Source organism: Girardinichthys multiradiatus, chromosome 6, assembly GCF_021462225.1.
Source record: "Girardinichthys multiradiatus isolate DD_20200921_A chromosome 6, DD_fGirMul_XY1, whole genome shotgun sequence".
NCBI lineage: Eukaryota > Metazoa > Chordata > Actinopteri > Cyprinodontiformes > Goodeidae > Girardinichthys > Girardinichthys multiradiatus.
This window is the reverse complement of record NC_061799.1, coordinates 45,326,422-45,398,078: the sequence shown is the minus strand read 5'-3', so window position 1 is coordinate 45,398,078 and position 71,657 is coordinate 45,326,422. Positions and strand designations below refer to the sequence as shown.

The 71,657-nt window shown below is 42.2% G+C and overlaps 3 protein-coding genes and 2 long non-coding RNA genes across 5 annotated transcripts; 1 reads left to right on the top strand and 4 right to left on the bottom strand.

Moving 5' to 3' along the window:
• Positions 1 to 14,194: 14,194 nt before the first annotated feature.
• Positions 14,195 to 16,587, bottom strand: LOC124870347 (E3 ubiquitin-protein ligase TRIM21-like). The gene is made up of 2 exons (XM_047368979.1): positions 16,487 to 16,587; positions 14,195 to 16,297 (listed from the first exon to the last, which is right to left on the bottom strand). Exon 2 carries the CDS (start codon positions 16,286 to 16,288, stop codon positions 14,618 to 14,620), a length of 1,671 nt encoding a protein of 556 aa, XP_047224935.1. The 5' UTR covers positions 16,289 to 16,297; positions 16,487 to 16,587; the 3' UTR covers positions 14,195 to 14,617.
• Positions 16,588 to 29,632: 13,045 nt separating this feature from the next.
• On the bottom strand, positions 29,633 to 32,011 carry LOC124870339 (E3 ubiquitin-protein ligase TRIM21-like). Its single transcript, XM_047368963.1, has 2 exons — positions 31,922 to 32,011; positions 29,633 to 31,732 (listed from the first exon to the last, which is right to left on the bottom strand). Exon 2 carries the CDS (start codon positions 31,721 to 31,723, stop codon positions 30,056 to 30,058), a length of 1,668 nt encoding a protein of 555 aa, XP_047224919.1. The 5' UTR covers positions 31,724 to 31,732; positions 31,922 to 32,011; the 3' UTR covers positions 29,633 to 30,055.
• A 9,590-nt stretch (positions 32,012 to 41,601) lies between these two features.
• On the bottom strand, positions 41,602 to 43,133 carry LOC124869398. The gene is made up of 2 exons (XR_007038578.1): positions 43,036 to 43,133; positions 41,602 to 41,766 (listed from the first exon to the last, which is right to left on the bottom strand). It is a non-coding gene; the product is annotated as an uncharacterized LOC124869398 (long non-coding RNA).
• Positions 43,134 to 56,151: 13,018 nt separating this feature from the next.
• On the bottom strand, positions 56,152 to 59,484 carry ptmab (prothymosin alpha b). Its single transcript, XM_047368886.1, has 5 exons — positions 59,297 to 59,484; positions 57,303 to 57,368; positions 57,148 to 57,229; positions 56,983 to 57,068; positions 56,152 to 56,902 (listed from the first exon to the last, which is right to left on the bottom strand). The coding sequence occupies exons 1-5, from the start codon at positions 59,339 to 59,341 to the stop codon at positions 56,858 to 56,860; spliced, it is 324 nt and encodes a 107-aa protein (XP_047224842.1). The 5' UTR covers positions 59,342 to 59,484; the 3' UTR covers positions 56,152 to 56,857.
• A 324-nt stretch (positions 59,485 to 59,808) lies between these two features.
• LOC124870290 lies at positions 59,809 to 61,055 on the top strand. The gene is made up of 2 exons (XR_007038732.1): positions 59,809 to 60,183; positions 60,409 to 61,055. It is a non-coding gene; the product is annotated as an uncharacterized LOC124870290 (long non-coding RNA).
• The last annotated feature ends 10,602 nt before the right edge of the window (positions 61,056 to 71,657 follow it).

Here is a 71,657-nt window from a genome sequence, read left to right as displayed (position 1 = left end):
TGAGGCGTGATGTGTTCAGGGTACAGTGATGTAGTGAGGCGCGATGTGTTCAGGGTACAGTGATGTAGTGAGGCGTGATGTGTTCAGGCTACAGTGATATAGAGAGTTGTGATGTGTTCAGGGTACAGTAATATAGTGAGGCGCGATGTGTTCAGGGTGCAGTGATGGAGTGAGGCGCGATGTGTTCAGGGTACAGTGATGCAGAGAGTTGTGATGTGTTCAGAGTGCAGTGATATAGTGAATTGCGATGTGTTCAGGGTACAGTAATATAGTGAGGCACAACGTGTTCAGGGTACAGTGATGTAGTGAGGCGCAACGTGTTCAGGGTACAGTGATGTAGTGAGGCGCAACGTGTTCAGGGTACGGTAATATAGTGAGGCGCAACGTGTTCAGGGTACAGTAATATAGTGAGGCGCAACGTGTTCAGGGTACAGGGATGTAGTGAGGCGCGATGTGTTCAGGGTACAGTGATGTAGTGAGGCGCGATGTGTTCAGGGTACAGTGATGTAGTGAGGCGCGATGTGTTCAGGGTACAGTGATATAGAGAGTTGTGATGTGTTCAGGGTACAGTAATATAGTGAGGCGCGATGTGTTCAGGGTACAGTGATATAGAGAGTTGTGATGTGTTCAGGGTACAGTAATATAGTGAGGCGCGATGTGTTCAGGGTACAGTGATATAGAGAGTTGTGATGTGTTCAGGGTACAGTGATGTAGTGAGGCGCGATGTGTTCAGGGTGCAGTGATATAGAGAGTTGCAATGTGTTCAGAGTGCAGTGATATAGTGAATTGTGATGTGTTCAGGGTACAGTGATATAGAGAGTTGTGATGTGTTCAGGGTACAGTAATATAGTGAGGCGCGACGTGTTCAGGGTACAGTGATATAGAGAGTTGTGATGTGTTCAGGGTACAGTGATATAGTGAGTTGTGATGTGTTCAGGGTACAGTGATATAGAGAGTTGTGATGTGTTCAGGGTACAGTAATATAGTGAGGCGCGACGTGTTCAGGGTACAGTGATATAGAGAGTTGTGATGTGTTCAGGGTACAGTAATATAGTGAGGAGCGACGTGTTCAGGGTACAGTGATATAGAGAGTTGTGATGTGTTCAGGGTACAGTAATATAGTGAGGAGCGACGTGTTCAGGGTACAGTGATATAGAGAGTTGTGATGTGTTCAGGGTACAGTAATATAGTGAGGCGCGACGTGTTCAGGGTACAGTGATATAGAGAGTTGTGATGTGTTCAGGGTACAGTAATATAGTGAGGCGCGACGTGTTCAGGGTACAGTGATATAGAGAGTTGTGATGTGTTCAGGGTACAGTAATATAGTGAGGAGCGACGTGTTCAGGGTACAGTGATATAGAGAGTTGTGATGTGTTCAGGGTACAGTGATGTAGTGAGGCGCGATGTGTTCAGGGTACAGTGATATAGAGAGTTGTGATGTGTTCAGGGTACAGTGATATAGAGAGTTGTGATGTGTTCAGGGTACAGTAATATAGTGAGGCGCGATGTGTTCAGGGTACAGTGATATAGAGAGTTGTGATGTGTTCAGGGTACAGTAATATAGTGAGGCGCGACGTGTTCAGGGTACAGTGATATAGAGAGTTGTGATGTGTTCAGGGTACAGTGATATAGAGAGTTGTGATGTGTTCAGGGTACAGTAACATAGTGAGGAGCGACGTGTTCAGGGTACAGTGATATAGAGAGTTGTGATGTGTTCAGGGTACAGTAATATAGTGAGGCGCGACGTGTTCAGGGTACAGTGATATAGTGAGGCGCGACGTGTTCAGGGTACAGTGATATAGAGAGTTGTGACGTGTTCAGGGTACAGTGATATAGAGAGTTGTGATGTGTTCAGGGTACAGTGATGTAGTGAGGCGCGATGTGTTCAGGGTACAGTGATATAGAGAGTTGTGATGTGTTCAGGGTACAGTAATATAGTGAGGCGCGATGTGTTCAGGGTACAGTGATGTAGTGAGGCGCGATGTGTTCAGGGTACAGTAATATAGTGAGGAGCGACGTGTTCAGGGTACAGTGATATAGAGAGTTGTGATGTGTTCAGGGTACAGTAATATAGTGAGGCGCGATGTGTTCAGGCTACAGTGATATAGTGAGGCGCGATGTGTTCAGGGTACAGTGATGTAGTGAGGCGCGATGTGTTCAGGGTACAGTAATATAGTGAGGAGCGACGTGTTCAGGGTACAGTGATATAGAGAGTTGTGATGTGTTCAGGGTACAGTAATATAGTGAGGCGCGACGTGTTCAGGGTACAGTGATATAGAGAGTTGTGATGTGTTCAGGGTACAGTGATGTAGTGAGGCGCGATGTGTTCAGGGTACAGTGATGTAGTGAGGCGCGATGTGTTCAGGGTACAGTGATGTAGTGAGGCGCGATGTGTTCAGGGTACAGTGATGTAGTGAGGCGCGATGTGTTCAGGGTACAGTAATATAGTGAGGAGCGACGTGTTCAGGGTACAGTGATATAGAGAGTTGTGATGTGTTCAGGGTACAGTAATATAGTGAGGCGCGACGTGTTCAGGGTACAGTGATATAGAGAGTTGTGATGTGTTCAGGGTACAGTGATGTAGTGAGGCGCGATGTGTTCAGGGTACAGTGATGTAGTGAGGCGCGATGTGTTCAGGGTACAGTGATATAGAGAGTTGTGATGTGTTCAGGGTACAGTGATGTAGTGAGGCGCGATGTGTTCAGGGTACAGTGATGTAGTGAGGCGCGATGTGTTCAGGGTACAGTGATGTAGTGAGGCGCGATGTGTTCAGGCTACAGTGATATAGAGAGTTGTGATGTGTTCAGGGTACAGTGATATAGTGAATTGCGATGTGTTCAGGGTACAGTGATATAGTGAATTGCGATGTGTTCAGGGTACAGTGAACTCCACTCACTCAGGGCTCAGATTTATCTCTCTCTCAGCTTCTGTCAGTCAGCACCTCTCAGGAACAAGAACTTTATCCCTGATGTTTCATGGCTTCAGTTCTGAGAAGGAGCTCTGAGAACAGAGTCCAACCTCCATCAGCATCACTCTATGGTTTTTTAGATGATTGAGAGATGTTCCACAGATTTCCTTTGATGAAGTTGGTTCTGTTCTCCTTTCTACATAGTCTGTCTCTACTCTTCCTCTTCCTCTACCTCTTCCTTGTTATTCTCCTCTATGGACTCCCCATCAACCTCCCATTCCTCGGGGCCTCGGCTATCTGCTGGTTTTTCAACAGCGCGGAGCCGGGACTCCAATTCCAACACCCTCGCCTTCAAAGCTCTAAAAATGCTACATTCATTACACGTCCCATTATCACTAAAGGAGGCAGAGGAGTAACTGAACATCTGACACAGAGAGCAGGAGAGAGGAGAAGACTCAGAGAGAGAAACAGCAGAACGGGTAGCCATGGTGGAGCTAAAGCTAAGCTAGCGACCCCTTAGCACTACTAAAACAAACTTGTAAGACACGGAGAGTCCCCAAACGTTAAAAGTAGCAACAGACAGAAAGTAAGTGTTTTAACGTGTTTATGTATTAGAACAAATAAGAGATATCACAGTAGAGAGAAATCAGATCAAACGAGAGAGCTTCACACACCAAACAATCCACCAGCAGCGAAAACTGGAAGTGACGTTACCCAGAGCATCCACGTCCACAATGTTCTCATGAGAACAGTCTGGCAAAGAAAGACCAGAGAAATATTAGCTTCATCTAAACCTTCAACTTGTATGTTAGACCCAATCCCAACCAAATTATTTAAGGAAGCGTTCCCTCTGATTACCAGCCCCATTTTAGACATGATTAATCTCAGTCAGTCATTTTCTACCGCTTATTCCATAGTGGGTCGCGGGGGAGCTGGTGCCTATCTTCAGCAGTCTATGGGCGAGAGGTGGGGTACACCCTGGACAGGTCGCCAGTCCATCGCAGGGCAACACACAAACAACCAAGCACACACTCATTCATACACCTAAGGGAAATTTAGAGTTACCAATTAACCTAATGATTAACCTATGATTAATCTATCCTTAGTAAATGGATCAGAACCACAAGCTTTTAAGTTAGCTGTAATTAAACCTTTACTTAAGAAACCTTCACTTAATCGAGATGACTTAATAAATTACAGACCTATATCCAATCTTCCATTCTTATCTAAAATTCTTGAGAAAATAGTTGCTAATCAAATGTGTGAACATTTATACAGCAATGACCTGTTTGAAGAGTTTCAGTCAGGTTTCAGAGCTCATCATAGCACTGAAACAGCTCTGCTGAAAGTCATTGATGATATTCTTATGGCCTCAGATAATGGACTTGTGTCTGTTCTGGTTCTGCTAGATCTCAGTGCTGCATTTGATCCAGTCGATCATAATATTCTCTTAAAAAGGCTGGAATATGCTGTAGGGATCAGGGGAACAGCGCTAGGCTGGTTTAAATCTTATCTGTCTGACAGATTCCAGTTTGTTCATGTAAATAATAAATCATCTTTAAACTCCAGGGTTAATTGTGGAGTACCACAGGGTTCAGTACTTGGGCCAATTCTCTTTACTATATACAGGTCCTTCTCAAAATATTAGCATATTGTGATAAAGTTCATTATTTTCCATAATGTCATGATGAAAATTTAACATTCATATATTTTAGATTCATTGCACACTAACTGAAATATTTCAGGTCTTTTATTGTCTTAATACGGATGATTTTGGCATACAGCTCATGAAAACCCAAAATTCCTATCTCACAAAATTAGCATATTTCATCCGACCAATAAAAGAAAAGTGTTTTTAATACAAAAAACGTCAACCTTCAAATAATCATGTACAGTTATGCACTCAATACTTGGTCGGGAATCCTTTTGCAGAAATGACTACTTCAATGCGGCGTGGCATGGAGGCAATCAGCCTGTGGCACTGCTGAGGTCTTATGGAGGCCCAGGATGCTTCGATAGCGGCCTTTAGCTCATCCAGAGTGTTGGGTCTTGAGTCTCTCAACGTTCTCTTCACAATATCCCACAGATTCTCTATGGGGTTCAGGTCAGGGGAGTTGGCAGGCCAATTGAGCACAGTGATACCATGGTCAGTAAACCATTTACCAGTGGTTTTGGCACTGTGAGCAGGTGCCAGGTCGTGCTGAAAAATGAAATCTTCATCTCCATAAAGCTTTTCAGCAGATGGAAGCATGAAGTGCTCCAAAATCTCCTGATAGCTAGCTGCATTGACCCTGCCCTTGATAAAACACAGTGGACCAACACCAGCAGCTGACACGGCACCCCAGACCATCACTGACTGTGGGTACTTGACACTGGACTTCTGGCATTTTGGCATTTCCTTCTCCCCAGTCTTCCTCCAGACTCTGGCACCTTGATTTCTGAATGACATGCAGAATTTGCTTTCATCCGAAAAATTACTTTGGACCACTGAGCAACAGTCCAGTGCTGCTTCTCTGTAGCCCAGGTCAGGCACTTCTGCCGCTGTTTCTGGTTCAAAAGTGGCTTGACCTGGGGAATGCGGCACCTGTAGCCCATTTCCTGCACACGCCTGTGCACGGTGGCTCTGGATGTTTCTACTCCAGACTCAGTCCACTGCTTCCGCAGGTCCCCCAAGGTCTGGAATCGGCCCTTCTCCACAATCTTCCTCAGGGTCCGGTCACCTCTTCTCGTTGTGCAGCGTTTTCTGCCACACTTTTTCCTTCCCACAGACTTCCCACTGAGGTGTCTTGATACAGCACTCTGGGAACAGCCTATTCGTTCAGAAATTTCTTTCTGTGTCTTACCCTCTTGTTTGAGGGTGTCAATAGTGGCCTTCTGGACAGCAGTCAGGTCGGCAGTCTTACCCATTATTGGGGTTTTGAGTGATGAACCAGGCTGGGAGTTTTAAAGGCCTCAGGAATCTTTTGCAGGTGTTTAGAGTTAACTCGTTGATTCAGATGATTAGGTTCATAGCTCGTTTAGAGACCCTTTTAATGATATGCTAATTTTGTGAGATAGGAATTTTGGGTTTTCATGAGCTGTATGCCAAAATGATCCATATTAAGACAATAAAAGACCTGAAATATTTCAGTTAGTGTGCAATGAATCTAAAATATATGAATGTTAAATTTTCATCATTACATTATGGAAAATAATGAACTTTATCACAATATGCTAATATTTTGAGAAGGACCTGTATATGCTTCCAATAGGTCAAATTATCAGGCAGCATAGGATAAATTTTCACTGTTACGCTGATGATACTCAGCTTTACTTATCCATAAATCCTGATGAACCCAACCAGTGAGATAGACTACAAGCATGTCTTGAAGACATAAAAACTTGGATGATTTTAAATTTTCTGCTTCTAAATTCAGACAAGACAGAAGTTGTTGTCTTTGGACCGGAGTCTTTAAACAAGAAACTGCTTAGTCAATCACTTAACCTGGATGGCATTAAATTGACCTCCAGTAATAAAGTTAAAAACCTTGGTAATTCTTTACTATTAGGATGTCCACAAAATGCAGTTAAAAGCCTTCAGCTGATTCAAAATGCTGCAGCAAGAGTTCTGATGAAAATTAAAAAGAGAGATCATATTTCTCCTATTTTAGCTTCCCTTCATTGGCTCCCTGTTAAATCCAGAATAGAATTTAAAATTCTCCTCCTCACATATAAAGCCCTTAATGATCTAGCTCCATCATACATCAGAGATCTGATTGGTCCATATGCTCCTAACAGAGCACTTTGTTCTCAGACTGCAGGTTTACTGGTGGTTCCTAGAGTCTCTAGAAGTAGAATGGGAGGCAGATCCTTTAGTTATCAGGCTCCTCTCCTATGGAACCAGCTCCCAGTTTTAGTCCGTGAGGCAGACACCCTGTCAACTTTTAAGGCTTAAAACTTTCCTTTTTGATAAAGCTTATAGTTAGAGTGGCTTAGTTTATCCTGAGTTATCTCTGTAGTTATGCTGCTGTAGGCTTAGGCTGCTGGAGGTTATTATGACCACTTTCACCCTCTTCGCTACATTCTCATACTACTCTCCAATTTTGCATTATTTGCTGTTATTTCAGCTTTTAACTTTGTTCTCTCTTTTCTCTTCCTAGAAGCTACTCCTGGCCTGACTTTGTGTCTACCTGTGACACCTTTCTGGAGAGGGGAATCGTCCAAGCTTCTGCTGGCAACAACTTAATGCTCACCTTCTACTGATGATCCACATGACCCTGTCTTTCAGTATTTAACCCTTTCTCTCCTAGACATGGCTACTGACTGAGCTTCTACTGTAACTAACTCTATGTGCTCTCTTTCAGACTCTAACCTTGAAAACTGGATCAGAGTTTATCTGTTCTTTCTTTCTAGATGAAACAACTAAAGGAGCTACATCCATTAACATTTACTTTTCCTTCCCATAGAAAGTACTCCTGGATCAGTGCTTCTTTGTTCTCTTTGTGTCTCTGCTCTGTTCTCTCAAACCTCCAGTCGGTCGTGGCAGATGGCCGCTCACACTGAGCCTGGTTCTGCTGGAGGTTTCTTCCTGTTAAAAGGGAGTTTTTCCTCTCCACTGTCGCTACATGCATGCTCAGTATGAGGGATTGCTGCAAAGTCAACACCAGTGACTGTCCACTGTCTCTACATGCTCATCCAGGAGGAGTGAATGCTGCAAGTCACTGACTGGATGCAATCTGCTGGGTTTCCTTAGATAGAAAAACTTTTTATCCAATTTGAATAAATAACTGAATCTGACTGAACTGTTCAATGGTTACGATTAACTGGAATGTATGAACCTGACTGTTGTGAAGAACCTTGAGACGACATGTGTTGTGAATTGGTGCTATATAAATAAAACTGAAATGAATTGAATTGAACTTCTCTGTCATTGTATCAACCTTCCTTGCCTAAAACGTCAGGTTAGATGTTGGAACAACACAGGCTCACCGTCTCTTCTCTTCTGTTGCAACGATGTCACATGTAACACAATTTCATTTGGTCCATAATGCTCTAAATGTTGAGGATATTCCCTGTTTCCGGTGCTGCTGGTGCTAATCAGGGAGTCGACTACCTCAGTAAAGACATTAACGTGATTCGCAGAAGAAAATTGGAGGAAAGAAAGATAAGTTACGTTTTAATCTAATTCTTTTTTAAAAGGAGAAAAGCACTGCATAAATATTAAAATGCTTATTTTTAGTCTTACACTTCAATCTCTCATCAGGGCAGTTAGTTAATTGTTTCATCTAAGAACCTGGAACCCATCTTTGATTCGTTCAGATCTCAGTTTTTCTTAAAGCTAGATTTGTATCCAAAGAAATATCTCCAGAATCGAACCATTTCTGCACTGATCCGACACAGAATCACAGGTCCAGCTGTTATTACCAGCAGATTACTGGAAGCTTCTTTCTGCTGTTGCTAAGCCAACAGTGGTCAATTTACAATGACACCAAAATTCATCTGCATGATTGTAAATCAAATCCAGAAAGAGAGCAAACATCAAAGTCTCTTCACTAACTACCTGTTGCCTTCAAGATTGATTCTAAGATCCTTTACCATAATAAATCCTGCTAACGGGCCACCTTGTTTATCAGTGGTCCTAATTTTATGAGTCCTCCATAACCCTGGACCTCCTGGGCACAGGTTTCAGTGTATTGTTAAAACCAAACAGTACATTTTCTCATTGACCTAAGGATTGAACTACATGCCGAACTAAGAGTATCAAAAAGTTTTAAACATGATTCGTTCGTGTTTGTGTAACAATTTGATCTGTTCCCCTTCTAATTGTGTCATTATTTTATTTCACTTCACTTTAACACTTTTTTGGATGGATGGATGGATGGATGGATGGATGGATGGATGGATGGATGGATGGATGGACGGATGGACGGATGGATGGATGGACGGATGGATGGACGGATGGATGGACGGATGGATGGAAGCATCATTTGAAAACGACCTAAATGTTCAGCAGGAGTTTCCATTAATTCAGTCCAATAAGGTTCTTGGCGGGCCCGTTTAATGTGCTGCAGTGAGGTAACTGTGTGGATCTGCTGCTGTAGTGCTGGACCTGGTAAAGAAATCTGGAGAGTTCAGGAAATTATTTCTGACTTTCAGTTAAATCATGAAAAACAAAAAAGTTGTAACAAAACCTGAACTGAATGAATGGTCATTCACTTCAGCAGCAGCAGGTTTTCTCCACTGAGCTCATTTCTTTACTGTCATGTAAACAAGCTTCCTTTCCTCCTGAAAGCTAATCCTCATCAGCTTAACACAACAATGGACCGTCACTGAGTCAGTCACACCCCTCTCCCCACGGAAATTCCCCAAACTCTGCATCTGAGAGGATCCATCCCCCCCCATCCGTATAGAAATACTGAATCAAAACAACTTAATCATGAAGATAATTTTAACTATACAGAGTCCAGTTCAGTCCAAGTTATGAAGCAATGCAGTCAAACTCAGTTTATTTTGCCATCCCTGGTACTGACCAAGCATATGGAGACAGTGGAAAAGAAATGGAAGAAACCTCCAAAAGAACCAGAACCAGGGTCAGCAATCAATTGCTCCAGCCAGCTACAGGTAATATGACAGAGCAAACACAAATCAGAGAAAACTTGGAGTTAATGGCTGCAGCAGCTTTGTTAGAGGTTTCATCAAGCAAAGAAACACAGACGTTCTGAGTCACTAGTGACATCTGTCAGATAGTTTCAGCAACATGTAATTTGGTGGCTTGGTTGTGTCATGATCCTGGTGTGTGGTTATGTTTTGAGTAGGAGTTGTGTGAGATTATTTCCGGAGAGAGGATCTTCCCTGGAGGGCGTGGGTCCTGCTGCAGGTCCTACACCATGGGGTAATACCATCACCAGCTGCTGGGGCTTTTTAAAGGAACATATCCCGCAAAATCAAATTTGTTAGGCCTTACATTCATTTTGTTGTGTACATGAAGTCTGTAGGAGAGCAGAAAAGTTGAATTTAGTCACTCCAGGTGCTGCATAGATATCTTTATATTCTGTTTGGCTCATATTTTTCAGTCCGTTCAGTTTTCTCCAACCTCTGTTATGTTTTTTGAACTGTTACTTCACAGTATTTGCTGCAGATCAGCTAAATACGGTCATGGACGTCCGGCTGATCATTTTCACATATCCACCATTTTTATTTAACGCTGTGATTTTGTAGTCACACAAGTAATTACAGCGTCCCCCAGCATCAGAACCTCTTCGAAGTGCCTGGTTAAATTTAATTTGTCATGAAAATGTTCCCACATCAGTGGGACATTCGTCTACATGAAGCTCTTCATCATCCTCCTCCATTATCAAGAAGGATTTGCTGAAAGATTTCATCTGATAAAGGTGTAAGTTACTTCTGTCTATGTTATCAAACTACAAAAATTCCAAACGGGGTGGAGTGCAGCGCTCCTTGACCTGGAGGGTGGCGGGGTGTGAAGGGCCTCAGCAGCATTTAAAGAGACGGCACCAAAACGAGTTGCTCTCAGACGCTCCTCAGAACAGGTGAAAGAGGAACTACAAGAACAAGGCGTTCAGACCAAAGCGTTGAGGTTCACTTTATGTTGACCACAGCTGGATGATTTAAGGGTGAAAAGGAAGGATTTAAAAGCATCATATGTCTCCTTTAAGAGTTACTGACAGTTTTGGCTAAAACTGCTTTCATGTCTCCAAGAACCATCAGCTCTTCTAATGCCCCAATCCACTTTGGAGTTCCTTCATGGATCTCAGGGAACTTTGCAATGAGTCCAAAAAGACCAAAAGCTTGCCCTGTGTCAGTGACTGCACAAGGCAGACATTGCAAGTTTTCAAACAGGAATCCTTAATTTGGTTTCATAAACAGCTAGAAAATGTTTCAGAAATTATAAGTTGGGTTAAAACTGATGCCAACTTAACAGACTTCAGATCAGGTAGCAAAACAGGGAACTCAAGCCCAAACTGACCTCCTCAACAAGACATGAAGAAAACTTCCATAAAGGTGGATCAGACCACTGCTGACACAAAGGGGAGAAAACCAGCTAACAATCTAACAAACAAAACTTAACTGATAAATCAACATGGGTCAGAACAGAACTTATTAGTGACCTATAAAAACAAACAGTATTGGGTTCAGACTGTCTGTCCAAAGTAGAAGAAAACCTGAACAAATAATAAACACCAAGTTTCTCCTCCCCTTACAGTCAGACAGTGGTATGACCCACTTGAGTGGTTCTGCTATTTAAGGAGATCTGATGCAGCTGTATGGGGCCTCCAACAGCATCTCCAAGGTAACTGGTACCTGAAAACAAAAGGACCCATTAATCTGTTGTATATGAACCAATAAAGTTCAGCAGACAGACAGATAGTTCAATAACTTAAGAGTCAACTACAGAGTCTAGTTAAAAAATAATAAAGGTTTTATTGTAAAAGCAGATCTTGAGCCAACAGTCTGATGTGTGGCAGCAGGAACAGATGAAACACCTGGTATGTCATTTCATTGGTCCTTTAAATAAGATCTATGTGTTGATTGGCTGGTTTGGTGCTGGACTTTAGTCTAAAATCATCAGTTTTATGATCAGATTTGACTTCAATTTATTCCCCTCCAGTTTTAATCCCTCTTTCTCTTTCAGCCGCACAGTGCTGGTGGAGGAACATCTGGGTTATATTGAAGGTCCAAATCTGCTCCTCTCAGAGTCAGATGTTATTGTTCAGTCAAACTCCTGTTTCAGGTCTAGATGCTGAAGGTCCAACACCATCCAAAAAGACTCACCGTTTTACAGAACAAGGCCTCAAACTAGATTCGAAAGCAAATTTCCATTTCTGGTAAATTGTGACATGTTGCTCATGTTGGCCTGGAGGCATGAAGAAGAGGGAGTGAGGCTTGAACTCTTCATCATTCCATCTATCTTATACCGTCACCTCACCAGGAAGCAGCTACGGACCTGAGGTCTGTTTGTCCTACAGCTCTGCTAGATGTTTGCTTTCTCAATCTTCATTGTGATGAACATCTCCCTCAAATTCTGACTGAAATTCACTCGTTCTCTTTGGAAAAGGTTTCCAACATCCAACCCAGTTCTTGAGGCCCGATGTGTGTTTGGCCCATTTTGCAAAACTATGTTCTACGTGCTTTTAGTGTTTTGGTGATTTAAAAGACACAACAGCAGAGGAACTACATCAACTTCTTACAAGATGTCGATGAGTGTGTGTGTGTGTCCTTGTATTTCCTACCAAGAGAGGACCGGCAGACGTTTTCAACCAGCGAAGTGAGGACATTTCTGGAAAGTGAGGACATTTTCCTTTTCCTCACTTTTTTAAATGCTATTCTTGAGTTGGAGGTTAGGTTTAGGACCAAGGTGTAAATTGAGCTTAGGTTAGTTTGAGGGAATGGGTTAAGCTGTTGAAATGAATGAAAATGAATGGAAGTCAATGAAAAGTCCTCATAAAGATAGTAAAAAGCTTAGAAGAAATCAATGCATGGATGGGCCTAAATTTTCTTCAGCTGAATCAAAACAAAACTGAAGTAATAATCTTTGGACCAAAGGAAGAGCGTTTAAAAGTTAGCACACAGCTTCAGTTAATACAGCTAGAAACCACCAGTCAGGCTTGAAACCTGGGTGTAGTGATGAACTCAGACCTGAACCTTCAGAGGAACATAAAGACAGAAACAAGGTCGATCTTCTATCACCTAAAGAACATCTCCAGGATTAAAGGACTAATGTCTCAGCAGGACCTTGAAAAACTAATTCATGCGTTCATCTTTAGTAGAATTGATTACTGCAACGGTGTCTTCACAGGTCTGCCTAAAAAGTGGATCAGACAGCTGCAGTTGATGCTGCCCACGTCCTCACTAGAACTAAGAAAGCGGAGCACATCGGCCCGGTTCTATAGTCCCTACACTGGCTCCCTGTAGCTTAGTCTATAAATCACTGAATGGCTTAGCACCAAAATACATTACAGACTTGTTGTCATTGTATCAACCACCCAGACCTCTCAGGTCTTCTGGCTCAAATCTACTCTGCAGAACCAGAACCAGAACCAAACATGGAGAAGCAGCTATTAGTTCTGATGCTCCGCTAATCTGGAATAAACTGCCAGAAAACTGTAAAAGCGCTGAAACCTTAAATTGCTTTAAATCAAGATTAAAAACTTATTTGTTTAGAGTGGCCTTTGACTGGGCCATCTAGGCATGATTAGTTGCGTTTTCAGTCCAATTTTCCTTTCATTTTCTTGTCCATCATTCTATTCTCTTTATTTTATTTTAATTTACTTTTTTAAATTACATCTGTTGTTTGATTTTATCATTTGATTTGTTTTTCTGTGTCTGTATCTGTGTTTATTTGCTTTGTGATTGTATTGTAATTGTATGTACAGCGCTTTGAGTGTCTCGTTTCTGAAAGGCGCTATATAAATAAACTTACCTTACCTAAAACATGGACGTGTGTGTTCCTGTTCTCCTCGCTGAGTGGGGACCATTTTTTGTGTTTCACCATCATAGTGAGGACATTTTCATGGTCCTCACTTTGTATTTTGCTAGTAGTTAGTTTTAGGATTAAGGAGTAAATTGAGTTAAACTTAGGCTTAGGGTCAGGAATGTACTGGTAATGGTTAGGTTTAGGGGTAGAGTCAGGGTGAGGCCATAGAAAGGGTTGAAAATGAATGAAAATCAGTGGAAGTCAATGAGAGTTAATGCAAGGTCCTCACAAAATATAGTAAGACAAAACTGTGTGTGTGTGTGTGTGTGTGTGTGTGTACTTGTACTTGTTGCTGAGTGAGAACCAATTTTCGTATTTTTATCGCAAAGTGAGGACATTTTGACAAAGTGAGGACATTTTCCTGGTCCTCACTTTTCCAAATTCCGTTCTTGGGACAGGGGTTAGGTTTAGGACTAGGGTATGAATGAATTGGGTTAGTGTTAGGGTTAGGGTTAGGCACTAAAAATCAAGGAAAATGAATGGAAGTCAATGGAAGTAACTGAAAAGTCCTCATAAAGATAGTAAAACACGGATGTGTGCGTGTGTGTTTGTGTTGAAACAACCTATTTAAGAGCTTTCTTGGTGTTTTTATTTAACAGACATATTTTACACAGATTTATGAATTCCATGTTTGCTTATTAAAATAGAAACAAACGTTTATAAAATCAGAATCATGATCTTAACTAGAAACTGAAGAATCTTTAGTTTTCATCTTCTCTACTGTTTGAATTATCAAAGGTGTCTTCTTTCCTTCATAAAACAACATTTAAAGATTTTAAAATCTATAACATGACAAATAAATACAAATATAGTTCCACAAGTTTACATTTTATTCATCAATCATCACGTTATATTTACATGACAAACCCAACATGAACCAGAACTAAAGGAAAAACAGGCTTTAAATGTTCTGTTGCTGTTATAGGAAACATAATCAGTTTCATTTGATGAAGGTTGAACTGTTTGCTTGCAGCCAGAAATAGTTTTATTGTTAGACGATGAAACAAGTAAAAGGAAACAATCTGGAACCAGCAGAACAACAATGAAAGAAACATTTTTATTCATCAGAATCGATCAGAAGCTGAAAATGTGGAGAAACAGAGAAGCAGAAATAATCCAGCTGGGAGCTGAACTGTTGACTTCCTGTTGAGGTCGTCTCCAAGCTCACCTCTTCACCAGCAGGACTTCACCTACAGTCCCTCAGGGTGGAGGTGTTTCACCAACAAGTTCTTTGTTCATGGAGCTTCATCAGAGCAACGATCAGCCTGGTTAACAGGACAGATGATCAGAGGAGCAGAGTTGGTACCTTCATTATTATTACAAGGACTGAAGAATGGGTAGATCTTCTCAGTGAAGCAGCAGCCAGTAAAGGAGTAGATCAGAGCTGCAGCTTCTACATCATAGAAGGAGACCAGACCCTCCTCATAATCCACAAACACCCCCACCTTCTCAGGACCAGGATGGAGATGGAGACGGACTGAAGGTCGAGCAAGAGCTTTGTACTCATTTCCATTTCTCAACACAACAGTGCAGAAACCATTTTGAGGCCTCAGTGGGATTGTTCCCTTCCTGGTGATGGACTCTCTGGCCACTCCTAAAGTCCAGTCAGTCTTTCCTTCAACCTGAACCTCAAAGTAAAATCTGCCTGAAGAGAAACTCTGACGTCCTAAAACATCCACACACTGAGAGAATCTCTCTGGGTTGTCTGGAAGATCCTTTCTTCTATTCCCACAGTGAACCTGTTTTCCATCATCAGACAGGATGAGTTTAGGATGAGCTGTATCAGGATCCAGAGTCACATCTACTGCAAACTGCTGGACCCTCTTCATCTCAGCCTTCAACAGCTTCTTCATCTTCTTCTCTCTGATCTTCTCCTCCAGCTGAGCAACAGCTCTCACCACAGTCCCCTCATATGATGGTGGACGAACTCTGACCTCTGTCCAGTTCTTGGTGGGTGGAGCAACTTTCAGGGAGGAGAGGCTTTGGAGGAGGTGGAGATGGTCTTCAGACTGTAAGAGTTGCTTCACCTCAGACCTCCTCTTCATCAGCTTAGAGATCTCCTGCTCCAGATCTTTAATGAAGCCTTCAGCCTGTTTCTCTGCAGTTTTCTGTTTGTCTTCAATCTCCTTTATGAGCTCCTTCAGGCATCTCTCAGCAGACTCCTTCAGAGCAGTGAAGATCTGAACACCTTCGGCTTTCTCTCTGTCTGCAGCATCTTTACTGATCTTCACCAACTCTTTGACCTCCTGAATCTTCTCTCGTCTGTTCTGGATCATCTGCTGAACTTCAGCCTCTGTCTTCCTCAGCTCTGCCTTCTTTCCTTCAGATTGTTCTCTCAGAGGAACCAACTCATGGTTCTTGTGGTCTAAAACAGAGCAGAACATGCAGACACTAGTCTGGTCGGTCCTACAGAACAGCTCCAGAGGTTTATCGTGCTGCAGACACATCCTGTCCTCCAGGTTCTCCACAGGCTCCATCAGCTGATGTTTCTTCAGAGGTGGAGCTGTCAGATGAGGCTCCAGATGAGTCTGACAAAAGGAGCTTAGACACACCAGGCAGGACTTCAGGGCCTTCAGCTTGGTTCCAGTGCAGACGTCACAGGGAACCTCTCCTGGTTTGGCAGCTTGTTGCTCTGAGATGCTGCTGCTGATGGCTTCTTGCTGAGCTTCATGTCTGAACTGAGCAACCATCTCTTTGATGAAGGTGTTGACTCTCAGCTGAGGTCTAGTAGTGAAATGTTCTTTGCACAGGGGACACTTGTAGTGAACATTAACATCCCAGTTCTGAGTGATGCAGGTCTGGCAGAAGTTGTGTCCACATGGTGTGGTGACTGGATCAGTGAAGACATCCAGACAGATGGAGCACAGAAACTGATCTTCAGACCTCAGACTGCTGCCAGAAGACATGTCTGAACTCTGAGGACAGATCATGGAAAACTAAAGTTAGAACAATTAGTTTAAAGCTGTTAAATGTTGCAGTTCTTCATAATCGTTTGTTTGTTTTAACTTCAGATGATCTGAGGTCAGAAGAAACATCTCAGACTTCCTGTTTGTTGTTGAAGCTGTTGGTAGAAACACAGTAGATCTGTTTTCTGCTGAACTCACCAGTGTTAGAGGCTGCTGTTGAGAAGAACAAGATGAATCTAGTTGGTCTTCAGAAGGTTTTTCTCTAAGGCAGCTCTGGCTTCACTTTGACAGAGTTTAACTTTCATTTCTGGAAAGTGGCGTTTTCAACTCATGACTCAGTGTCGCTCCTCCCATTACCTCAGAAACATGGAGACAGATGCAGTCATGTGACATAAAACAGGTTTAACATGAAGCTTTTCTGCTGATTTTATCCTCATTTCTTTTCTTTAGCGGCTCAGAAGAACTGGGATCAAAGCAGAACCAGGAGTGTCTCCAGTTCCTGTCATGTAAACATTGATCAGACTCAGATTCTGCTCCTCTCAGCAGGTCTTTTCATTTCAAACTTTATTTGTAAAATGTATCAGACAAAAACAAGATGAACAAAGTGTAAACATGACAAGATAAGGCTAGCTGGAATTACAGCCTAAATGACAGGAAGGAAACAAAAAATAAAAATCACAATAATTTAGAGGATGGAAAACCAAACTGCACATAAAGCAACATTTGTGTCAAATTATCATACCTAAAAATAATAATTTCAAATGAAATAATGACAACAATCTGAAGCTGCGAGCAAGACAATATAGTTGTTTTAGATGAAATTTTAATTGAGTTTATTTATTTTTTATTCTCATTAAAAAACGACAAATAAAGGTTTCATGAAAGGAACCACAAAATCTAGCTATAGAATAAGAGAAATCAGGAATACAGTGATCCATTTCCCTGTACAGCACCATAGCGTCAGCATATGTGGAGGAAACTCTAACTAAACAGTTCTGGTACCAAGAGCCCAGTGTAGGACTTGTTGCTCCACCTCCATCTTTCCGGATCTCATGGGGCCCCATCAGGTCTACTCATTGATGCCATCTGCTGAACATAAAGAGAACCTCATACAGAGGTTGTAAATCTTTCTCATCATAACTTTGATTAAAAGGCCTGAATTTCACATCATTGTACAAATCCAGTTGCAAACAAAAAATAACTTTACCTAAAATTAAACTATTGGCCTCAAATTATTAGTTTGTTAAAACAAAACAACGAATATCAGGAAGAGAGAATGAATCTGAATATGTTTGGAGAAGTTGTGATGATCCAACCACTGATAACCAGTGAAACACCTCTCCACTCCTCTCTGTGGGAAAAGATCACTTTCAGATCCATGAGTGCTGCACTTCGTTACAGAAAATATTTCTGTTTTTAACAGACAGACTCTGGTTGGAAGCTACTTTTACCTTTATCTGATGAATGAGATTAAAAGTACGCACCTACATTACCGTGTGACAACATAGAGTCTGATGGCCACTTCTAAAATGAATCCGGTGCCGCTGGATCCAATTGTTAACCAGACTTAGCAGACAGAGGAGTCAAGATAAGGTTATTCCAGGTTTTTCTTCCAATTGCAAAACTTTAATATGTAATCTTTAGTTTTTGTTCTCATTGCTTTAAACATTAAAAATGACATGATTACATGTGGCTTAAAGGAACTAACTGGCTGGGGTTCGAAATGAAAATGAAATAAAATAGGATTAAAATTCATCAAAGCTTGACACCAAAACTGTCTTCTGGATTAAAACATAATTTTTTTCTGGATTACAGGCTGAAAACTTGGAAGCAGGTTAGATGTTCATTTATTCGGCATAATCATATCGTGCAGCTTCACAGCAAATGTCTCAAGGCATTTTACAGAACTAGCAGAACACAAAATGTTTTTTGACAGAAAAACACTCTGATTGCATCGAGTCGCTTACTTTCAGCAATTATGACAACATAAACCTCAGTTATTCTCAGCTTGTTAAATCACATTCTGCTCCTCTCATTTTCTCCATCCTGTATCTTTATTATCTCATAGAAACTCAGGAGGTTCACATAGTTTTAATTTCTAGATGGTTAATCTGCTCCCTCTGCTGGATAAAAGCAGAACAGCATCTGTTTAGAATAAGGCTAATAACAGGTTGCTCTAAGACATACTGACCACTTTTAATCAGTCTTCTGTATTTGTTCTCTGTAATCTCCATTTCTACATTATCTGAAGTTGTTGAAGTCCTCTCTTTATTTTTGAAACAGATGTTTTAGGCCAGGACCATTTTTTCTTTTTCCAGGTAGTAGTTCTGGCCTGAAACATATTTTTGTCCACTTGTCCTTTGTGTCCTCCCAGCCCTGCTGGTCAAAGCAGAAGGTTCCTTTACTGAGCTTGGTTCTCCTCGGTTTCCTCCTGGTAGAACAGAGATGTTCCTCTCCTTTATCAGGATGAGAGATTCCTGTAGTTGAGAATTAAAGCGGTCTGCTGGTTCCTGCTGGGTATTGATGGATGTGATGGATGGATGATCATTGAAGTCCTGCAGCTATCTAAGGTTACACTTCTGTGGAAACATGTTTACTATATATTGATTAAAATATTGCATTAAATGAAATAATTAGTCAATGAGAAACTCTTTGAAGTATTTTATTGTTACTGGTTGTTCTTTGGTTGACAGATTCTTCTCAGCTGGCGCTGATGAAGGCCGGTTCTGGGAACCAAACAAACTGACTGGATTGTGGTGCTAAGCTAAATTAATTATCTCTGAAATGAGATGTAAAAGTTTGATGTCTTCAAGTGTTGTTGTGCAGATAACTTACCTCTCTTCTTCAGGCTGACAGGTTCCTTGGGGGCCCCAGCAGCATTTAAAGGTACTGGAAGAGTCCATTTGTTGGTGTAGAGAGGGGGAATTAAACTTTGTACTTTAACTTTGTTTTTAAATTCCGAAACTGGAATGCTGTTTTAAATATGTTCTGATAGAGAGTATTTCTTAAATAAAGTGCTAGCATGTTGTAGTCTGTTGGTATGATCGGCTTCTTGTTGCCCTGTTTTATGGGCGTTCTGTCAAACTGAGGCAGCAGTACGTTATAAAGGCTGCCTGTTGAGTTCATGGGGACCTGCTGATCAGGAGAGGGAGGGTTTTATACAGCATCTCTGAATAAACACCTGGTTGGTCTACACCTGTTTCCAGCCTCAAGCCTTCGGCTTAATCACCTCCTGAACACCCTTCTGACACCTGTCTTCAACCAGTTGTCTTCTCCACCGCTGCTCTGTAATTTAATCCTTTCCTGTCACAAAACAAAGGAAACTTTAGCATCTGAATTTAAGGGCTTTTCAATCCAGTTGTCAATGTTAGTGTCAATGAAAATGTTGTCTGTAAGTAGAAAATGTTTTCTGTGAATCAGTTCATGGGATCTGCAGCATCTCCTTGGCTTCCAGAGAAATGCTCAGTAATATTTCAGGGTATTGCATTGTTTGGTTAGACTAGTCAATTTTGCAGTCACACTGCAAGGTGTTTGCTGATGTTATACATCTAACCACCTTGCTTTGTTGTTCTAGGCAACTTGTTCGAAGCTTTGTCTCCATTCTAAACTCAGATATGGAGAATCCAGCTTCAGAGCTGTTTATTTCTTCAGTTTAATGGAACCTGAAGCCTGGTTGAAGTCATCAGTGGTCTGAACCTCAGTGGATGGGCAGCAGAAACAACCCCTCTACTCAGCAGAGTTATACTGCACAGACCACCGTTAGATTTGCCTGGTCTTGTAGCCACAATGTTTCCTCAGGTGTTAGAGCCAAGCAGTGTTTGACAGGTCTGCACACAGAACAGTCTGGTCTATTGTCACACAACGAGGAGATGTACAAGCTTAGAACCGAGTCTTCCCCTCAGGTCATTCTGGTTTCTCTGGGTCACTCTCTTTTCCTCTTCTTTAGTCCAAAGCTGTGAAAAGTTTCCTGCTGATCTTCAGCAGAATCAGAATCTCAACCTCCACTAAGAAACAGAGGTGATGCCTTTCTGATCTTTCTGATTCCAGATCTATGTGGACCAGATGGGGAGAAGGTTTGCTGGTTCTCCTGTAAAGACACTACCCAGTACGTCCATCGTTCCCTCAGAACAGAGGAACTCTCTGGTGCTCTTCAGCCTCTATTTAACTCTGATGGGAGGCTGGAAGCTGCTCACCTCCTGTCTTCTGTCACCAAGAACTTTCAGCAGGAGAAGCATACGATCTCAGTCCCACCAGCTGTGTCTCATCTTCACCAGAATTAGCTTTATCATGATCCTGGAAGACCTCGAGAACATAGCTAAAGATCTTGAGCGTTGGGTCCAGATGACAGCGATCCTGATATAATTATTTATGGAAGGTAGAATAAAATCTGTCTGACTTGGGGCGCCACCTGGCCCAGTGGTAGAACAGGTTTTAACATATGCCGATGCTACAGTCCTCAACGCCGTTGTTGCCGGTTGGATTCCCAGCCCCGGGCCATTTGCTGCATGCCTTCCCCTTCTCTCCCTGACCTTCTTCCTGTTCAGCTACTGATGAATAAATCCACTAGTGCCACAAAAACTGTTAAAGAAAGAACATATTTAAAATCTGTCTGACCTGATTCCTGCTAACTTGTTGAAGACCAGCTCTGAAGCTGGTCCACCAGGGTTTCCAGTCACTACTCTCCCAGTGTCAGAAATAACTTCAACATCAGTGGTCCTTTTCTGCTGGTTGGACTTCATTAACCTCCTCAGCGAAGACATTTAAAACAAAACAGACAATAACAATAAAAACACTAGTATGGAAATATTAGCAGCATGGGCTGTTCAAGGAGGACAGACTGATCATTTATCTACAGTACAGTCTATAATGACAGAGTTGAATAAATGAGTGAATGGAATATCCACATATTATAGTTTGTTGAGGAGCCTAATGGCTGCTAACAGGAATGACTTCCTGTAGCGTTCTGTTCTCCACCTTGGAAGGAGCAGCCTGGAAGATGTTACTTATGACTGAGTTCAGTTTATGGAGCATCATCAGCTCTGCCTCCTGCTGAACTGTCCAGTAGTGGCTGCACATGGAGCCTGCCTAGAAACAGGGTGTCGGCCATAATGGTTTAGGAGCACAGTAGTGGTCCACAGATGTTAAAAGGAATAGATTGGCTTTGACCCCTGTGGTAAAGACACTCCATGTGAGTGATCCAGTCCAGGAAAGTTACATTTCCATCATGAACAACTCAAGCTTTAATATAAACCTGTGAGGAACACATACTTCCAAGGTAAGAAGGTGAAAGTTGTCTTTAAACGCATGAAACCAGGAAGCCAACAGGTCGCCGTTGCAACAGATTCTGGTCCACGGCTTCCCAGGCTCTTCTCTGTTCAGTGGATCAGAACAAGAAGTATGCCGACCGTAAACAGAGGCCGGCCCCAGGGTATCAGCCTGGCCAACAGGTCTGGTTGTCTTCTAAGGACATACCTTTAAAATTGGTTTCTAAAAAACTGTCTCCCCGCTTTATTGGTCCTTATACCATTGAGTCCATCATCAGTCCTTCTGCCCTTCACCTTCGTCTACCTCCTCGCCTGCGTGTGCACCCCGTATTTCATGTCTCCAAGGTTAAACCTGTCTTTTCCAGTGTGGCTATTCCGACGGTGCCTGGAACAACTATGGACCACCACAAGCGAACCCTGTCCACCTCCCACACAATAACATCATCAGAAGAACCTCAGAGTACCCTCAAGTGAGTCCAAGTACCTACCAGCTCCGTTCATCTCAGTGTGCAGTTCCATTGTTGTTTCACCCCCTCCTGGTGGATCAAACTCCGCTTCCTAGTAAGACAGATTTGTTATTTTGTTACATTCACCATCTTGGACTTTATACATTCTTACCGTGTCTACTTACCTTGCAGTTGTCTTCCAGTTCCAGCTCTGCTCCCCTATCCCTGCTCACTGTAAAATAAAACCTCTTGTTAAACTTCATCGGTCTCCTGATTGCTTTCTGCATGTGGGTCAAAACAATCCATAAAACTATGACAGTCCTGATGGTTCAGTAACCAGAGCTCTGGGTGGATTATGCACCCTGGCTCCATGACTCTGGTGCTGATTCTTTGTCTGACTGGTTTACTCCTAGCTTTGGTAAATGGAAGGTTTTATTATTGCAGATATGACTTCTTTTGTCACCTTCGCAGGTATCCTCATTTGCTGTGCCCTGCCTGCGTACTCTAATTAATAGATTGATGACCTCTAGGTCATATCAGATGCCCCTCCTCACAGGTGAAGGGGAACCCTTAGATTGCTCTGATGAGTCTGAAAGTGACTCTCATGATGATGATGCTTTCTAATAAATTTACCGATATTCAATTTACATCTATTCAAATAATCCTCCTAATTCTAATGATGAAGATGTGTACGGAACACACAGGGTGGATGATAACTCCTGATTTAATTTTGCTAGTATACTGGTGTACTAATATATTCTACTATATTTTCTTCATTTTATTTTTTTTTGAGTGTTTGAATTCTTTATAATATTTGTGTATTCATTTTATCTGATCATTCCTTAAAAAGTTGTTGACTGCAGAGATGTTTTGTTTCCATCAGAATGACAAATTGTTTCCAACAAAGACGATTACAGTAATAATAGATTTGTTGTAGTGTTTAGCTTTGTAATAATGTTTCATTATTCATTTTACATTATTTAGTCAATTTTTATTACTACTTGTTTCATATAATCAATTTTTGATTCGTTTTTATTATTCATTTTATTACTAATCAATTCATATTTTGAAATTCATTTTCTTGTACTTTCCTTCATTGTCATTCAGTAAACATTTTCTTAGGTGTTCGATAACATATGAAACTTGTTTCATTATGATCGAAGAGGGTGGATTGTTATAGAAAATTTTAGTGTCTTGCTTGATTTGCTCCTTGATTCTCTACAGGAACTGACAAAAGTATTAGAACCCCTCAGTGTTGTTTTATTCTTCTCATATATAGTCTTAGAGTAATGGTTTCTCAGCCTTCTGCTTGCAGCTGTGTGAGATGATATGTACGCCACACTGTTAAGATTATGTCTAGGACAACAGGTTTCTCTATCTGTTTCTCTCTCTCTGGGTCTCATGAGAGTTACCTTGAAAACTGTTGTAGTTTATAAGGAGAACCTTTGCTTTGTCTAGTGAGAACGATTTGGCAGCACTACAGAGCACATCTCCAATGCTGTAAAAGATCCTTCTCTCTTGCAAGATTATGATAAAGATGATTCTGAGTGACAATCATCGGTCTCTGTCTTGGTAAAAACTAATTTTTCTACGACAGGATTCAGCTGCTTGTTCTAGTTTTATGCATCAGTTCTCCACCGATTCACTTTCCTTTACTAACAGATTGTACAGGGTTGACCTTCAACAGAGCAGGACTGATTAGCGCCTGGATGGAGCGCCTTCAGTTTCCACAGTTATTAGGCCCGAGCAGGAAGCCTTTAAGGGCCTATTGTGATCATAGTGTTTCTTATTATTATTCTGTTGCGTCTTTGCAGGGCAATTTGGGGACTTTGCCAAGCCCCTAGATGCACACAATTTTACCCAAAATTGTCCCCCACATGAAGTTTTTGTTCTTTAATGTCATCGTCAGTGGGCGTGGCCAAAACACTTAGCCACGCCCCTAAACGTTAGATAGGCTACGTTGTAGAGATCTGAAACCAAGAAAAAAAGTCTCTTGGGGCATGCCCTAAAACGCACAGGAAGTCGGCCATATTGGATCAAATGCTGATTTTTTCACTTTTACTCACCTCGAACTTTAACGAACTCCTCCTAGGGATTTTGAGCTATCAGCTTCATATTTTGTCTATATGCAGTTAAGGCATGGGGGATTAAAAATAATCAAAATCATGAGTTTTTGGCCATGTTTAGGGGGCATGGCTGGGGCACAAACTTGGCGTTCGTGCCCAAAGTGAAAAAATGCAATAACTTTCCCAAAGAAATGCTAAATCACTCCAAAGTTGGCATGAAGGAGGACCTTCGGGTTTCCGACGATCCTATGGGGTCCAATGATGACATCACCAAAGCCACGCCCCCTGAAAACAGGAAGTCACATTTTTTACTGGGAAAGGTCGCTATCTGGCTGTCTACACTCAATCCGCTTCAAACTGTGTCACATGACTGATAACTAGTGGGTCTAACTTCGTTTGAAGCACAGTGACTTTTCTTAAAAGGGTGTGGCCATGGTGGCGCGGCGAAATTTGACGTCATGCCATGGCTATACGTTTGGCTCTAATTTCCACATACATCATCTGATCTGCACCAAATTCAATATGATTGATCCTTGTCCAGTCCCCAACAGAGATCTGATGACATATTTGGTGGGCATGGCCTAAATCTTCCACAGCCCCCCGTAGAAAATTCAAAAAATCAGCCCCAAGCCATGCTTTGACCGAGGATTGTGAAATTTGGTACACATATGTAACTTCTCAGGACCTACAAAAAAGTCTCTTGGACAATTGGAACTGACAAAAGTATTAGAACCCCTCAGTGTTGTTCCATTCTTCTCATATATAGTCTTAGAGTAATGGTTTCTCAGCCTTCTGCTTGCAGCTGTGTGAGATATGTATGCCACACTGTTAAGATTATGTCTAGGACAACAGGTTTCTCTCTCTCTTGGTCTCATGAGAGTTACCTTGAAAACTGTTGTAGTTTATAAACCCCACAGGAAGTTGGCCATTTTGGATTGAATTTGCCATTTTGACCCCGATTTTGCCCTTTCTGAGCGAACTCCTCCTACAGCGTTTGATTTAGAGACTTAAAAATCATTCAGTATACTCTTAAGGCACTGGGGATCAAAAGTTATCAAAAGCTTTTTGATACATGAAAGCATGTGGGCGTGGCCAAGCCTCAAAATATGACTTCTCGCCATAAAAGACGAAATTGATATAGCTCCTACAAGGAAAGTCACAGAGACATGAAACCTTCTGAGACTGATCTGCCTCTGGCCCTGAACAATATTCACTGATCAGATGCTGACATCATCAAAGCCCCACCCCCTGAGACCAGGAAGTGTCATGTTTTCCTTTAGAGAGTCAATTCAATTCAATTCAGTTTATTTATATTGCGCCAATTCACAACAAATTTCGTCTCAAGGCGCTTCACAACAGTCAGGTTCATACATTCCAATTAATCCTAAGCATTGAACAGTGCAGTCAGATTCAGTAATTTATTCAAATTGGATAAAAAGTTTTTCTGTCTAAGGAAACCGAGAATATTGCATTGAGTCAGAGATTTATAGCATTCTCCTGGATGAGCATGTAGAGACAGTGGACAATCACTGGTGTTGACTTTGCAGCAATCCCTCATACTGAGCATGCATGTAGCGACAGTGGAGAGGAAAAACTCCCTTTTAACAGGAAGAAACCTCCAGCAGAACCAGTACCAGGCTCAGTGTGAGCGGCCATCTGCCACGACCGACTGGAGGTTAGAGAGAACAGAGCAGAGACACAAAGAGAACAAAGAAGCACTGATCCAGGAGTACTTTCTATGGGAAGGAAAAGTAAATGTTAATGGATGAAGCTCCTTTAGTCGTTTCATCTAGAAAGAAAGAAAGAACAGATAAACTCTGAGCCAGTTTTCAAGGTTAGAGTCTGACATGTTGCTCACAGTGTCATGTAGTGGTGATGTGTGGAATTGAACGGCAGCCTCGTCGGCGGCGTGTAGGCAGCTATTGAGTGTAAAGAAAATTTATTTGTTCAAGTGTAGTTAATTTAAATATGAAATAGAATTGAACCGTTCGAGTTAAACACACTTAAATTATTGAAGTAATGTACAATAGTGACACATTGTTGATTGTACTTAAAAGTAAAACATTCAAAATAGTAGACTGTTGTTTTGTTAATAACCACACAATGCAGAACAAAATAACTTAACTATGATAACGTCTAACGTTATATTTTTGTTTTTATTAAATGGCGGTGGGTATTACCACCACCAACTGGAATGGAGTAATAATCACATTCTATTAAATAATTTCATTATTTTTAACCATATCATAATATATATGTGTTTACTCTTTTGCAATGTGTCCATTTTACTAAACTTTTCTTTAATCCTTTTAAATTCTCTCCTCATAAATCTTCTTTCTTGCTCATATTTCTGACATTTAAATATAACATGTTCTGTTATTTGAAACAATCCTCGCCAATTTGTCAATATGTTGCATATTTTTTGTATATCTACTGCAGGTAAATGTCCTACATATAATACAAAGGCAAAACCAACAGAACTTGGGTAACTAGCAGGGAATTAGAACCAGATCTGTGCCTATGAAAGCATGCTGGGGTCCTGAACAATGGGGGACAGATTATGAGAAACCTAAGGAGTCAGTTTGTGGTCCTGGAAGGTTTGCAACCGAGCAAAGAGGACATTTCATACAGCCAGTGAACCCATGGGTGCCACAACAAGCCCGACATCTGTCAGTAACTCTTTATATGCATGCAGACCCAACAGTTCGACTTTAACCTGACGGTAATTCGGTCCTGATGCTAAGTTAATACTCGAGCCATACATAGCGCTGGAAGCCACAAATATGCAGCTAACTCTCCATGTCAGACATATTTGCTATGAGAGTAAAACTCTTTGTTAAGTGACAAATACATCCCATAATGCCCCCAGCTAAACTGTACATGAAAAGCTAAGTTAAAATGCTACTTTTAGTTTCTAGTTGAACTCTGATAAAACTACGAGGATGAGATGCGTCGTTTCACCTGAAAGCTAAAATGTGGTTTTCACCACACATAAAGGTTAGTTCCAGTTTAGATCTTTAAATTATCATTTTAAACCAGTGATGCAGTCTCTGACTAGGACTGGTCTCCTGGTCACTCATTCTGCAGAAAATGCTGCTGGAGAACATGAAGGAGGATGTGTGGACAGAAGTCAATGCCATGCTCCCGTGGTCGCTGCACAGGCCGAGCTGGGTTGAGCTGTGAGGACCTACAATGCTGCTTGCAGCTTTAATTTATAGGTTGTTGCTGTAGTTAAACGTGTCTGGTTTAACATGTCATCTATATGTTCCTCATTCACCAGACATAAAGAATTTAACACTTGACACGAATGGTTTAAGTAAAATCAAGAAAATCTGGGTTTACAGCCTGTCAAGCACTCCAGCAAGCATTAATAGCCACAGATCTGGTTCTAATGGACCAATCCACTTTGGACTTCCTTCATGGATCTCAGGGAACTTTGCAATGAGTCCAAAAAGGCCAAAAGCTTGCCCTGTGTCAGGGACCGCACAAGGCAGCCAGAGAGACACTGCAAGTTTTCAAACAGGAATTCTTAATTTATTTACAAAAATATCAAGAAAATGCTTCAGAAATTATAAGCTGGGTCAAAACCGAGGTCAACTTAACAGACTTCAGATCAGGTAGCAAAACAGGGAACTCAAGCCCAAACTGACCTCCTCAACAAGACATGAAGGAAACTTCCATAAAGGTGGATCAGACCACTGCTGACACAAAGGGGAGAAAACCAGCTAACAATCTAACAAACAAAACTTAACTGATAAACCAACATGGGTCAGAACAGAACTTATTAGTGACCTATAAAAACAAACAGTATTGGGTTCAGACTGTCTGTCCAAAGTAGAAGAAAACCTGAACAAATAATAAACACCAAGTTTCTCTTCCCCTTACAGTCAGACAGTGGTATGACCCACTTGAGTGGTTCTGCTATTTAAGGAGAACTGATGCAGCTGGATGGGGCCTCCAACAGCATCTCCAAGGTAACTGGTACCTGAAAACAAAAGGACCCATTAATCTGTTGCATATGAACCAATAAAGTTCTGCAGACAGACAGATAGTTCAATAACTTAAGAGTCAACTAAAGAGTCTAGTTAAAAATAATAAAGGTTTTATTGTAAAAGCAGATCTAAAATGTCCAGTCATTAATAACAGTGTTTTATCTGATTTTAGGAATGAAAACTGAGTTAATTAAACATTAGCATTAGCATTGAGCCAACAGTCTAATGTGTGGCAGCAGGAACAGATGAAACACCTGGTATGTCATTTCATTGGTCCTTTAAATAAGATCTATGTGTTGATTGGCTGGTTTGGTGCTGGACTTTAGTCTAAAATCATCAGTTTTATGATCAGATTTGACTTCAATTTATTCCCCTCCAGTTTTAATCCCTCTTTCTCTTTCAGCCGCACAGTGCTGGTGGAGGAACATCTGGGTTATATTGAAGGTCCAAATCTGCTCCTCTCAGAGTCAGATGTTATTGTTCAGTCAAACTCCTGTTTCAGGTCTAGATGCTGAAGGTCCAACACCATCCAAAAAGACTCACCGTTTTACAGAACAAGGCCTCAAACTAGATTCGGAAGCAAATTTCCATTTCTGGTAAATTGTGACATGTTGCTCATGTTGGCCTGGAGGCATGAAGAAGAGGGAGTGAGGCTTGAACTCTTCATCATTCCATCTATCTTATACCGTCACCTCACCAGGAAGCAGCTACGGACCTGAGGTCTGTTTGTCCTACAGCTCTGCTAGATGTTTGCTTTCTCAATCTTCATTGTGATGAACATCTCCCTCAAATTCTGACTGAAATTCACTCGTTCTCTTTGGAAAAGGTTTCCAACATCCAACCCAGTTCTTGAGGCCCGATGTGTGTTTGGCCCATTTTGCAGAACTATGTTCTACGTGCTTCTAGTGTTTTGGTGATTTAAAAGACACAACAGCAGAGGAACTACATCAACTTCTTACAAGATGTGGATGAGTGTGTGTGTGTGTCCTTGTATTTCCTACCAAGAGAGGACCGGCAGACGTTTTCAACCAGCGAAGTGAGGACATTTCTGGAAAGTGAGGACATTTTCCTTTTCCTCACTTTTTTAAATGCTATTCTTGAGTTGGGAGTTAGGTTTAGGACTAAGGTGTGGATTGAGTTAAGGTTAGGCTTAGGGTCAGGTATGTACTGGTAATGGTTAGGTTTAGGGGTAAAGTCAGGGTTAGGGCATAGAAAGGGTTGAAAATGAATGAGATTCAATGGAAGTCAATGAGTCAATGCAAGGTCCTCACAAAATATAGTAAGAGAAGACTGTGTGTGTGTGTTTGTGTATAAACAACCTATTTAGGAGCTTTCCTGGTGTTTAACAGACATATTTTACACAGATACATAAATTCCAGGTTTGCTTATTAAAAGAGAAACAGAAGTTTATAAAAGCAGAATTGTGATCTTAACTAGAAACTGAAGAATCTTTAGTTTTTATCTTCTGTTATTTAAATTATTAAAGGTTTCATCAAAGATTCATCTTTTCTTTCCTTCATAAAACAACATTTAAAGATTTTAAAATCTATAACATGACAAATAAATACAAATATAGTTCCACAAGTTTACATTTTATTCATCAATCATCACGTTATATTTACATGACAAACCCAACATGAACCAGAACTAAAGGAAAAACAGGCTTTAAATGTTCTGTTGCTGTTATAGGAAACATAATCAGTTTCATTTGATGAAGGTTGAACTGTTTGCTTGCAGCCAGAAATAGTTTTATTGTTAGACGATGAAACAAGTAAAAGGAAACAATCTGGAACCAGCAGAACAACAATGAAAGAAACATTTTTATTCATCAGAATCGATCAGAAGCTGAAAATGTGGAGAACCAGAGAAGCAGAAATAATCCAGCTGGGAGCTGAACTGTTGACTTCCTGTTGAGGTCGTCTCCAAGCTCACCTCTCCACCAGCAGGACTTCACCTACAGTCCCTCAGGGTGGAGGTGTTTCACCAACAAGTTCTTTGTTCATGGAGCTTCATCAGAGCAACGATCAGCCTGGTTAACAGGACAGATGATCAGAGGAGCAGAGTTGGTACCTCCATTATTATTACAGGGACTGAAGAATGGGTAGATCTTCTCAGTGAAGCAGTAGCCAGTAAAGGAGTAGATCAGAGCTGCAGCTTCTACATCATAGAAGGAGACCAGACCCTCCTCATAATCCACAAACACCCCCACCTTCTCAGGACCAGTGTGGAGATGGAGATGGACTGAAGGTCCAGCACAAGCTTTGTACTCATTTCCATTTCTCAACACAACAGTCCAGAAACCATCCTGAGGACTCAGTGGGATTGTTCCCTTCCTGGTGATGGACTCTCTGGCCACTCCTAAATCCCAGCCAGTCTTTCCTTCAACCTGAACCTCAAAGTAAAATCTGCCTGAAGAGAAACTCTGACGTCCTAAAACATCCACACAGTAAGAGAATCTCTCTGGGTTGTCTGGAAGATCCTTTCTTCTATTCCCACAGTGAACCTGTTTTCCATCATCAGACAGGATGAGGTCAGGATGAGCTGTATCAGGATCCAGAGTCACATCTACTGCAAACTGCTGGACCCTCTTCATCTCAGCCTTCAACAGCTTCTTCATCTTCTTCTTGATCTTCTTCTCCAGCTGAGCAGCAGCTCTCACCACAGTCCCCTCATATGATGGTGGACGGACTCTGACCTCTGTCCAGTTCTTGGTTGGTGGAGCAGCTTTCAGTGAGGTGAAGCTTTGGAGAAGGTGGAAATGGTCTTCAGACCGTGAGAGCTGCTTCACCACAGAGCTCCTCTTCATCAGCTTAGAGATCTCCTGCTCCAGATCTTTGATGAAGTCTTCAGCCTGTTTCTCTGCAGTTTTCTGTTTGTCTTCAATCTCCTTTATGAGCTCCTTCAGGCATCTCTCAGCAGACTCCTTCAGAGCAGTGAAGATCTGAACACCTTCGGCTTTCTCTCTGTCTGCAGCATCTTTACTGATCTTCACCAACTGTTTGATCTCCTGAATCTTCTCTTGTCTGTTCTGGATCATCTGCTGAACTTCAGCCTCTGTCTTCCTCAGCTCTGCCTTCTTTCCTTTAGATTCTTCTCTCAGAGGAACCAACTCATGGTTCTTGTGGTCTAAAACAGAACAGAGTGAGCAGACACATTTCTGGTCGGTCCTACAGAATACCTCCAGAGGTTTATCGTGCTGCAGACACATCCTGTCCTCCAGGTTCTCCACAGGCTCCATCAGCTGATGTTTCTTCAGACGTGAAGCTGTTAGATGAGGCTCCAGGTGAGTCTGACAGTAGGAGATCAGACACACCAGGCAGGACTTCAGGGCCTTCAGCTTGGTTCCAGTGCAGACGTCACAGAGAACTTCTCCTGGTTTGGCAGCTTGTTGCTCTGAGATGCTGCTGCTGATGGCTTCCTGCTGAGCTTCATGTCTGAACTTAGGAACCATCTCTTTGATGAAGGTGTTGACTCTCAGCTGAGGTCTAGTAGTGAAATGTTCTTTGCACAGGGGACACTTGTAGTGAACATTAACATCCCAGTTCTGAGTGATGCAGGTCTGGCAGAAGTTGTGTCCACATGGTGTGGTGACTGGATCAGTGAAGACATCCAGACAGATGGAGCACAGAAACTGATCTTCAGACCTCAGGCTGCTGCCAGAAGACATGTCTGAACTCTGAGGACAGATCATGGAAAACAAAAGTTAAAACAATTAGTTTAAAGCTGTTAAATGTTGCACTTCTTCATAATCGTTCGTTTGTTTTAACTTCAGATGATCTGAGGTCAGAAGAAACATCTCATACTTTGTGTTTGTTTTTGAAGATGTTGGTAGAAACACAGTAGATCTGTTTTCTGCTGAACTCACCAGTGTTAGAGGCTGCTGTTGAGAAGAACAAGATGAATCTAGTTGGTCTTCAGGAGGTTTTCCTCCACGGCAGCTCTGGCTTCACTTCTACCAAACCTTTAATTTCATTTCCGGAAAACGATGTTTATAAGTAATGACTCAGTGTTGCTCTTTAGACTTTAGACTTTATTTTATTAGTTCCTTGAAGGGTAGGTTGTAGCGAGTCGTCCTAGCAACCATCACACAATTACACAGACAATCAAGATATGAGGCAACAATAGGTTAAACAGAGAGCAATCTAAAACATCCATCATAATATTAATATATATTTATATGCATATATATGTAAACACATATGCATAGAAACATACATTTACACATGTACACATACACGTACAGTACAGACCAAAGGTTTGGACACACCTTCTCGTTCAAAGAGTTTTCTTTACTTTCATGACTATGAATATTATAGCTTCACACTGAAGGCTTCAAAACTATGAATTAACACATGTGGAATTATATACTGAAGTGTGAAACAACTGAAAATATGTTTTATATTCTAGGTTCTTCAAAGTAGCCACCTTTTTCTTTGATTACTGCTCCGCACACTCTTGGTATTCTGTTGATGAGCTTCAAGAAGTAGTCACCTGAAATGGTTTTCACTTCACAGGTGTGCCCTGTCAGGTTTAATAAGTGGGATTTCAAGCCTTATAAATGGGGTTGGGACCATCAGTTGTGTTGTGCAGGAGGTGGATACAGTACACAGCTGATAGTCCTACCGAAAAGACTGTTAGAATGTGTATTATGGCAAGAAAAAAGCAGCTAAGTAAAGAGAAACGAGTGGGCATCATTACCTTAAGAAATGAAGGTCAGTCAGTCCAAACAATTGGGAAAACGTTGAAAGTGTCCCCAAGTGCAGTCGCAAAAACCATCAAGCGCTACAAAGAAACTGGCACACATGAGGACCGCCCCAGGAAAGGAAGACCAAGAGTCACCTTTGCTGCGGACGATAAGTTCATCCGAGTCACCAGCCTCAGAAATCGCAGGTTAACAGCAGCTCAGATTAGAGAACAGGTCAATGCCACACAGAGCTCTAGCAGCAGATACATCTCTAGAACAACTGTTAAGAGGAGACTGTGTGAATCAGGCCTTCATGGTAAAATAGCTGCTAGGAAACCACTGCTGAGGACAGGCAACAAGCAGAAGAGACTTGTTTGGGCTAAAGAACACAAGGAATGGACATTAGACCAGTGGAAATCTGTGCTTTGGTCTGATGAGTCCAAGTTTGAGATCTTTGGTTCCAACCACCGTGTCTTTGTGCGGAGCAGAAGAGGTGAACGGATGGACTCTACATGCCTGGTTCCCACCGTGAAGCATGGAGGAGGAGGTGTGATGGTGTGGGGGTGCTTTGCTGGTGACACTGTTGGGGATTTATTCAAAATTGAAGGCATACTGAACCAGCATGGCTACCACAGCATCATGCAGCGGCATGCTATTCCATCTGGTTTGCGTTTAGTTGAACCATCATTTATTTTTCAACAGGACAATGACCCCAAACACACCTCCAGGCTGTGTAAGGACTATTTGACCAAGAAGGAGAGTGATGGGTTGCTGCGCCAGATGACCTGGCCTCCACAGTCACCGGATCTGAACCCAATCGAGATGGTTTGGGGTGAGCTGGACCGCAGAGTGAAGGCAAAAGGGCCAATAAGTGCTAAGCATCTCTGGGAACTCCTTCAAGACTGTTGGAAAACCATTTCAGGTGACGACCTCTTGAAGCTCATCAACAGAATGCCAAGAGTGTGTGGAGCAGTAATCAAAGCAAAAGGTGGCTACTTTGAAGAACCTAGAATATAAGACATATTTTCAGTTGTTTTACACTTTTTTGTTCAGTATATAATTCCACATGTGTTAATTCATAGTTTTAATGCCTTCAGTGTGAAGCTACAATATTCATAGTCATGAAAATAAAGAAAACTCTTTGAATGAGAAGGTGTGTCCAAACTTTTGGTCTGTACTGTATACTGTATACATATACACATTTATATTGTAGTGGAAAAAGTACCCTGATTTCCTTGTTTTGTGACCTGACACTGCCTGACCTGATGGAAATATGCACTCCTGCTCTGTATTCCTGCTGCAGCAGTCTCAGAGATCTTCCGAGGCTGAAGAGTATGAGAAGAGGATCCCATTCTGGGCCTTGAGTTTGTTTATCGTGCCTGGTAGGAATTGCCACACTAGTAGAGGTCCAGGCCTCAAGAGAGATACCTTGGAATGATGTTATAAGCAGGTTTCTTTCCTTTATCTAGTCAGAACAGATGCTGAACACCTAAAATCAAACTTCTAAAATCAAAAAGGTGTTTTCTATCAAATTAAAAGCTCAAAATTATAATATAGGTTTTTACTGGGGACAAAGGGCAGTTAAGATTTGCTATCTCAGAACTGACAGCAGGGTGGACCTTGCTGCGAAAGACCCTCCCTGATGGACAGTGGTTGAGCTGGAATATTCCTGATTATCTAGACTCACAACGAGACAGAAGTGGAGTTCTAAGGAATGGCCTCCTCTCCAGGGAGAAACTTTTGATTTTATGGTAAGAAAATATAGAGCAAAAAGCACAGAGTGTGTCAATGAATAGATTAAAATAAGTTTAGAAAGAATGTAAGAGTGGAAGCAGACATTAGAGAACACTCTAAAAATGTTAACTATGCTCTACTCAATTTTATCTGTGTAACATTTTTACACTTAAAATATTGAGTACATTTGAAAGCTGTGAAATCATTTAGATTTACGTTATGAATTAAGTAAATGTAATTTTTTTTAAAGCAGATCTGAACAACTACATTGAGTACCATGAAATATAAAATTGAGTTGATTTAATTAGAATTTTAAGTCTATGCAATAGTAACACTAAGTTCAAACCACTCATAAAATTGAGTAGATATAATTCAAATGTTAATTAGATGCAACTGAAAATGAGATTATTGTTTAACCAAAAAATTCTGCTAAATTTACTTAATGTTTTTAAAATAATGTACTTCATACTGGACCATCAAATATCAGAATAAATGTGTTATATTTACTCATTTCTTTAGAAAGTATTAACTCTTTAATCTAGATGTATTTCAGGTCAATATCAAATAAAATAAAATAAACAAAGCAGTTCTACACATGTCAACATTTTTAATTAAACATTTGTCTGATTTGACAAATATAAAATATCAAGTTTAAACAGCTTATCTTTGCAAATGACATGTAAAAATGTCCATGCTGTAAAAACAGCTGAACTGAACCCCTAAGGGGTCTCTATAACCTTGGCTAAAATGCATCAAGAACAATGGGCTCTTCATTTAATTCACCACATAATAACATAACATGCCAGTTACCATAAACTGTTTGGCATTAATGGAAATCTCAGCTTGCAATAAAACTTTCAACATGGATAATTATCGCCAGTGATGATGTGACAATGTCCATGTGAGCATCAGGCTGAAAGGAACACAAGCATATTGCTGAAATGCAAGAACATTATGAATCCTCCTGAAATGCACCAAAAACAGTGATATTTCACTTAATTTTTTCAAGCTCTACAACAGAAAATACCTGTTCAAAATGCAATTTCACTATGAAAAAAAACCTCAACTCTTATGTAAACATTAGGACAACACTATGTCAGCAAACTTTAGACTTATCAATGAAAAATTCCATTAACATTGAAGAGACCAAGAGAGTATCTTATTGAACTGTAGCCAGCAACTACATACTGAGGTAATTCTTAAGTCTCTGAATCTTGTTGGGAGGTTTTCCAGAATCTAGCTCCAGCAGTACTTTCTGGAAAACCTCAAAACTGTACTTGAGGTTCTTGGGGTATCGCAGATCTAACGTATGGGTCAGACCCAAGAGATAGCAGCAGGCTCTGCTAACATCCCCGAGACTGCTGAGGACAATCCCGACGTCGATTGACCCGTCTCGTTTTCTCAGCAGGTAAATCTTCATCACCTCTTCTGATAACTCCTCTTGAACACTGGCTGATCCATCAGCAGCATCCTGCAGACATAAAGATAACTATTTAAAGCTCAATTTCAACCTGCATGTCACAAGACAAATGTCATCTATTAAGATAAGAGTATAGCAAGACATAAAGTTGACAAACTAAACAATACTAGTGTGGTGGTCCCAAATTTGTCTTTGGTCTTTTTTTAAAAACAGACAAGAAAACTAATTAATGCTTTCATAATTTATTTCTCTCTAAAAAACAAAATTGACACAGAAAATAACATTCAATGTATTTAAAGCAGGACAGACATGAAACAGAAATAATCAGTATCAATCTATAAATGATGTGGGTGACTCTTACAGCAGCTGATGTGCAGCTGCTTTTTATGCTACATGAAAAGCAGCCTCTTCTTTGTGTGCAGTATGGAAAAAACAAGCTGTACTGCAGCAACCCTATGGTCACCCATGTTTACATTGTTAATAATCAGGACAACTACAGTATTATACTAACCTCAAAGTCCTTAAACAAGGCATCTGCATCTTCTCCCAGATGGCTGATGAGACATCGGATGACAACCTCACGTGTTTGTTGAATGGGGATTCCACTCTGCAGAACAGAAAGAACTTTGCAGAACTAATAAAATACAACAGTAAACATTCAAGCAGAGGTTTATTTCTTTGGAAAAACTTTAATGTCAAACCTTTCAATAGAATTTACATTAGAAACATTTAACTGGAGCTGGATTGCAGTGATATAAAAAGAAAACAAAACATGTAAAATGGTGTCCAGAGGATGTGAAAGATCGAGGGACAGAAAACCAAGGAAAAAAGCAGAGGATGAAGAATGAGGAAGAATCAGAGGGGATAAAGGTAAGTTGTGAGGTTATGAATATGTAATTAATGATGGTGATTAACTTAAAGAAGAGAAATGTGAATGAGACAGATGGAATTATGATTATTGCAGGTAAGCTATAAATTGAATAGGTGGAGGATACATTTTAATACCTGAAGTAGAACACTCATTTGTGCCCGTTGTCTCTCTCCTGCAGCACCTTTCTTCGATTGAAACAAGGACAACAGTTTAGGTGTGTAGATGTCCAACATTGCCATGAATTTTGGCTCAAGATTCAGTGTGGTGATCCTCTGAAACTCTGCGCTAATCTGAAAGACAGGGAGATGAGAAAAGAGAAAAAAATAACTGGTGACTCATCTGTTGTCATTCAGCAAAAACTTTAATTCATACTGAGATGATTAGGCTGCAAAAATATTACAGTCATCAGGAACTTCATTAGGTATACCTGTGCAATCTAATGCAGTCCAATACAACAGCTCTGCAATAAATTCTCTTTTTACTTGGCTTATACAATTTCAGTTTATGTTGACATTGTGGAAAGTTTTCCTAATATTTTGTTCCCCTCAACGTATATGGATTGGACAACGCTTAATATAATTATCAGCTTTCTGACAATGTCAACAAAAACTGAAAATATGCTGAAAATAGTTTTTTGTTCTAGGATAAAATGAGTCACAAATTTGACATCTGAAAGATTGCACACTTTCACACTCTTCAGTTTTGTGGGATCTAGACAAGTGTGTACGCAAGCCACCCCATGTCTTAAAGGAGCAAGGACAGCTTAAATAAAGACAGGGTACTGAATAGCCACGACCAAAGGTACCGTGCTTGAGTCGATAATGCTTGAGCAGCTCGCCTTTTGAAGAATCCTCAAAATTGCAAAGTTTACATTGCCAGCCCATGAGCTGCCACCTTAAAAAAAAGATGACAAAAAGTGTCACAATATGGAGCAAAAAGACTGATTTAATGTACATAGCTTTTGAACCACTATGTTTTATCCTACACATCTATTAAAATGATACACTCCTTTTATGTAAATTATACAACTACAATGGAAAATTTACACTAAAAAGGTGAAATTATTTCTTAAGGTTATTATTTATTAATTAGTGTGGAAGACCAGAGGGTTATTCAAATAATTATTATTACCGGTATTATTCTTACATTCACAGCTTTTACTTTTATAAGCTCTACTATTAACATTTTACACACACACACACACACACACACAATATGAATAAACACACACATATGTATATATATATATAAATATTATATTCATAAAGTTTTTCCACATTTTTACCCAATTACAATGCATTGTAAATCTTTAAATCTCTCAGACCCACTACATTTTAAACTACTACTACAAACTTCAAATTGACGTTTGAAAACGTAAAATCAACGTTCAAATGACATCAGTGTTAGCGGGAGCCAAAAAAAAAAAAAATACTCCGTCAAAAAATAAAACAGAATCATCTATCATGGCCACAAACTTCATGCTAAGACACAATTTCACCATCAAAATGTAGTCAAATTCGCTACATAGCATTTATATCACTATTAAAGTCGTCAGCTTTACCGTTTCTGCTATGTGAGCTCAAAAGCAACAGCTGCATTAACACTCACACAGGACATTTTGTAATATTTTGTTACATTTTCTTATTGTTACATATTACATTTTTGCTACATTTTTTGAGCGCTCTACTTACAGTACTGGCGTATGGAGTCCTCCAGGTGATTTTTACCGTGGTGCCTCCTCGACCGTTGCTTGCCTGGTGTTGTCGCTTAAAGCAGGGTTAAAATCCCATAATTCCACTCTTCTTGCGCGCGAATGTCGGCACGTCACGTTAAAACGACTCAATTTCGCAAGTTGTTGTAGATGAAGTCTATTGAGTTAGAGTGAGTAATAATTAAAGTTCTTGAAACCGATTGGTGTAATTTTTCCATACTCAAAAGTTTTGACTGGTATTTACTGAAAATATTACGGATATCTAAAAATTATAATTGGTTTGTTTAATACTGATTTCTATTGTGAAATAAACTTAAATAAATGATGTAAATATAAGGCTAAATTATCTGTTGGATTTTTAGGCATTTATTTTGATATGTCCAACTCAAATAATCAGTTTTGTGATTTTCAGAGATTTTATTAAGATGATATACTTTTTTATTATTGTGATATATACTAAGGCCCAGAATGACTTTTTAGAGTGAAGGAAAATAAAGTTATTCATTTCATTTTGTTCATTTGTGTTTGAAGCGCTAGAAGAAGGAATGAAATGACAGGTATGTGCTGATTGACTGACTGATAATGTTTCTGTTTGTGCAAAATCTGAACCAAACACTAAACTTTCTTTTTCCTGCACCTTACACACACACACACACACACACACACACACACACACACACACACACACACACACACACACACACACACACACACACACTCTTGTTTTGCTATATGTAGTGAGGACCATGTGTTGACTCCCATTGACTTCCATTGATTTTCAGTCATTTTCAACCCTTTCTATGCCCTAACCCTGACAATAACCCTAAACCTAACCATTACCGGTGCTTACCTAACCCTAACCTTAACCTAAACTCAATTCACACCTTAGTCCTAAACCTAACTGTTGGCAAAATAGGTCGTGAGGACCAGCAAAATGTCCTCACTTTGGTACAAACGGTCCTCAATTTGATGGTGAAATCGGGAAAATGGTTCTCAGCTGATGTGATTCACCAACTTTTCAAAATTAAAATTATTTTCCAGACATTTTCTTTCACTTTCAAATGGGAATGGGAACACAGAGATTATTTTGTTTCTGAATGTAAAAAATAATCTGATTGGACAGTGGTACCACAGAACCCTCGTCATGTTCTCTGAGAGATTGCATAGAAAAGGCCTTTTTCCAGATCTGTGGAATCATTTCCCACTACAGTACAAACCTTTGAAGCTTGCTTTTCTTTTCTTTTCATGGACAGATAGTGGAGACTATCTGTCCATGAAATAACTGAGTGATCGAACTAAAGGCAAATGTATCTCATAATCACTAGATGCATTGTGGGTTGTGGTTCATGCAGTTCAAAATGTTGTTCCATGGTTGTTTATTTTGAAGAAGCTGGCAAACAGCTGATACATGTCACAGGCCTTGGTGCCTCTCCCGCCCAAAAAATAGATCCTACACATTTTAACTATAATGTTGTAAGTTCCTTAAAACATTCTGGGTTTGCCTTATGGAAGGTTCAAATAATCACTTTTCTAAGCTTGTAAATAAATGGAGCTTTATTCTCCAGAGGTTTTATTAATAAATAATCCCTTAGAATATGTGGAAAAGCTCTCCTGTGTGAAACAGCATGGTGACTCGTAATCTCTGGAAATTATTATTAGTCAGACAAATTTGGAATAAATGTGTATTTTCTTCATGATTAAAGTTTTTGTGTTTTATTGTGTTTTTCGTAAAATAACATTTGTCCACATCTGCATGAAAAAATAACAATAAAGGGATTCAAATAATGCTAAATAAAAACCCATGTTCTAATGTGTCAGTGGGCCTTTCTTCACCTTCTGGATTAACGGTAGAAACAAACACTATCAGATATTTTTGTTGAGAAAAACAAGGTTAAAGTTTAACTTGTAACGTTTAATTTTTCAGCTGCAGATTCAGCATCATCCTCAGCATCCAGCTCTAGATGTTTCTTTCTACGCTGCTTAAATCTGAACAGTCAATCCTTTCAGCATGTTTGCTGGGGTGTCCAGCAGAGGGCGCTTTTGCGTCTGATGAGTTCCTTCTAATAAACCAAACTGAGATGCTGAATGTTTCTGGGTTTGATTCAACTGCTGCAAGAACATTTCTAAGTCAGAACATATTAAAAAACAGAAACACCTCTCTAACACAGTTATAACCGTGTTGTTGTTGTCACGCAATCCTTTAGGTTCTTAATGTGTCCGTCATCTTCTCAGTTTCCAACAATACTCATCAAGTCACAGTTTTTTGTTTCATTTCTTTGCAACAATTTTGGAGCAAGTAAAACGTTCTTTCTTTAGCATATTTTAAGACACAGATGCTGGACAGAAGAAAACTAAAATCCTTAAACATCAGTTCACCCAAATAATTAAAAGCAGTTGGAAAAACAACAAAAAGCTCAACAGTCCACAAACCTCAAACTAAAAGGGAGGGAGGTCCAGAGTCCTGGTGCTGCTGCTGAGAAGATTCTGTCTCTTGTAGTTTTCAGCCTTGAAGGAGGCACAACCAGCAGATCTTGCTCTCAGGGCCTTAGAGACCTTCTAGAGACCTTCTAGGGACGTACAACTATTGAGATGTATGCCTGTGATTGACCATTCAAAGACCTACAAATGAGAACCAAGATTTGAAGTGAACTCTGGTCTGGATGAAGAACCAAGGAGCTGGACGAGAAGCATTTGGACATGAGAAACTTTGGTGAGAAGTCCAGCAGCTGGTTCTGTAGAACCTGCAGATGGTCCGATAATGTCTTGTTTAGGCAGGTTAGTAACAAGTTACAGTAATTCAGTCACATGTAGCTTACCAATACTGATAAAAACATGAGACTGAACAGAACCTTCCAGAGCAACACCAAACTAAACCCTGAGGTTCCTGAAGGAAAACTTGACTTGAGAAGCCACTATCCCACACAGACCATGACTAACACAAATTTCCAGAACCACCAGAGTTCAGGATTCTTAGTTGAAACCTAATAATTTCTCGAATTCATACTGAATTTGTATTTCATTATTAGTCAGTTTTGTCATTTTTTTACCATCTGGAATTTGTGGCAAATGTTTCGGGCTGTTTTTAAAAATGTTGGTGCTGAAAACCCAAATCCAAAACATCTCAGTTATTTCTCAACAAATTCGTTTATTCATTTTTAGGATTCGTAAATGATTCCTAATGGGTTTGTAGCACTCCAATGTGTTCTGAACTCCACCAGGGATTCGTGAAGCGTTGTCTTGACCAATCAGGGACATTGTATCCCTAAAACTGCCTAAATGTGTCCTCTGCCCTGCGGATAAAATGAAAACATTAGAAATAAGGGAAATAATTATTTTAAAAAAGTACAAAATCAGGAAAAAAAACCAAATATATATGTTTTAAAATATATAAGCTACATAATACAATATACAACAAAATAAATAAAAAACATTTAATTTAGTTTCTTACATTTTATGTCCAGAAACAAGCATTTTAATTTTTACATTTTATTGGAAAAACAATCAATTCATATAAACATTTTGACTATCAACGGTTATCATTCAAATAACTTTCACTCCTGCTAATTCCTTATATTTTTTTATTATATCTTGATTGAAACCTCACAAATTGTCCAGAATAGCAACAAATTTAGTTTAAACAAAGCAGTTTTGCTATTTATTGTCTTTCCTTTGAGTTCCTGTGAAGCACTTTGAAATCTTTCTCTACAAACGGTGATGAATAAATAAACTTCACTTGTCTTCCCTTCTCAGTCTGAGATGAAAGAAAATAACTCCATTATTTTTAGAGAATTTAATGATGGAAATCAAGACTTTTTCAGGACAAAATCAGGGAATATAAAGTTTGGGTCTGGATCTCTGGTTTCTCTGGAGTTTCTGAACATGTTGGCAGTTATAAAGGCCAACAGCTGGACTCTAGATGTTTACCACTAGCCTGAAGGTCTTTGTACCTTCACCCATGATGACTTAAAGCTGAATCAGGAACATCATAAAGTGTCTGTTGAGTTAAAGACTGTTGAACATGAACCGGTAGAGTTTGTGTTTAAACAGCTGCTTTAATCTGCAGACATTTTCCTGATTTTTACTCACATTGTTCTGGTTTGAAGGCTTGTTTCACATCTTTTCTATGAATTGACGTGATTTGGAGAGTTTGGAACATTTTATTGCTTCGTTTTTAGGTTGTTGCTGTTTACCTTCTATTAAAGACTATCCTGAACATTGTAGCAGGTTGGATCAGGTCCCCTTCTGATGGTCCACTGGTTCTCAAGCTGAGGTAACAGAACATCAAAACCTCTCTGGGGTTTTTATGTAGCTCAGGCATGGAGCTCTTTGGGGTTTAGCGTGCACCTTACTGTGGAAACTGAAACCTCTGTGGCTGCTGCCACCAAGCCCTGCTGCAGGTCTTTATCAGTCAGTCCAGGGTTTTTGACCACCTGCCTCTTCTTGGACCTGGTGGCAGCTGTTATTGGTTCCTCTTTCTGCCATCAGGAGGTGTAGCCACTCTTTTAAATTTTGTCTTGTGAATTATGATGCCAGCAAAAATTTCAACAGTAAAAATGTACCTGTAAATGTGTTGACCTTCTGATGACTCAAGCCAAAGCAATCAGCACTAGATCGAGTCAAGCGGCTGATGATGCATCCTAATGTTGGATGGCCCCTGCCGAAAAAGGAAGAAGAGTCGAGCGGCTTTTAGCCAATCAAATTCCACTTGTATGGTCATGTGACTCTCCAGTTCCCTTCTGCAGAGCCTCTTCTTTTGACCTAGAAGGAAGCAACGAAGCAGAAGTTGGCGTTCAGTTGTAGCTTCTGATTCAGGAAACAGTTAAAGGTTTTTGGAGCAGGGCCAGTTGTAAGATGGTCCAAATGCAAAAATGCACTGATATGACCCTTTATTAACTTTTCGCAAATTAAATAAAGCTTTCACAAATCCCAAACTGGGTTTATATAACATTCTGGGGCAGATTGAAGATGCTCAAGGTAATAAAAGGTGGAATGGCCCCTTTGATTGCTTTGTGTCGAGTCACCAGAAGGTCAACACATTTGCAGCCCAATTCATATGGTTGAATTTCTTTCAGGTGAATTTTTGCAGGTGTATTTTAAGTACAAAAAAAAAAAAATCACATACATAATTACACAGGATAAAACTTCAGTTTTAAAAATGTAATGTTTACAAAATGTTTGATTTTAATGAGACTTTTTTACTTCCATATGATTTGCAGATGTGTGCCCTAATGAGGAATTTTGTTAATAGTGTTGAATAATTTTCATCAGTCAGTGGAAGTAGGATTTAGTGTTTGACTTGAATAAAATCCTTGGAATAAGACTTTTATTTAACATTTACCCATTCTCTTGTAATTTATTTATTGAAAACCTCTCAACAGTTTTTGGATTTTGACAGTAAGCTAAATTTGCAGCAAGGGTTAAATCATTTTGGTGTAACTGTAGCTGTATAAAGGCAATAATAAAATATTTCTCTGCATAATGCATTCAGATACAGACGTTGTGCAGCGCTATGAAACTTAATGCAAAGACACAAACTGACAGAAGTGCAAATAAACCCCTAATTAGTTATCAGTGTTTTAAACATGTGGCTTAAAATGTTCAACATTTCTACATCAGAACTAAGACTTTAGTGAGCCTTCCTGTTTATTTTCCCAAATAGGAACTTGGAAAACTGGACTTTTGAAACTGGACCTTATGGAACACATAATAAAAACTTCCGCTAAACATGCAGAGGATGCTGCAAGTCCGGTTCTGTTACTGTGTGAAAACAGTAGTAAACGGATCATTATAGTGAACCACTCAGCTGGAGGAAACCGCTTACACTGAGCCTGGTTCTGGTTCTGCTAGAGGTGTCTTTCTGTTTTCCGTTTTGCTGTAGCTTCATTCATGCCCAGAATGAGGGATTGCTGCAAAGTCAATGCCTTGATGCAACCTGCTGGGTTCCCTAGATAGAAGCTTTCTAACCAGTTAGAATAATAAACTGAACTGGACCGAATAGTTTGATAACTCGGATCAAAGTGGAAAGGATGCACGTCACTGGGAATCTGGACGGAACTGAATGTTTTTGTGAAATATAAATAAACTGCAACAATGAGGTCGGACACAAGATGGCAGCACCGCATCGAACAAGAATTGGGTCCCATGACGTGAAGCCGGTGTGTTTGCAGAAAATGGGAAGTTCGGACAGAATCTGCTGCAGACCTGATGCTCTGGTTGTGTCTTTATGAAATGCATATTGTTTTATTATCCCTGGGATGTTAACGTGTTTTATTCCTTGTCTGATGTTGTGAAGTAAGTTTGGAGAGAAATACTGAAGCAACGCAGGCTGCACACGATGAAGTTAATTTATTTCCAGGTCGAGAGGAGATGTCAGCAGAGGGTTTATTTCCTGATCTCATTTCTGCTCAGATTCTCTGAAAGGGTTCAAGTGTGTGGAAGATCTGATCTGCAGGATTCCTTCAGCACAGGAACCTCTTTAAGAAAAACTAATGTTGCCTTTTCGTTGGAAGCAGTCCAGCTGCTGTAATAGTTGCAGTTATTCTCTCATGGGATGAATAGATAATTACACGGACTGTTTATTGCACCAGTTATTAAAAACTTACTGTACCTGTTTAACTTGCTCAGGTGTGTATGGGCACAGACTGCCCTATAGGACAGCTAGAGTACTGCATCTTTTGTCTTACCTGTATTCTGTAGTGATCTGGATCTGCAGTTCTCCACTTTCTGAAGAGCAACCAGAGAAAATCTCTTTTACTCAACTTTAGTCTGATCTGAATTTTTTCAGGAGATGAAGGCAGGAACTAAATTCAACACACAACAGAGAGATCAGCAAAAAATTAAATTTAAATGTGAAAATGCTGCTTTCTGATTGGCTGACCGCTGCAGCTGGGAAATATAACTTCTATGGAGTTTAAATTCAACACCTAGGCTCCCAATTGGTGTGTTCCCATTCAGGAGAGCCAATCAGCAGGCAGCTGAGGTGTCCTTTATGTTCTCTACCTGCAGCAGGTTCGGCTTGATGTTTTCACCCTGCAGCTGTGAGTTTGTATCAAGCCAGGACTCATCAGAGTTTCTGTGTTCACTCACTTAGAAAACCAGAACTTCACCTGAAAGTCTGTGCTCCAAGGGGAACAACAGAGTTCAGCTCTACAGTGGATCAGCCTTTTACAGAAAAACTATGCCTAAAGACATAAAAGACAGGAAGGAGTCTGCTGGAGAGAGGCAGACAAATTAATACTGAAAAGGGGGGAAAAAAAGAAAACTAAATCATTAAGAGATCTGAAGAAGCACTGGGAGAACATTGTTGGATGTCCAGAAAGAAACAGCAAATCTACAGAAAAACATAGAAATAAATAACAAAAACTAAAAGGGATTAAATGAAAGAAGTAAAAAAATACACACCATAAAGTAATCTGAACTTTGATGCAAGCGATGATAATAATAATAACAGTAATTAGAACCTGAGATGTAAGGTCCAGGAGGGAACCCAGACTTCACCAGAACCACCTCCCAGCTCATTTCATTCCCAGGTCAGACAGAAGCTGAAACCAGATGTTTACATCTGTCTGACTTTATATCAGACTTTTCATCTTCTAGGTCAGTTAGTTTTACTAAGATTGTTCACTAGACTTCATCCTGCAACACCTCGACCATCCAGGGATGTACGCCTGTGGACTTCAGCTCGGGCTTCAACACCATCAACCCAGACATCCTCCACCAGAAGCTCAGAACCTGTCTGTGAATCACCAGCTTCCCGAAGGACCGGCAGCAGCAGGTGAGGCTGAGAAGCATTTTCTCCCACACAAGAACCATCAGCACCGGCACCCCCCAGGGGTGTGTTCTCCCCCCACTCCTCTTCTTCCTCTACACTAATGACTGGACCTCAGCGGACCCGTCTGCGAAACTCCTGAAGGTTGCAGATGACACCACTGTTATTGAACTGATCCTGGACAGTGATGAGTCTGCATGCAGACGGGAGGTGGATCTGCTGGTACACTTGTGTGGTCAGAACCACCTTGAACTTAACCCACTCAAGACTGTGAAGATGATGGTGGTTTTCAGGAGAACACCACCCTCACATACCCCCCTCACCATCCTCAACACCACATCCTGTGGCACTTCCGGTTCCTAGGAACCACCATTTCTGGAAACCTGAGATGGTCCTCACACATAGACAATGATTGCAGACCCCACACACCCTGTACATATAAACTGTTTAGACTTTAACCTTCAGGTGGCGCTACAGAGTTAGTTTCTCCCCCAGGCTGTCTCTCTGATGAACATTATATTATAACTATTATAACCCGCCTGTCTCTTTTCTCTCTATATGTAATAAATTTAGCTGTAAATACACATACATGTATATTCTGCTTCTTTATCCTTAGTTAATGTTGGTACGATGTGAGCGCTGGAAACCGAATTCAAATTCCCTGTTTGTGCCCAGAATCCTGGCCCATAAAGCTGGTTCTGATTCTGATTACCAGAAAAATAGAGACATTTTTTACTGTCCTCAAAGTTTGCATCATTCATTCATCTTCTATACCGCTTCTTCCATAGCGGGTCGTGGGGAAGCTGGTGCCTATCTCCAGCAGTCTGCAGGCAGGAGCACCCTGGACAGGTGCCAGTCCATCGCAGGGCAAAGGTTTGCATCATTTTCCTAATATTTGGTATAATTAGCTTTACACTGTAAGACTTGCTTCAATGGACCTCTCACCATATTTGGCCGGGATTCTGGCCCAATCCTCCAGACAGAACCAGGGTAATTGGGTCAGGATTGCAGGCTTCCTTGCTCACGCACCTTTTCAGCTCCACCCTTAAATGATCTCTTGGACTGAGATCAGGCCTTTGTGGTGGCCGCTCAGAAACGCTGACTTTGTGTCCCTCATCGCCTCTGGGACATTGTCCCTTCAGAAGACCCGTTTGTCCCCAACTCTTAACTTCATGGCTGATGTCTTGAGATGTTTCTATAGTGTTTCAATGCAACATTTGTTCCTCATGATCCCATTCTGATCCTCTCCCTGATGTGTTGCAGATATCTATGGATTTCTCTAAGATGTCACACAAACAAGCAGAGTGTTGGAGGTGCTGCCTTAAAATACCTCCTCAGGTGTGCCTCCAGAAGCTTAGAAAACCATGACGTCATCATCTGGGCTGGTTTGATGTGGAGGAGCGGCAGCTCTACTCTGAGCTCCATCATCTGAGCTCCTTATCTCTGAGGCACGTCCCAGCTACCCTGCAGGGGACCTTCTCACTGATGGACAGCTAACGCTTGCTTCAGCGAGTCTCCACTCAGCATCAGTGTCTGCTGCTTTATTGGAGGATTTCAGGTAATAAACCGGTAAATATGAAAACATCTGAGATGCAGCTCACAACCAGCTCCAGCTGCTCTTTAAAAATAATGAGCAGAATTTATCAACAGAACCCAAATTTTACAAGAAACCATCACCGAGATGTAATGTGGAACCTGTTAAGATCCTGGCAGCGACGGGCTGTAAAAACATCTTATCTCCGGCATACAGGTTGTAGAAAAATAAGGTTAAATACAGCATCGAAATACAAAACCCAAGAGCTCCAACTCAGACTCTACAGGCCTCCGTTAGCAGGGTAGAGGTTAAAGGTCATGGCAGCGCAGTCACAGAAACACTGAACAAGTAGGGCTGCTTGGAAGGGTTGAAGGAGAAAGCTTCTTCTTTCTAAAACAACATGGCTGCAGGACACAGGCTGGATCTGAGGGAAGGACGAGACGTCCAGGACAACGTCCACCGGACAGATGAGACCAAAGTAGAGATGTTTAAACCTGATGCACAGAACCATGTGTGGAGGAAACCTAAATCCTGCCTATCCACCACCATGATGATGTGGGCTTGTGTGGAGTCACAGGACCTGGGCACCTTGCCGTCACAAAGTGGTGCTGAGGGTGGTTCTACCAGCTGCTAAAGGAGGTTCCACCAGCTGCTATAGGAGGTTCCACCAGCTACTATAGGAGGTTCTACAAGCTGCTAAAGGAGGTTCCACCAGCTGCTACAGGAGGTTCCACCAGCTACTATAGGAGGTTCTACAAGCTGCTAAAGAAGTTTCCACCAGCTGCTACAGGAGGTTCCACCAGCTACTATAGGAGGTTCTACAAGCTGCTAAAGAAGTTTCCACCAGCTGCTACAGGAGGTTCCACCAGCTACTATAGGAGGTTCTACAAGCTGCTAAAGGAGGTTCCACCAGCTGCTACAGGAGGTTCCACCAGCTACTATAGGAGGTTCTACAAGCTGCTAAAGAAGTTTCCACCAGCTGCTACAGGAGGTTCCACCAGCTACTATAGGAGGTTCTACAAGCTGCTAAAGGAGGTTCCACCAGCTGCTAAAGGAGGTTCCACCAGCTACTATAGGAGGTTCTACAAGCTGCTAAAGGAGGTTCCACCAGCTGCTAAAGGAGGTTCCACCAGCTGCTACAGGAGGTTCCACCAGCTACTACAGGAGGTTCTACAAGCTGCTAAAGAAGTTTCCACCAGCTGCTACAGGAGGTTCCACCAGCTGCTAAAGGAGGTTCCACCAGCTTCTACAGGAGGTTCCACCAGCTACTACAGGAGGTTCCACCAGCTACTATAGGAGGTTCTACAAGCTGCTAAAGAAGTTTCCACCAGCTTCTACAGGAGGTTCCACCAGCTACTACAGGAGGTTCTACAAGCTGCTAAAGAAGTTTCCACCAGCTGCTACAGGAGGTTCCACCAGCTGCTAAAGGAGGTTCCACCAGCTTCTACAGGAGGTTCCACCAGCTACTACAGGAGGTTCTACAAGCTGCTAAAGAAGTTTCCACCAGCTGCTACAGGAGGTTCCACCAGCTACTATAGGAGGTTCTACAAGCTGCTAAAGAAGTTTCCACCAGCTGCTACAGGAGGTTCCACCAGCTACTATAGGAGGTTCTACAAGCTGCTAAAGGAGGTTCCACCAGCTGCTACAGGAGGTTCCACCAGCTACTATAGGAGGTTCTACAAGCTGCTAAAGAAGTTTCCACCAGCTGTTACAGGAGGTTCCACCAGCTACTATAGGAGGTTCTACAAGCTGCTAAAGGAGGTTCCACCAGCTGCTACAGGAGGTTCCACCAGCTACTATAGGAGGTTCTACAAGCTGCTAAAGAAGTTTCCACCAGCTGCTACAGGAGGTTCCACCAGCTACTATAGAAGGTTCTACAAGTTGCTAAAGAAGTTTCCACCAGCTGCTACAGGAGGTTCCACCAGCTACTACAGGAGGTTCTACAAGCTGCTAAAGAAGTTTCCACCAGCTGCTACAGGAGGTTCCACCAGCTACTATAGGAGGTTCTACAAGCTGCTAAAGAAGTTTCCACCAGCTGCTACAGGAGGTTCCACCAGCTACTATAGGAGGTTCTACAAGCTGCTAAAGGAGGTTCCACCAGCTTCTACAGGAGGTTCCACCAGCTACTATAGGAGGTTCTACAAGCTGCTAAAGAAGTTTCCACCAGCTGCTACAGGAGGTTCCACCAGCTACTATAGGAGGTTCTACAAGCTGCTAAAGAAGTTTCCACCAGCTGCTAAAGGAGGTCCCACCAGCTACTATAGGATGTTCTACAAGCTGCTAAAGATGTTTCCACCAGCTGCTACAGGAGGTTCCACCAGCTACTATAGGAGGTTCTACAAGCTGCTAAAGAAGTTTCCACCAGCTGCTACAGGAAGGAGGTTCCACCAGCTACTATAGGAGGTTCTACAAGCTGCTAAAGAAGTTTCCACCAGCTGCTACAGGAGGTCCCACCAGCTACTATAGGAGGGTCTACAAGCTGCTAAAGAAGTTTCCACCAGCTGCTACAGGAGGTTCCACCAGCTACTATAGGAGGTTCTACAAGCTGCTAAAGAAGTTTCCACCAGCTGCTACAGGAGGTTCCACCAGCTACTATAGGAGGTTCCACCAGCTACTATAGGAGGTTCTACCAGCTGCTATAGGAGGTTCCACCAGCTACTATAGGAGGTTCTACAAGCTGCTATAGGAGGTTCCACCAGCTGCTACAGGAGGTTCCACCAGCTACTATAGGAGGTTCTACAAGCTGCTAAAGAAGTTTCCACCAGCTGCTACAGGAGGTTCCACCAGCTACTATAGGAGGTTCTACAAGCTGCTAAAGAAGTTTCCACCAGCTGCTACAGGAGGTTCCACCAGCTACTATAGGAGGTTCTACAAGCTGCTAAAGGAGGTTCCACCAGCTGCTACAGGAGGTTCCACCAGCTACTATAGGAGGTTCTACAAGCTGCTAAAGAAGTTTCCACCAGCTGCTACAGGAGGTTCCACCAGCTACTATAGGAGGTTCTACAAGCTGCTAAAGAAGTTTCCACCAGCTGCTACAGGAGGTTCCACCAGCTACTATAGGATGTTCTACAAGCTGCTAAAGAAGTTTCCACCAGCTGCTACAGGAGGTTCCACCAGCTACTATAGGAGGTTCTACAAGCTGCTAAAGACGTTTCCACCAGCTGCTACAGGAAGGAGGTTCCACCAGCTACTATAGGAGGTTCTACAAGCTGCTAAAGAAGTTTCCACCAGCTGCTACAGGAGGTCCCACCAGCTACTATAGGAGGTTCTACAAGTTGCTAAAGAAGTTTCCACCAGCTGCTAAAGGAGGTCCCACCAGCTACTATAGGATGTTCTACAAGCTGCTAAAGGAGGTCCCACCAGCTACTATAGGATGTTCTACAAGCTGCTAAAGGAGGTCCCACCAGCTACTATAGGATGTTCTACAAGCTGCTACAGGAGGTTCCACCAGCTACTATAGGAGGTTCTACAAGCTGCTAAAGGAGGTCCCACCAGCTACTATAGGATGTTCTACAAGCTGCTAAAGGAGGTTCCACCAGCTACTATAGGAGGTTCTACAAGGTGCTAAAGGAGGTTCCACAAGCTGCAATAGGAGGTTCCACCAGCTACTATAGGAGGTTCTACAAGCTGCTAAAGGAGGTTCCACCAGCTGCTAAAGGAGGTTCCACCAGCTACTATAGGAGGTTCTAGAAGCTGCTAAAGGAGGTTCTGGGAGCTGTGGGGTTATGAGACAATCATGGTTTCATCGTCTGATCACACATCCTCCCCTTAGTTTTTATAAATGAGTTTTTATAGTTAAACTCTGATCTGTTTTGGACTCATCATGAGAACCCATCCCAACATAATCTGAATGTTCTCTTGCTGCTTCTTTAGATGATTTTAGTTAGTTTTCCAGCTTCCTGGTGGACCGCACCGCATCAGCTCTGTTGCTCCTGTTTGGGATGAACCATGTTGGATCTGTGGGGGGCAGGAAACCCAGAAATACCTTTAACACACCGACCAGTTTAAGCAGAACCAGTTCAATCACTGGTTGCTGGTTGAACTGGTTCTGTACCATGATCTGAGACTGAATATAAGAACAGTTGTCCAGATGGGGTTGCTAAGACAACCACAAAATGCCACCGTTTGAATAATTTGAAACAATTTTTGAAAATAAATAAATAAATAAAACAAACATATTAAGCAATTACTTCATGCTGGACAAAACTAATACAACAATTGATTAACTAATAATCAGATAAATCTTTATAAAATATTTATAATAGCATTAATAATAATAATTATAATAGGTTAAATGATGAGCTGCCAGGAATGCAGATGGAAAACAGACCAATTAAAGGTGTTGTTTTAAATATTAAAGGACTTCTGGTACCATTACTAAAAATGGTGAAAACACCAGTTTGATGTGATTGATCAAACGTCCTTTTATTTGAAGCCACTGATTTTGTTCTAAATGAACCCACACTCAGACTGGATTGAACCCTGCCTGCTGCAGGTGAAAACGTTTTGCATGTTTTATTGAGAAAGTCACTTCCACACGGCCCAGATCTTACCTTCTGGTCATGACCCTTCTGTCTCTGCCAGGTCTGACAGCTTTGAACCTGTGACTGTTGTGTCTGCTGGAGGTCATTTAAAGCCAGCAGGTTCTGAGGTCAGCTGATCCTCAGTGTCCCGAAGATGAAGCGTAACCTCAGAGGAGGCCACGCCTTTTCTGCCGCAGCTCCTAAACGATGGAACAACCTTTCCTGGGACATCCAACAGTCCTCTTCTCTGTCTGCTTTAAATCCCTTCTTAAAACCCATCTCTTCTCCCTGACCTTTGACACCATCTGAGATGTTGACTTTTAAATGGTTTTTACCTCATTCTGACTGATTGTGAGATTGTTTCTGTTCAATCATTTATTCAGTGAGCAGCTCGTCGGTCCTGAAGGTGTTCAAAGTGCTCCATTAATTAAGCCGCTATGGTAAACATTAAAACAACAATAAACTGAACTGCTAAACTAAATGAAAGTTAAAACAGTAATTTTATTAAAGCAGACTACTGTACACAACAGGACAAAAATTTAAACATTAGAAATATAAACAGAATAATAGTTGAAATGTAGCCACAGTTGGTTCCATTTCAAATTAATAAAAACATTAGTTAAAAGAAAAAATGTAAAGTTAAAAGAACTTAAATGGTAAATGATGATTACATTATATTAGCATGAATAAGTGAAATGAATATACATATGATCACATGAGGAGCTACATGGTGGGGCAGTGGTTAGCACCGATGGTCCTGGTTTGAATCCCAAATCTTTTCTGCATGCAGGTAGTTCTCTCTGTGGATGTGGGGTCCTCCCTGGGTACTCCAGCTTCGGTCTGGTCTCTATTCTCTGCACGATTGTCCGTCCTGCGTCTCTGTGTTTCCTGCGGACTGACCACCTGTCCAGGGTGGACCCTACCTATCAACCAAAATCTTATTTTGACTCTGAAACCACACCTTTATAAATATAACGTTTCTGTCAGTGATTCTGTGTTCAGATTGTTGTCTTCTTTCATCCAAACATATAAAAGTTAAAGTGTAACATCAGTGAGACTCAGCTTGGAGAGAGAAACGGGAACAGGAAACTGCTGCTAACCGTCAGAATATTTAAAAAGCATCAGATGAACTAATGAAGGAACATGCATGTAAATGAGGTGTGGAGTGAGTTCGCTGTGAGGACGGCACCTCTGTGTTTCCTAACATTCCTCTCTGAGGCCTGCAGGCTGCAGCCGGCATGACCCGACACAGATCCTCCTCCGCCGTTCAGGTCCCGTCATGTTTCTGCTGAAGCTGTGTCAGGAACCAGCTGCAGAGAGGCCCCAGTGTAGCTCATCATCATCTCCTTAACTCCTGTGTCGGAGCCCTCACCTCCATCTTGAAGGCTCCTGTGAATCCAGTTAAGGCTCAGGTTCTTAGAACACAGTGTGGTTCGGTGTCTGTGTCTGATATCTGAGACCATGACTGAATCCGGAAGAGAAAACCTTCCCTTCCAAGTCTTCCTGGTGAACAACCTCTGCTCTGAGATGAACTCTGAACCAGCAGACGTTCACCAGTAGCGGGTCTCTCCTTGTCACTGCTGCTGGCCGGGAATCAAGAGTCCAGTTTTCTCCCAGCAGCAAGCTGGAGGGACCAGAAACACTTCAGGCAGTAAAACCCCAACACAGCACAGGAAGCAATAAATGTTTCATTACTGCCAAACATCTGTTCACCGAAACAGACCCAGAAAGGCTGATTCTGGGCGAGCTCGTGACGTCCACCTTCAGAGACAAAGCTGAAACACACCTGAGGTCCTGTTGTAAGGTGGGTTCTGCTCAGGCAGCTGGTTCCAGGTTCATCAGCAGACCTCAGATTCAGCTCACATCTGATGTTTGGGACATTACTGCACACACTGACTGCATTTACTGATATTTAATATTTGGAATAAACTGACCTTTAAACAAGCGAACATTTGGTTTAGTTAAACTGCTGCATGGTCGGTTTGAATACCTCCTCTGCCGGTTCGAGGTTCTGGTACACAGAACGGAACATCCTGATGATTATCTGGACATTTATAGTTATCAGTGGGCTTCTGTTTCATTCCTCCATGAAATCAATCAGGATGAAGATCGCAAATAACACGAATGGATGGATGAACGAATGGATGAACGAATGGATGAACAGATGGATGGATGAACGAATGGATGAACGGATGGATGGATGAACGAATGGATGAATGAACGGATGGATGAACGAATGGATGAACAGATGGATGGATGAACGAATGGATGAACGGATGGATGAACGGAGGGATGGATGAACGAATGGATGAATGAACGAATGGATGAACAGATGGATGGATGAACGAATGGATGAATGAACGAATGGATGAACGGATGGATGGACGAACGGATGGATGAACAGATGGATGGATGAACGAATGGATGAACGGATGAATGAACGGATGGATGGACGGATGGATGAACGAATGGATGAACGGATGAATGAACGGATGGATGAACGGATGGATGGATGAACGAATGGATAAATGGATGGATGAACGGATGGATGGATGGATGAACGAATGGATAAATGGATGGATGAACAAATGGATGAACGGATGGATGGATGAACGAATGGATAAATGGATGGATGAACGAATGGATGGATGAACAAATGGATGAACGGATGAATGAACGGATGGATGGATGGATGAACGGATGAATGAACGGATGGATGGATGGATGAACGAATGGATAAATGGATGGATGAACAAATGGATGAACGGATGGATGGATGAACGGATGAATGAACGGACGGATGAATGGATGGATGGACGAATGGATGAACGGATGAATGAATGGATGGATGGATGAACGGATGGATGAACGGATGGATGGACGGATGGATGAACGGATGAATGAACGGATGGATGGATGAACGGATGGATGATCTATCCGTGTATCACTGTGAACACATGGAGACCTTAAAAGCTGAGCAGGAGCAGATGATGGAACAACAACCTTCAGCAGGATGTTCTGACAGTTTTCCTTCCACAACAAAGGAACCCTTGTGCTGTTTAAGGGCCATGAAGCACCAGAACCGACCGGTCCTAGTTGGATGTTGTCTGGTCCGCATGGAGACCAGAGGTGGATCATCCACAAGAACAGGAAAGGTGGTGTTATCAGGCAGGTACTGAAGCATCCGGCAGTCAGAACACTGTAGGTCACCAGAACCGGAGCCACACTGTGAATAAAACCTGACAACGAAGAAGTCCTTGACCCGTCCAGGAAGGAAGGAAGGAAGGCTTTTACTTTTTCCCCATAGCAACAGAGCTGGAAAATACCGAGATGAAATTCAGTGCCTCTTTTCTAGACTGTGCAGGAACCGAGTCCATTCAGATTCTTTTTTGTCAGGAATCTGATCCAGATCTGAGGAACAATCAAGCGGCACCATTCGCTGGACCTCGATCCACAATATTCTGTGTTTGTATCAAACATGTTGGAAAAATGTTTAAACTCACCATTTACTGCTTTCCATTATTTCATAGATCCGATTATTTGCCCAGCCTTTTATGATTGGGAACGAATGAAAAGCTTTTATATTATGGAACTTTTGACATTTTCCAAAAAAGCCGGATCGTAGTCATTTGGATCTCAGATGGAACCAACAAATTGAACTTTCTGGAGTTCGGAGCAGATTTAAATCTTAAGAAAAGCCAAATCCAGCAGCAACTTTCATACAGAAATAATCTTTTTTATCGTCATACAGGTTTAATCCCTCTTTCAGAGAGGGTTCCTGACGCTCCTCACCTTCAGAGTTTTTCCACCGCTGGCAGGAAGAGGAAATAAAACAAGCAGAGATTTGAAGTACAACTCACAAAATAAAAGTCCGGTTTATTGTCAAACAACAAACTTCGCACATACATCAAAACAGGCCGTCATAAAACAAAATGTCGCCGACAAAGAGAAGAACGAAAAGAAAAGAGGCTCTTTTCTTTGGCCTTACCCTCCCATACAAACAAACTAGTTATGGTACAGCTAAAGTACATACATTAAATTTACTGGAATGCTCTGAGTTCAACGGCTTTAAGAGGTTGTCTTTCATGTTTTTATTTATTTTTATTTAGTTTTTACATGTTTTCTAGTATCTGAGATATTGTAACATGGTCAACCAAGTAAAATCTTTTTGTTACAGAAGAAGCACCGATTTGGTCTGACGAGATCGCTGCCGAGAGAGAAGCTGACCCCCCTCCTAACAATATGTACAAAAATATAAAATGTAAATAAAAATACAAACGAATTCTCCGTTCGGGTTGTTGTTGCTGAAGAGAAGCCTGATTTCTGCGTCGGGCGAGGTGGCGGGGTCCTCTAGAAAATTTGTTTTGCAGCTTGGAGGGGAGGTCTGGACGTGGTGGATGCTTGTTGAACTCTACTTGCTAATGACCATGTTGGATTTTTTTTTATTATTTTTTCTTTAGATCAGTCCTCCAGCCCCTCCACCTGTGACGTGTAAAAGCGGTCAGAGGTGAAGAACCAGGAAGTGGTTCAGCAGGGTGGCGCGGGGCGAAAACGCATCAATCGTCGTCGTCGGTTTTCTGCTTCTTGGTTTCGACGTCGTCCTGAAAGAGGAGAGGGACAAGTTAGCCGCTTGGTTCCGGATCTCTGGACCAAGCACAGATCAGAGGTCCAGTCGTCTCACCTCATCGTCCTCGTCGTCATCCTCAGCTGCCCGTTTTGTGCCGCCTTCAATCTCGTCTTCATCATCTTCCTCGTCTTCCTCATCGCCTGCAGGAGAACAGAGAGAAGGATCAATCAGGTCTGCAAGTTTCAGACCAAACCACACTGGAGGCAGCCTGCTACCCACCTTCTCCATCATCTTCTTCTTCCTCTTCCTCCTCGTCCACCTCCTCCTCGTCTACCTCAGGCTCTCCGTTCTCCTCATTCTCCTGGAGAACAACCAACTGTGAACTTTCTGACACATTTCATCCAAATGAAATCTGAAGTTTTCAGCCAGTCTACCTTTCCGTTGGTGGCAGCATCCTTGCCGTTCTCCTTCTCCTCTGCCAGCTTCTTCTCCTTCAGGTCCTGCAGAAGAAAACCAGAAGCTTGTAAAAATAAAGCCAGCTGCTACCTGCCCTTCTACCCACTGGCCTACTTACAGCTGCACATTGTTCAGCCTTCCTATTTAAACAGCATATCACTCTCTGCAGATCCTCCCCCTGCCTCCACCCCCTCCATCCTCTCTAATGTGTTGTAATCTGATACTTTGATGTGGCCCCACGGGAACTCTGGGTATTGTAGTCCTCAGTCAGGCTGCCATTGCTGCCATGTCACCAGACACGCCCGGGAGCAGCACTGCAATACCCAGGATGCACTGCTCGGTTTAAAATAACACGGGAGGGCGCAGGAGCAGGAGGAGGAGGAGGAGGAAGAAAGAGGAGGAGGAGGGGGGGGTTGATGGTGATGAAGGGGAGGAGGAGGAGAAGAGCGCGAGGCACGCTGCTTCTGCTGGCCGCTTGTTGTAACGGAGGCAGCAAAGGACAATAGAAGACAACACATGGCAGGCGTAAAAACGCAAAGGCTGCGGGTCCGAACGGAACCGAAACACGCCGTTATACCACGTCCGCAGACACACTTTCACCGGAAACACGCTCACTCCCGCGACATGCGCGCTCACGCACCCAACGCACATACAGTTATTGATTAATTGCTTAAAATAATCTCATTGGTTGAACCCATTAAGCTGTTTAGCAGCAGCGGGGACTGCGCGGCTCCGCCTGTGCGTAAAAATGCTCCAGAACTAAAAATAGAACCGAACAGTCACCCCTGGACTATAACGCTTGGTACCGGGACCTAACTTTTCCCCCCTCAGCTTCTCCATATGTTCATTCATCACAAACGCTGCGCTGCGGAAACACGACCCCCCGGGCCGAACCGATTAAAGTTTGACCAAATTTGAACCCGTCCAACCATAGAAAAAAAACGACTGTTTAAAAGCAGCGATGGACCGGTGGAGGGAGAACCCCCGAATCATTGCGGATCAGAAAGAGGGGAAAACCAGCACCGTCACATCACACCTCCACGGCGCGGCCGCGCACACGCACGCAGTGAAGTACATGACCAAACCAGACAGAAAGTTTACCCCGGAGATACAATCAAAAGATTCAGCAAAAACACCAAAGAAGAAGCGGAAGCCGAGCGCAGATGTCGGAGAGCGGCTCCCAGGCGGACTCAGCGGCGGCTGCAGCGAGCTCAGCGGGTCCGTGTACAAACCGGGTCGGACGGCGGCCAGCAGGTGCCTGTTCGGTCGGAAACACGCAGGCACTGGTGGACCAACAAGAACAAACAAGCTGGAGGAGGTGAAAGTTAACGGCGTGAATTCCGCACCTCCTGCCGCTCCGTCCTTCATTCAAACGCACCAACTTCACACCACATCCCCAACCAAGCCTCAAAGCCCGGTAGCTCTGATAATCCACACATTTTAGGAGAAAGTGGTCCCAAAAAGTCCAAACATGATTCACCTTGAATTTTACTCACTTTCAGCATCTCACGGGATGCGAAGGAGGATAAAATGTGAGAATCTGCCCCTCAATCAGCAGTTAGAGGCGCCGTTAATAAGCGGAAAAACGCGGTAAGTGCGTGTTGGAGAGCGCGCCGTGCGTTAGTGCGCCGGTTCGGGCTGGATGGCAGAACCGAGCCGCTTGTATAAACAAAGAACCCGCGCAGACTCTTGCTCTCCGGACAATAAGACACTGTGGGAGCGCAGACCTCCATGATGCGCAGCTCCGACGCCCAGCTTTATTCTAAGGATACATTTAATTCCCATCAGTGGTGGAGGAAAACCGGAACACAGAGTGGCTTTATCCGCTCACTGGATCCACGGTTCTTAGATTCCTCGGGGTTCGAATGAGAGCGAAGCCACGACCGAAAGGTTTTGTAAAAATCTAGGTTACAGCCTGGAGACGCGTAAAGCTTCTGGAGAGGCTTAAAGAGGACGGTGTGCGGCGGCTTACCTTGGCAGAGATATCCGAGCCAGAGTCTACCTTCGTGTCTGCCATTGTTTTAGTTCAATAAAATAAAGGACGGCTGGAATAAAGTAAATCCCTCTGCTCGGCTGCTGGATCTGTCTGGATTATATTGTGCCAGTGGCCGACGGCGCTCACGGCCGAGGCTTTAATATAGGCTTGTGGGCGGAGCAACACGGAGGTCGCTGGCCGCTGATTGGCTGCAGGACGCACAGAGGTGTTCTCTTCGCGCGTCGGAATGGAACAATGGATAGAATTTCTATCCGTTCAGGACACGCCCCCTTCTGTTCTCCCAAAGCAACCGTCCTTATTCCGCTAAAAACAATAATCCGACCTGAATTAAGGCAGCCGAACGAACCGGACCGTGAGTCACGGAGCCCGTCCGACACCGTTGAGGCCAGAAAACCGAGTCTGAACCGAGCTGCGCAGTAAATATATCGAATAAACGAGCGCTCCGTTTGACGTAGTGTCAGTTTGATTGATTGATGGTTGGCTGGTGGAATCAGAAGGCGAACCCGGACCGGTTCTCCCGCCCACCGCCGCGGAGAGGGAATGCGGGCGAAGCGATGGGAAAAGCTTTCAGAAACCAGGCGGTTCTGGTGGATTTAAGTGTTTCACAGCGTTGCTGAGTGTTTGAGCGGAGAAATGGAGTTTAATTAATGCGCTGATCGGCCTCGACCCGTGCAGCTCGCCCCTCCCCCTTCATAGCGTCCATTTTTGAAACTCCCTCTCGGATCTGAATGTGCGCACTTCACACTCTGCACCGTTTTTAACCCACACTTCACCCAAAACCCGTGCGGGAAGATGGACACACGCACGAACACGCAGAATCCGTCGAATAAAGGCACCAGAGGGCCGTTTTATCGTGTAGTTTGGTAAGAACGGGCTGCTGGCCTCATTTCCTCCATTGTTGGAGCCCACAGAGAAAAGCCCCGCCGTGGAGGAGGGACCAGAAATAAAAAACTGTGCGACATAACAAAAACATGCGGTGACAAGAGAGGGAAACACAACATCATCATATAATCATCATGTACTCATGACGCGCGTTGTTCTGAACAAGGCTGTTTTCTTACCCACTTTTCAACTCATGTCTGTTACAGGCTGACAGAGAGCGGGACAAAGCGGCACACAGAAAAAAGCGGCCGCCATTGCTCCTTGTTGCTGTGGGGGATGGGAGCGGAGCAGCGCGTGCCTACATTCACATTCTGCTCTGATGACGCACTCCGACTCCCAGCAGCCCTCTGATTGGTCATTGGAATGAAATAAACAAGGCTTTGGCGCAGGTCGGCCGCTGATTGGCTCTCGCGGCCGTCCGTCAGTTTAAACCTGGATGTTTTTGGTTGTTTGTAAGCAGCGGCTCCGGATCCCGGATCTGGACTCGGTGTGGAGTTTCTCCTCAGTCTGTGGCCATGTTATCTTTTCTGATTACTGCCGAGTAAAAGCGATTCTTTTTAACTGCGTCTCATCTAATAATCTCAGAGATAAACATTAGTTCTGTTGAATAGTTCGGACAAACAGAACTCTTCTTTTTCCATGTTGCTGTTGGTGTCATCAAATATTAATGTGGCTATCAGAGCGAACAGATGGAGAAAGTGATCCCTCAGCAGAACCAAACCTTCTCCCTCTGGCCGTGTTTTACTGAGAAAACCAACAATTTCAATCAAACAGTCTCAGTTCACCTTGAATTCTGCTACTGTCCATTAAAACCGACTGAAAATGCAGTAAAAATAAAAAATTTTTAACAATATCCCAGAAGTTTTTACAGTCAGCTGTGTGGTTTTAAGCCCCTCAAGGTTCTGTTTTAGTGTGCAGAATGCAAAACATCATCTGTGTGGGAAATGATGAATAACTTTCCTCACACGAGACAAACAGAAATCTCAGATTTCCATCACGGTTTCTACTTTCACACTCACTGTTTCACTGTTTGGGCTTTAAATGATGGAATGCTTTTCTGTTGCTGAGTCTCTAAAATTATTTCACTCATGTTCTTCCTTTACATGTTGGACCAATAAAACCAACTCATGTCATTTTGACGATTTCTTCAGATTTTAATAAGTAAAATCACTTGGTGCAACCAAACCAGAAGATGTGTGAAGATTCAGCTTGTTTCCATGAGGGTAAAACAAATCGGGTACACCAGAACCCGGTCATGGTTATTTCCTACTGAATAAGGCTCTTCTCAGCCAAACATCATCCTCTCAGGTTGATTTCAGACTCTCTACAGTCTGAGTCAGCAGAGGAGAGTCCAGGTTCTACATCAGTCTTCAGTGGCCTTGAAAACACACTGTTCCCTCCTCATTACTAAAGCCACATGTTAAATATAAATATAAGACTTCACCAATCATGTGGTTATAGTTCCTAAAACAAACCCAATAACAAAACCTGAAATCTGCACGTTTAGAAACAAATAAAAATGAAACAAAACCAATTTAAAAGAATGTTTATATGGTTTTAAATAGGATGCGGCCATGTGTTGGTGTTTAAACAAATGTTCTGCTAAAATCTGCCAAAACACAGTGATCTCTGGCGTTTTAATGAAAAGGGGAAGCATTCAGTCTTGCATTAGATGGATTTGCATTAACTTGAGTTATTCATCAACTCCAGCTCTTATCAAAGCTAGCAGCACCACAGGGGCATATTCAATGAGGGTGCTGCTCTCAGGGCTGCAAGAGTGGGCACAGCACATGTTTTCTTCATAAGACCAAAGTGAAAGTTAGCTCAATGATCTCAGTCCAAAGCTTGTTCCCAGTCTAATGGTGGCAGAGAGTCATGGTTCTGTTAAAGCCTTTCCAGAACGCTCCACAGGATTTATTGAAAGACTTCCTTGCATTGCTGCTGTTCTATAAGTGCTGTCCTGTGCAGGGCAGCGCACACAAGCAATCTTTTACTAAACGTTTTCGTAATTACAATTTTTGTTGAAACATGGCATGAAAGTATTGGCATAGGTTGAACTGTTTCTGTTTTTCAGCAGAAAACTCCGTATATGACCCACAAATAGACATAAAACCAGAGGATGGGGATCATTGTACCAGTGTCCGAATAGGTGTGGTGGTCCAAATCCACAGTGCAGGTATCATACTGGGACCACTAAGGCCAAGGTCTGGTATGCATCTGAAGGATTAGATGGGACTTGCATCACAACAATGAGGGGAAAACCCTGAACCCAGTAAAAACGATTGGTGTTAGATTATGGAGACGCAGGCAGGAGTGAAACAGGAATCAGCTTAAGGTCTGATCGCTCGCATGTGTCAGGTGATTATCCATGTAAGGCTTGCTGGAAGGGAGCTGGTTGAACATCATTTGATCATCTGCAGGTTTGGGGGTTTCTTTGTATTAATGAGGGTTCAACTACAAACATGAAGCGCATTCTTATTAAGGTTGTCCAGCCATCTGAAAACATCCTGTAAAGATGAAGGAAACGTTGGTGGTGGGCATTAATCAAATGTCATACCAGAGATGGTTTACCAGCTTGTAGTTTTTTTCCCTAAACTTCGTCTAAAAGGATCAGTTAGGATTAATCAGATCAGGATGCTTCCTGTTTGGAGGTTTTTAAGGACTGCCCAACAGGAAGAGCCTGAGGCAGACCCCAAGCTCTCTGGTGGGACCAGTTTTAACTGACAAAGTGTGAATAAAACACGTTAAAAGAAAATTTCACATCTGAGTGTCCAACTGGAGATTTTAAATTAAAATTTCACTGCTGCTGACTTTTACATGTTCCACTTCCTGCTATAAAACATACTTCAATTCAAATAAATTTATTTATATAGGGCCAATCCACAACACATATCGTCTCAAGGTTCTTCACAACAGTTAGGTTCATATATTCCAATTAATCCTAACAATTGAACAATGCAGTCAGATTCAGTTATTTATTCAAATTGGATAAAAAGTTTTTCTGTCTAAGGAAACCCAGCAGATTGCATCCAGTCAGTGACTTGCAGCATTCACTCCTCCTGGATGAGCATGTAGAGACAGTGGACAGTCACTGGTGTTGACTTTGCAGCAATCCCTCATACTGAGCATGCATGTAGCGACAGCGGAGAGGAAAAACTCCCTTTTAACAGGAAGAAACCTCCAGCAGAACCAGAACCAGGCTCAGTGTGAGCGGCCATCTGCCACGACCGACTGGGGGTTTGAGAGAACAGAGCAGAGACACAAAGAGAACAAAGAAGCACTGATCCAGGAGTACTTTCTATGGGAAGGAAAATAAAAACATTATTGGTCATAGCTCCTTTAGTGGCTTCATCCAGGAGAGAAAGACAGCTAAGCAGATAAACACTGAACCAGTTTTCAAGGTTAGAGTCTGAAAGAGAACACATATAATTAGTGACAGTAGAAGCTCAGTCAGTAGCCATGTCTAGGAGAGAGAAAGGGTTAAACACTAAAAGACAGGGCCATGTGGATCATCTGTAGAAGGTGAGCATTAAGTTGTTACCAGCAGAAGCTCGGACGATGCCCCTCTCCAGAAAGGTGTCACAGGTAGACACAAAGTCAGGCCAGGTGTAGCTTCTAGGAAGAGAAAAGAGAGATAACAAAGTTAAAAGCTGAAATAACACCAAATAATGCAAAATTGGAGAGTAGTGTGAGAATGTAGCAGAGAGGGCGAAAGTGGTCATTATGTTCTCCAGCAGCCTAAGCCTATAGCAGCATAACTACAGAGATAGCTCAGGATAAACTAAGCCACTCTAACTATAAGCTTTATCAAAAAGGAAAGTTTTAAGCCTAGCCTTAAAAGTAGACAGGGTGTCTGCCTCACGGACTAAAACTGGGAGCTGGTTCCACAGGAGAGGAGCCTGATAACTAAAGGATCTGCCTCCCATTCTACTTCTAGAGACTCTAGGAACCACCAGTAAACCTGCAGTCTGAGAACAAAGTGCTCTGTTAGGAACATATGGACCAATCAGATCTCTGATGTATGATGGAGCTAGATCATTAAGGGCTTAATATGTGAGGAGGAGAATTTTAAATTCTATTCTGGATTTAACAGGGAGCCAATGAAGGGAAGCTAAAATAAGAGAAATATGATCTCTCTTTTTAATTTTCATCAGAACTCTTGCTGCAGCATTTTGAATCAGCTGAAGGCTTTTAACTGCATTTTGTGGACATCCTGATAGTAAAGAATTACAATAGTCCAGCCTACTTGGTTGTGTTTGGCCAAAATTCACCTTATCATCATCTCCAGTCTCAGATTTCTGTCTTAAATAGCATCAAGGTCTGAAGCATCACTGCTGCAGAAACCCTGAAATACACCATGATGATGCTGTGCTACTGGAAACCATTCATCCATTGTTTATACCAGCTGCAAGGAGCAGGGTCGCTGCAGGGTGGGGGTGCTGGTGCCTATCCCCAGCGGTCAAGAGGCGGTGTCCACCCTGGACAGGTCACCAGTCCATCACAGGACAACACAGAGACACACGGGACAAACAACTGGGCTACCAACTGCTCTGTCATCCAGCCCTACTGGGAACCAGTAAAGCCTGTCCTTGAACAGACGCCCAGTGTGATTTGTAACATAAAATCCGAACCACAAAACCCCAAATCCTGACTCCCTGTTCTCCTGAGCTCAGTGAATTAAACTGGACCAGAACTGGACTCATTTAACATCAACTGGATTAAATTAGATTATAACTGAAATGAATCCATTCAGACAGAGATTAAGGTTTCTTCAACTCCTCCCTCACGAAGAGAAATCAGTTCCTCCCAACCCCACATGACTCAAACAGCAGCAGTTTGGATCCGTTTCGCTTCTGGTTCTTCCTGCTCTGTCCCACACAGCCTGATATAACACTGGTCTCATGGTAACTGGGATGGAGCGTAGTTAGAGATAAGGATGGAGGAGCGGAGTGGGAAAGCTTCTCCAGCAACAGCCGGCATGTCAGAACCTGCTGGAGAGGAACTGGTGCTTCCAGGACCAAAATAAAGCAAACACAAGTTCAGCTCAGCGACACCAACAAAAGATGTTTATTTTGAATGTACCGAACCACTGCAGCGGTCCGGGTTCATCACTGTCAGTTCTTCTGCACTTCAGGTTCTGACCAGGAACCAGATTATTTGAAGTTTGGACTTCACAGGTGACCAAACTAACCACAAAGTCCCTTTTAGGACAGCTTTCTAGTAAACCTGCAAACATGTCCTGCTGTAACACACATTCCCAGACAGGAAGCCAGCATCCAGCACCACTGATCACATGGAGTTCACGTTGTCCACAGACCCATCTCTGTGACTGCTGTCCTTCATGGCTGAGAGATGTGACAGCAGTGGGTCAGTCTCAGCTACAATCTGTGCACCTTTTGGAAAAACAATCAGCAATCTTCTAACAAACTCACCGTACACAAACACTGGCCTTCCAGTCAGACATAAACAACCAGGCTCCAACGGCCACGTTCCTTTTGTTAAAGCCTCAGAACCGGGCTGTTTCCTAGTGGTCCAAAGTCCTCAGATGAAAGTGAGTTTGGATTTTATTTGGAGATCAAGGTCCCAGAGTCTGGAGGAAGAGTGGAGAGGCCCAGAATCCACATTGCTTCACGTCCTGTGTGAAGTTTCCAGTCAGTGATGATGCAAGGTGCCATGTCCTTTGCTGGTTCTGGTCCACTGAGTTTTCTAAAGTCTACATCAAACATAGCCATTTGCCAGGACATTTTAGAGCACTTCATGCTTCCTTCTGCTGGCCAGCTTTATGGAGATGCCGATTTCATTTCCAGGGGGACTTTGGTACCGGCCCACACTGTCAAAGGTACCAAAATGTGGTTCGGAGACCATTGTGCTACTGTATTTAACTGGGCAGCATATTGGGCTGACCTGGACCCCACAGAGAATCTTTGGAGTTCTGTCAAGAGGAATATGAGAGAGATCCGAACCAACAATGCAGATGACCTGAAGGCCGCTATCAAAACAACCGGGCTTCCTGAACACCTCAGCAGAACCACAGGCTGATCTCCTCCATGCCACGCTGCATTAATGCATTAAAGGAGCCCAGACCAAGTCCTGGGTGCAGATGCTGAACAGAACCTGGACAAACTGTTCAGTATGTATTAAAATCATTTTTTATTGGTCTGAAGGAATATAAAATTTCTGATAAACTGAATTTTGGGTTTTAATTAAACTGTAAGTCAGAATCGTCTAAAGTAACAGAAATAAACACTTGAAATGTCTCCGTATGATACGTATGTGTAAAATATGTGAGTTTTACTTTATGAACTGAATTACAACAATAAATGAATAAATGTTTCAGTGATATTTATTGAGATCCACCTGAAACATAAAGGAACGTCTGGAACGTTTAAAATGTTTCTGTGATGTGACAGGATTTAATTCCAGACTGAAATTTATTTCTCATCTATCCATCTAGCTGTAGATGCTCCTGTAGTTGGAGATAAAGCACCTTCTATGTTGCTCCTCTTTAGAAGAGCAAGCGTGGTTAAAGGCAGCTAGGAGACTACCTGAGGACAGAGAGGTGACCCCAAGTTGACCCACAGCACCCAAATCTAGAAAGACCAGCCCTTTGTGGTGTCGGATGATTCTGTTCCCTCAGTCGGGGTTCTTGCTCGGGCTCGTTCAGATGTTGAGGTCCCTCAGCAGGTGACAAGCTTCAGAAATGTTGCAGGACGATACGATGATCTGAAAACACACTGTCACAAAACGCTAAAAAAAGTGAATAACATTTCAATGAGTGGGGGTGGCAGCTTCTCTCAACAAAGTTGAACAAAAGCATCAAAATAAAAAAGTTAAGAATTTAAAGTTTCTTCATGTTTTTTGAATGTTTTATCGGCTGAATTAGTCTGATGAATCAAAATAAACTGGTTCATCAGGGAACTAAGCCAGAATGTCCAGGTCCTACATCTTCTTAGGCTGGACTGAAGGTAAAACAGATCTGCCATTTATAAAGGTTTTAACTACAAACATTAGAAAAATGAGTTCAGCTAACTTCATATTTACTGTCAGGTGAGAACAGCATTAGCAACTCAATAAACTGTATTCTGATGTGGTTCTGATGTTTTGGTCCAGAGCCGCTCCTTCCTCAGAACGTCCTGGTTTCTGTTGTGATGTTGGCTCAGAGTTTTTACTCTGAACTGTCCTGAGATGTCCTCTGGGCTTCTGAAAGATGTGATGAAATGCAGCTTTGCAGAACTTTGTGTGAAAAGAGGCCAAACGCCAGACACCGCAACCCAAATGAAGTCCAGGACATTCTCCGTCCAGAGCCGATGCCGATGGCCCGGTATGTGAGAGATCTGTTGGAATGTGGTCCATAAACCTGAGCCTGGACTTGGAGACCATGTAGTTCTGATCAGAGCTCTCACAATAACAGCTTTTTGAACCTGTGACGTGTTTGGAATAAAATGGTGCTTTAGTATTCTGTTTATTATTCCAGTCCTCCTTTATTTCCTGTTTTCCTTCTAAGCCGCCAGACGTTCTTTTAATGTGAAGTTCTCCAGTTTGCAGAGTTTTACCTCGGACTTTGGCATCATTTTCTCCTTCTGAAACTTCAGTTAGATCTATTTAAGAGCAGAAATAACTTTTACAGTTAGTCAAAAATGGTTTCCTGATGACATTTGATAGAAACCTGCTTCATCAGGGTCATATCTGCTTTCAGTGTTTTTAGAAACAAGGGCAGAGAGAGAGAGGGGAAGACATGCAGAAATGTTGCCAGGCCAAGTACTCAAACCTGGGACTAGTGCATCAAGGACTAAAGCCTCTTGTACACGGGTCACTCACTCAAACCCCGGCACCATCAGCACCACGCCTCTTCTTAGTTTTTGTTGAGAAAATAAGATGAAATCTGGAGCAGAGCTGAAGGCCTGCAGGTCCTTCTGAGCTGCGGTTGGCTGGACTCATTCTTCAGTGCAGAGTAGAGGAGAAGACATGTGGGATTTACTCCAGGACACTGAAGATAAAGGTTAACATGTTTTCTGTGAGATGGTTTTGCCCCCTGATGGTCAAGCCCGGCACTAACTGGACCTAGAATCAATTCAATTCAGTTTTATTTATATAGCGCCAATTCAAAACCCATGTCGTCTCAAGGTTCTTCACAAAGTCAGGTTCATACATTCCAGTTAATCGTAACCATTGAACAGTTCAGTCAGATTCAGTTATTTATTCAAATTGGATAAAAAGTTTTTCTATCTAAGGAAACCCAGCAGATTGCATCCAGTCAGTGACTTGCAGCATTCACTCCTCCTGGATGAGCATGTAGAGACAGTGAACAGTCACTGGCGTTGACTTTGCAGCAATCCCTCATACTGAGCATGCATGTAGCGACAGTGGAGAGGAAAAACTCCCTTTTAACAGGAAGAAACCTCCAGTAGAACCAGAACCAGGCTCAGTGTGAGCGGCCATCTGCCACGACCGACTGGGGGTTTGAGAGAACAGAGCAGAGACACAAAGAGAACTAAGAAGCACTGATCCAGGAGTACTTTCTATGGGAAGGAAAAGTAAATGTTAATGGATGTAGCTCCTTTAGTCGTTTCATCTAGAAAGAAAGAACAGATAAACTCTGAGCCAGTTTTCAAGGTTAGAGTCTGAAAGAGAGAACATAGAGTTAGTTACAGTAGAAGCTCAGTCAGTAGCCATGTCTAGGAGAGAGAAAGGGTTAAACACTGAAAGACAGGATCATGTGGATCATCTGTAGAAGGTGAGCATTAAGTTGTTGCCAGCAGAAGCTTGGACGATGCCCCTCTCCAGAAAGGTGTCACAGGTAGACACAGAGTCAGGCCAGGTGTAGCTTCTAGGAAGAGAAAAGAGAGAACAAAGTTAAAAGCTGAAATAACAGCAAATAATGCAGAATTGGAGAGTAGTATGAGAATGTAGCGAAGAGGGTGAAAGTGGTCATTATGTCCTCCAGCAGCCTAAGCTTATAGCAACATAACTACACAGATAGTTTTAGTTCAGATTATTTAGTTAAACGTTGCTTATTTACAACAATGTCGTCTCAAGGAACCTCACAAAGGGTCCCACTGATGGTCATTGTTATACTAAAAACCACAATGATTGGGATACCTCCCTCTGTCAGACTGATTATAACCATTGGAAAAGAGAAGGGGTCATACAGGTAGCAGAAATCAAATCAGTTTCAGATGCATGCTCTCTGCTCTGTGGAGCAGTCTAAACCTCCAGCCTGACTGCAGAGAGCTGTCTAACTCACCTTATCTGGGACAGGAGGAAGTGCAACTCGCTCCTCTGATGGTAACTTCCTGTGGAGTTTTAATGAACTTCCTCTGGGCAACTCTGACCGAAGCATTTAAACCTGGAAAGGTCAGGTGGGTGGTAGAGGTCCAGGACCCCTGCAGGGACCAGTCCAGTTTATTTACCCCACAGACAGATCAAGTCCTCCAGGTTCAACAAGCAGCAGAAATCAGGGGACGCTGGGCTGAGGGAAGTCAAGCCACCTGTTAGCACCCAGCTTCAGAGTGGGCTTTGTTCTGCTGCTAATGGAGACAGAACGTCTGGACAAGGTGAGAACGGGTTAAATCCTCCCTGTGGAGCTTCTATCAACCTGGAAACACACCAACATGCTGTCAGAACTTCCTGTCTGCATCTCCATTCTCCCTCCAAGCTGTCTGACGGTTATTAAAAAGAGTCTCTCCAATATTTCTCCAGACTTTCTGAAGGTCAGTAAAATATCAGAGTAAAGCTAATAACTCATGTGTCATTTATTTATTTTGATCTGTTTAACTCTTTTTGATTTTGGTTTGGAAATAAAAAATTCTGACTTTCAGGGGTTTTTGAAATTAGCTCATTTATTTTGAACCTTTAAAACTTTAATAAAATTAAGCTTCATGTCGCTCAGCCAGATAAAGTTTACAATAACCAAAGAACATCAAGTTGCTGAGTTTATTAGTTTCCTTGCCTCTGGGCTTAGACTGCTGCTAACTGAGAACTTTTTCTAATAGATGACAAGAGGGTGAGGTTAAAGGTCTTCCTCATTATACTGAGAACGTTTCTTGCCTCTGCTCTCCAGATAGTGGAAGATGATCCATCCAGGAATGGAGAGCGTTCCTGCCAGCCATGTTGATGTTGCTGTAGCAACATCAGGATCCTCTTCGTAAAGCTCCAGTAAAAGGAGGTTATGTTGGAGGGGGAATCTCACACATATTAGTTCATCTTCTGCAGAAAACTATTGGTCAGGTGGGTTCCTTTGAGACAACAGAAGAGATCATCAATGATGTGGACTTCTAAAAATGAACTCATAATCAGCTCTTTAGTGTTGTTGACATTCAGGTACACATTGATGTCACCACACCCTCTCATTAACTGGTTCTCTTTAACTTGTTTCATCATCATCACCATCGTTACCACAGAGATAATAGACCAAACACACATCCTTGAGGAACTCCTATGCTCAGCCTGATGCGGTTTGATGTTACTGCCAACACATGGTGTTTGCTGTCCTTAGGACAAAAGGTTCTTATAAATTTCTTATAATAAGAAACAGAAATGTACTTTTTAGCCAGACTTAAACCTATAGCGTCTTATATGTTTGGTTTATGCACATGGTTTAATAAAGGAGAGATGTTTTGAACATGTCCCACTGGGAGGTGGAGATCCAGGACCAGCTGGAGAGATTTTATTGCAGGTGAGAAGGTGGCTGTGGAGAACCTATGCCCCCCTACGCTGGTCTGGGATGGATGGATGGACTGTACATTTCTCAGTAGAACCTACTTTAATCCAATATTAGTTATTTTTAATTATATCATGTTAGTGTTTGTAATGTTTGTCCCAATTTTTAAAACCATCAGAACCAACCGGCCCGAGTTTCACGCCAACCACCGGCATCAGAGTGGAAACTGGACCTCAGACTGAGATTATCTAAAAGTGGCCATCAGACTCAAATCTGACCCACCGAGCTGAAGATGATGAAGAATCAGCCTGACCCACAAATACAAACCTTCATCACTGTTTCTGCTGCAGGTTCAACATCTGCTCTAAAAACTGAACCCAGATCAGTTAAAGAACATCACAGTCACATGTTGCTCTGTAAGATGGTTCCAAGCCTCTCACAGCCAATCACAGTCTCCTCTCAGAGTCACATGACCCATCCATCCAGCCTGACTCTCTATCACCTCTCAATCTCTGTCCGTCTATCGATCAGGCAGCAAGGACACGATGCTGATGGATGACATTACACGAAGGAGAAGATGAGGGCAGAGGAATCAGAGATCTCCACGTCCTGCTGTCTATCTCAGGCTTTCTGCAGAAGTGCTGCTAGAAGTCCTTCAGGGTCCCATCACAGCATCTCAGTCTGTAAACATTAAAGGAATCAGTCAAAAATGTCTGCTGGAGACATTTTTGTAGAACATGTTTAGTATTTTCTACGTGTTTTTACCGTTTGCTCTTAATTGTGTTTGTAATGTCT

Bases quoted from the DNA above. Each gene is read 5' to 3' on its own strand.
- ptmab (XM_047368886.1), bottom strand. From the start codon at position 59,341: ATGGCAGACACGAAGGTAGACTCTGGCTCGGATATCTCTGCCAAG. The intron at 57,230-57,302 runs GTAGACTGGCTG...GTTGTTCTCCAG, and splicing joins ATGCTGCCACCAACGGAAAG to GAGAATGAGGAGAACGGAGA. The intron at 56,903-56,982 runs GTGAGACGACTG...CTCCTCTTTCAG, and splicing joins ATGACGACGAGGACGATGAG to GACGACGTCGAAACCAAGAA.
- LOC124870347 (XM_047368979.1), bottom strand. From the start codon at position 16,288: ATGTCTTCTGGCAGCAGTCTGAGGTCTGAAGATCAGTTTCTGTGCTCC.
- LOC124870339 (XM_047368963.1), bottom strand. From the start codon at position 31,723: ATGTCTTCTGGCAGCAGCCTGAGGTCTGAAGATCAGTTTCTGTGCTCC.